This window comes from Mustela nigripes, chromosome 16 (genome assembly GCF_022355385.1).
Source record: "Mustela nigripes isolate SB6536 chromosome 16, MUSNIG.SB6536, whole genome shotgun sequence".
Lineage (NCBI taxonomy): Eukaryota > Metazoa > Chordata > Mammalia > Carnivora > Mustelidae > Mustela > Mustela nigripes.
Window position 1 is genome coordinate 439,364 of NC_081572.1, and position 63,083 is coordinate 502,446.

At 51.3% G+C, this 63,083-nt stretch overlaps 2 protein-coding genes across 3 annotated transcripts in view; one reads left to right on the forward strand and one right to left on the reverse strand.

Annotated features, from left to right (window-relative positions):
- WDR45B (WD repeat domain 45B) overlaps positions 1-3,456 on the forward strand; it is a 22,545-nt gene extending 19,089 nt beyond the window's left edge. For both annotated transcript variants that reach the window (XM_059380487.1, XM_059380485.1), the window contains exons 7-10: positions 1-42; positions 847-948; positions 1,612-1,733; positions 2,097-3,456. The exon at positions 1-42 is cut by the window's left edge and continues 44 nt beyond it. In XM_059380487.1, the coding sequence (XP_059236470.1) occupies positions 1-42; positions 847-948; positions 1,612-1,733; positions 2,097-2,203 (373 nt within the window). In that variant the 3' untranslated portion in view covers positions 2,204-3,456. The remainder of the gene's footprint in view (positions 43-846; positions 949-1,611; positions 1,734-2,096) is intronic.
- Positions 3,457-22,532: 19,076 nt separating this feature from the next.
- Positions 22,533-58,150, reverse strand: FOXK2 (forkhead box K2). Its single transcript, XM_059379839.1, has 9 exons — positions 58,072-58,150; positions 47,474-47,668; positions 44,182-44,329; positions 41,734-41,880; positions 35,963-36,156; positions 34,726-34,901; positions 33,428-33,724; positions 33,029-33,238; positions 22,533-24,331 (listed from the first exon to the last, which is right to left on the reverse strand). Exons 1-9 carry the CDS (start codon positions 58,110-58,112, stop codon positions 24,135-24,137), a joined length of 1,605 nt encoding a protein of 534 aa, XP_059235822.1. The 5' UTR covers positions 58,113-58,150; the 3' UTR covers positions 22,533-24,134.
- Between the last annotated feature and the right edge of the window lie 4,933 nt (positions 58,151-63,083).

The window sequence follows — 63,083 nt, forward strand, 5'->3', positions numbered from 1 at the left end:
CCAGGAGCTACGGAGAGGATCTCAAGCAGCCAATATTTATTGGTAAGAAAGTACCTCCCCCCCCGCCCCGCCCCGTCTGCCCTCAGAGGCCGTGGCTTTGGGTTGTTGGCATTGAAATGCCGCCTGTTGGACCGAGGGAAAATCAGGGCCTCTGCCTGCTCTTAGGGAATTGGTGTCAGCTTGTTTTATTAGGAAGAACTTTAAATTGTTATCATGGGAATATAGACGGAAGTTACAGAGAATGTCATTAACTGTCACGGACCCTGCGTCCATGCTCGTCAGTACTGGCCAGCTTTATTTCTTTGCCACTGCTCCTCCAGCTGATTTTTCCGTGGTATTCTAAGACACACCCAGAGACCTTCTTAGCTCATCTGTAATCACTCGGGGTCTGCGGCCCTGCCGTGGGGGACCCCTTGCTGGGGTGGGCTTTCGTGCTTTGTGTCTGTGGCCTTTGCGAGTGCTGGGTGGCATTTGGGTCTGTACGATAGACACGTCATGAACTTGCACTTAGTGCCTGTGCCCGTGGAGCCCTCTGGGGGCTCTCTGTGTCTTTTCTCAGGGCCTCTCCAGCCAGGGTGGGGGCCTGCCCAGCCCCAGGGACGCCCCCTCCAGAGCGCAGCTTGCCCCTCCAGGGGCCAGGGGTGTCCCCTGAGTGGTGAGGAGGGGTGGCCACAGGAAGCTGCTCCCCAGCGTGGACCCTCTGGTTCCGTGGAGAGCGCCGCGGGCCGCTGTGTGGGAGTCAAGGGACCAGGGCTCGAGGCGCCGGCTCCCGTGGCGGCTTGGCGCTGCGGTTGGGGGCTTCTCTGCATCCACATGAGAGCAGAGCGGCCTCTGATTTCTCTGCAGCATTAACTTCAACCCGGACGCGTCCCTCATTTGTGTGTCCAGTGACCACGGCACAGTGCACGTCTTTGCTGCCGAAGATCCGAAAAGGAATAAACAGTCCAGGTGGGTCCCGCAGTAAAAGGACAAGCCCCTCCCTCAGGCGACTGCGTGAGACGTGCGGTCACTCAGTTGTGGGATGGGGCACAGGTGTGACGTCCACAGGCCGCCACACGTGGTACAGGGTAGTGCCATGAATCGATTTTTCTCTTCCTTGGGATTTTTTCTCTAGCTTTCTTGTAAGACTGTGGGATGTGTGGTACACAGGACGCACGGAAGGGGTGAGCCGACCATTTTTTACTGGTCAACAGTAGACCCTGAGTTAAGTTTTTGGGGAGTCAGTGGTTGGACACAGGGTTTCAGCTGCAGGGGTTGGAGTCCCTCAGCGGTGCATTGTTTGGGGTCCACGGTATCTGATGTGGACATGCGCGTCATTTTTACCTCCTTTCCCAGAGTCCAGTTAGGGTTCAGTCACCTTCCCTGGGATTTAGGACTCGCACCTAAACCCTGGTGCGTGTCCTCACGTTTGCCGTGCTTCTGCGCCCCTTCCGGTACCGGTGTTTCCTGGGATTACCATAAAGTCATTTGTAAGCACTTTGCTCTTTTCCACGTGAGAAGTAAAAGTAAAGGAAAAACAGAATTTGAAGTGTCTGGGCTCAGGCCCCATGAGAGCCACTTTCCCACCTTCTTACGGAGACGTAACCGCCTTTTCTCTCCTTGCCCTCCTAGTCTGGCCTCAGCCAGTTTCCTTCCAAAGTACTTCAGTTCCAAGTGGAGTTTTTCCAAGTTTCAGGTTCCCTCAGGCTCTCCGTGCATCTGTGCCTTTGGAACAGAGCCAAATGCCGTCATTGGTAAGTGGTCCTTGGGCTGGCCGCCCCGTGCTCACTCTGCTGGGGCGCGGCCGTGTGGGTGACAGCGGCCCCCTTCCCGCCCTCTGGGGTTTCCTAGGAAGTTGTGGCAGGGGCAGGTCATGTGGTGTTTGAACCGATGACCAGATGCCGGCATACCTAAGTCGAATGCGGGCACCACCCAGAACAGCCGGGGTTCCTGGCCACGCGTGTGCTCAGCCGGGAGTGGGGGGTCCCTTGCTCCCCAGATTCACTCTGGGTTGCTGCCCAGAGCAAGGCCATTTAGAGTTGAGCTCAGTGAGGACTGCTTGTTGCTGACGTCGAGGGCAGAAGCCGCGTGAGTGAAACGGTCTCCTTCTGTCTCAGCGATTTGTGCAGACGGCAGCTACTACAAATTCCTCTTCAACCCCAAGGGGGAGTGCATCCGGGACGTCTACGCGCAGTTTCTAGAAATGACCGATGACAAGCTGTGACTCCGCTGCGAGTGCAACCAGCACCCACGGCCGGCCGCTCCGGAGCACTGAGTGTGCCCTTCAGACGCTGGGGCTGGTGCCAGGGCCCTTGGGCCTCATGGGTCAGCGGCCAGAGGACTGCCCCGGGCCCTTGGTCCTGAAGCCATTCTGTGGTTGTCTCTTTTCCTGAGCAGGGCTTCCCATTTCCAGTATTAAAGAACGAATCATCATCAAGGCAGTGTAGACACTCAGTGGCTCTGAGCTGCCCGGGCCCGACTGCTGGCCCGCGACCTGTAGTTGAGCTGTGATGCTAGCTTCTGTGCTTCCGCCGCGCCCTCCCGCCCGTGCCCCCATGCGCTGGGGCTCCGTGCACACCTAGGGACTGGGTTGACTAAAGGACGGACGGACATTTGTCTTGGCAACAGGTTCCGTCATTTCTACTGAGTCTAACGGGGAAACGAACCGTGTCCGTGTGAGTTCTTACGTCACCACCAGATTTTAACGTAGAGCAGTAGTACCAGCAGCAGCCTTAGGGAAGGAGAAAGGAGTCCCTTCTCTCCTCTCGCGGAAGCCAGGAGAGCCGGCCGCGTTCGCACAGGGTGGGCGTCTCCCCGTGCCTGTCGCGAGCCCGTGCTGCGGCCGTCCCCGTCGGTCTGTCGGAGCCGTCGGCACGGAGGCCCAGGCTGGGCGCCCGCGGCGAGCACAGTGCTTTGTGGGTCCCGCAGGCCGCCCGCGTTTCCCCGTAGTGTGCAGGGAGCAGAGGAACAACGTAGACCGTCAGGATCAGTCCCCGAGGAAAGCGTCACTTAATTTAGAGGATGTGGAGGGAGAGGCTGGGCATCGCGGGGCGCAGGCCTGACGTCTGGGCAGGAGCGGGAGGCCCAGCCGGGCGCGGCCCCGCCGTCCGCCCGAGTCATTTCCGCTGGGGCTCTGAGAGGGAGAGGCACGGGAATGTTTTCTAACACTTGGTGACTGAAACAGGTTATGGGCTCTGTATTGTTAGTACTCCCAGAGGAGTGTATGTAATTTTCTGAAATTCCCTCTAAAGAAACTCAGTTGTTCGGTTTTGATTTCAGGTTGCAAACACTGAAAGTCTGTGGCGGCGGCGCCGCGTCCTGCCGGTTCTCTTACTGTCGGTAATCCGCTAACCTGTGTGTGGGTCCCACTGTACAGCATGCATGTACTTCTGTGTGTATTTAATCATGAAGTTTAATTTTGCACTCATTTGTAATGTTTCTTTTAAATAAAAGTGACTAATTTTGTTGTACTCTGTATCCGTCAGGGGAGAAGAATTGTATGTTATAGAACCAAACCCTAGTTTTCAAATCTGCGGACCTCCTCCGGCGTCGGCGTTCCCGCCTGTGAGCAGGGGCGGTGAAGAGCGTCGCGTTCGGTGGCACTGTGTACGGTCTGGGGGACAAGCTGTGCCCGGTGTCGCGGTGGCACACGGGACTCCCTCTGGGGCAGGCACCCGGTCCGTGTTGGGGTGGCCCCTGGGACACGTCAGCCCCAACCGTGCGTAGAGGCCCGGAGGGTCCTCACATCTGTACCATTACTAGGTCACGTTTCCCCCAGGAGAGTCTCTGGTGTGTCAGGAAACTGCGGGAAACCAGGAAGCACTTGTGTGAGAAACCACAGCCACGACCCCGTGCGTGGAGACGGCTGCAGTGCTGGCGGCGGGGGGAGGGGGGACAACAGAGAGGCGCCATCTGGAACACCCGGAACGTTCTAGCACGGCCTAGGAGAGTCCAGTGTGAGAGCGTGGTCCTGGCTCCACCACGCCGGGCATGACCTTGCATCCTTCACGAAATCACCTGCGAGGAGCCCCGGTGTAGGCCCTGCGGGTTTTCCCTCGGGATGGTGAAGGCCCCATTTGTCCCCCGGGACGGGCCCCACGGAGCGAGTCCAGGGCCTGGAAGGCTGAGGCGGTCCGACACCATGCACCCACCCAGGCCCGCGCTTGTGACCTTGAGTCACCCCTCTAGGGAGGTGTGGGGAGGAGCAGTGTCCCCCGCACGGGGCGCTGTCCGGTGAACCTTCTGAAGGCTCCTGTAGAGCGGAGCCCACACTGTTCTCCAAAGTGATAACCGCCGATCCGAAGCTGGGGCCGCCGCCTCCCGTCTCCTCGCGTGGCTGAGTCCTGCTGGCCCCGAGCATGGGCATCAGAGGGACACAGACAAGTTTCCCTCCAGGGTCCCCCACTTGGGGCTGGGCTGGGCAGGGCAGCAGGGGTCCGTGTCAACATCCGGTCACTGCCTGGGTGGCGCTGCTCACGAGCTGTCCTGTCCGTGCTCTCGCAGACGGGTGTCTTCCTCCGGCCTTTCCTTCCACGCCACAGAGGCAGCCTCGTCACCCTCCAGGTGGGGCTGTCCCGCTAGTCAGAAGCCCTTGGCCCCGCTCGGCCCGTGGGTGACGGAGGAGTACCAGGAGCCCACCGCACGCTCTGCCGCTGGACGCCACAGGCCCCCTGCCTCTCCTGGGGCCACACAGAGACGGCTTCGTGAGATGGCCCTGACCTCCCTTCTTTCTAGAACAGGCATCGGAGTGACGACACCACTTTGGGAACTTGGACCAGAAGTTTGATCCTTGAAATGGGTCAGAGGATGCTTATAGTCGAAGTTCACAAAGCCGTAAAGTAGGAAAGGCCAGATGGGAGACTCCAGCTGGAGTGGAACTGCCCCGGGCTGCCCCTCGGGAGGCCACTCCCGCGCACAGCCTCTGCCTCTGGGATGCGGCGGCTCGTTTCCAGCAGCGGCTCCTCAGCTGGAAAGCTCGCGGACGGGTCGGGCCATACTTCAGCTGCCCAGAGGTGCTAACCTGTGTTCTTGCTGTTAGAGACCTTTAGGGAACAGCAATCCTTGTGTCCATGTCTGCACACTTGTCAACATGTGCCGCCCTCCCTGCCCGGCACCGGCCGCCTCCGCCTCAGCGGGACCGGGCTCCGAGCACAGGCGCTGTCCTCTTCGGTGGCGAGGACAGGTCTCCGTTCTCGGCAGGTGGGACGTTGGGGACGCCTCCGTGGCCACGTGCATAAGCCTGTCAACGGCTCATTCGGGTCTTCCCGGCTTCTCGGGGGCTGTGTTTCGTCTGTTGCTGGGAGGGACGTTTCCCGTCTCTCTTCTGCTTGGTGGTGGTTTCAGTTTGCTTCTGCTGAGCTGCGTCTGCGTCTTGAGTATTTGTGGTCTCTGTACCAGCTCGTGGGCGGAAGAGCAGCACCTCTCGCTGGGCACTGTTCGCCGGCTTTGCTCTCCTGCAAGAGGGTCTGGTCTGTGCGGCTCTCACGCACGTGCACCCTTCGGGCGGCCCCGATCTGGGCGCACCTTGCAGCGGCCTGTCTCGCAAGGTTAGCATCTGGGCACTCGTTTTTTTTTTTTTATAAAGATTTTTTATTTATTTACTTGACAGAGATCACAAGCAGGCAGAGAGGCAGGCAGAGGGGGAGGGGGAGCAGGCTCCGCGCCGAGCAGAGAGCCCGATGCGGGGCTCGATCCCAGGACCCTGAGACCATGACGTGAGCCGAAGGCAGAGGCTTAACCCACTGAGCCACCCAGTCGCGCCCCCTTTTTTTTTTTTAAATTTACACCAAGTGAACTGTCAGTTGCAGGGACAGAGGTCAGTGACACGTCGGCTGCTCACAACCCCCGGTGCTCGTCGCATCCCGTGTCCCGCTCAATGCCCGTCACCCAGTGCCCCTGGCCCCCAGCCCCGGCCCTCCATCCACCCTCGGTCTGTTTCCCGTGGCTGAGGGTCCCTTATGGTTTGTCCCCTGATTTCGTCCTTGGGATACAGTATCTCTACAGTGTGGTTTTTAAATTTATTATGCATGGGGCTTATTGAATATCTTGAATTGGTCAATTTATGGCTTTCATCAAATTTGTGAAGATGTCAGCCATTGTTTCCTGAAATAATTCTGTTGTCTCCACTTTTGGGAATCAGGTACACATCTGAAACAGCTCTTCTGTTGTCCCACTCACCCGTCCTTAGGCCTGTTCATATAGCTTTTAGGTTTTCCTTTTTTTTCTTTTTTAAGATTTATTTATTTATTTATTTGACAGACAGAGATCACAAGTAGGCAGAGAGGCAGACAGAGAGAGAGGAGGAAGCAGGCTCCCCGCTGAGCAGAGAGCCCGATGCGGGGCTCAATCCCAGGACCCTGAGATCATGACCTGAGCCGAAGGCAGCGGCTTAACCCACTGAGCCACCCAGGCGCCCCTCCTTTTTGTTTTGATAGGGTAATTTTAATCTATCACTGACTGTTGCTACTAATGACCTTTCACTGCCCGTTCTGCGTTAAAGCCTGTAACTGCCTTTTCTGTTTCATACGTGTTTGTTCTAAAGCAGGTTTCCGATTCTTGGCAAACCTTATTTGCTCCTTTGAGCATTTTCTTCTTACATCCTTGTCCGTACTGATTGTGCACATGCTGACATCCTCTGTGATTCTACTGTGTTTTTCTCTTATTCGGAGTAGGAGTCCCATTCATGCGTCTGTGTTTCCAGCACTTTCTGGTTGTGTCTGGGATCACAGATGGTGCCCCGTAGGGACCGTATATTTCTCTGAGAAAGACAGATTTTTTTTTTTTCTTGTTTTAAGCATTTAATCCTGCTGAAACCATACTGCCCGCTCAGTCCCTGCGCTGGCAGGGCAGAGGGCAGCGGGGAGCCCCGAGGCACTCACCCGGGTTCACATCACTGGGCGTGGGCGTGCAGTTTCGTCACGTGGTCTTTCTGCATCTGTCAAGCGATCACTTTGTTTATCGTCTGTTCTGCTCACGTGAATCAATCCCACTGGTTCCGGTGGCTCGACCAAGCTTGCCGTCCCGAGATAAACCCCACTCGGCTTGGTCATGGAGTGTCGTCCCGTTACTATTCAGTTACTGCTGAACTTGGCTTGATCATACTTGCAGATGTATTCTGTGTACAAGGCTCGCTCGCGTGTAACTCGATTTTTATGACATTAATTTATTGATACATCCACATTTTGCTTTTGTGGATTTCAGGTCATTTTGTGGTTGGGGCATTAATTTTAAAACCATTTGCCTTATGCAGCAGCCTCGAAATCCTAAATGTTCACTGGATTCTAACCCCACGTGCGCCCGAGGGGCAGGGGCAACAGTTGGTGAATGGGGGGGTCTTAGAGTCCGCCCAAGAGAAGGCCCACTGCTGCAGCCCCGCCGGGGCTCTCACCGGGCCTGCAGACACCTGCCATGCCACCGTCCCCTGGTCCTCTGGCTGCCGAAGTTCCGGCATCAGGATCTTCCTGGCGGCGAGCTTCCCTCTTCTTGAGGAGATGAATGACCTCAGACCCTCTTAGGGGCAGGCGGAGGTAATGACAGTCCAGTGTTTGGCCGGATGCCACAGAGGGTGGTGTCCCTGACCTTCAAAGCAGACTGGTGACTCCAGAAGATCATGGTATTTTCTTCCGGCTCAAACACAAGGAGGGCTGGCGTGTCTGGCTGTCCGCTTCGGTGCTGACCGTGCCCTGTCCCTTCAGCCGCACTGGGTGCGTCCCTAAGGAGGCTCCATCCGCGCGGACAGGAGCTGGTTACCACCCGGAGGTTGGTCTCGGGACCCCGGCAGGGTCTCGGTCGCCGCACCCTGCAATCAGGAGGGAGAGCCGCCGAGTAGACTCGTCACTGGTTTGAATACAAGAGTGGGTTAGGTCTCTGGTCTCAAGTTGGAGACCAAAAAGGAGTTACTTGTCTATGAATAGAATTGTCTGCTCTTACGCGTGTTAAATTCACTGTGTCTGGAGCCCCGGGAGGGCTCAGCTGGTGAAGCACCTGCCTTCGGCTCAGGTCATGATCTCGGGGTTCTGGGATCCAGCCCCACACTGGGCTCCCCGCCCGGTGGAGTCTGCTGCACCCCCTGCTTGTGCCCTCGCTCTCTCCCTGTCAAATGAATAAATAAGATTTTTAAAGAAATCACCGCTTCCTGTCTCACTGTGCTCTCTTGAAGGCGTGTAACCCAGAGGACAGTCCTCAAGGACTCGGGCACCTGGAGTCTGAGGTCGGCCGGCAGCCCAGAGAGCCCTTCGCCACACCCCCAGATGGCCAACACCATGATTCGGGGAGACATCGGGCAGCCCCCCAGTGTGCTCTGGGGGGTGGGCCGAGGTGAGGAAAGCTCCAGCGAAATTGCAGCCATGCTGGCACCGCAGATGGAGGTTCCTCTGGGACCGCAGCCATGGCGTGAGGGCACGGAGACGCGGATGTCCCCTGAAGGCCTCTCTCCACGCTGATGTCAGCTGGGCGTGTCTCAGTCCCACCGCCCCGGCCACTGGTGCCTGGTGCGTGGGGGCACGAGTCTGAGCCAGCGCCGGAGGCTGGGCGTGGGCCGCTCCTCTGTCTCCAGAGTCTCCAGGGGCCCGGGATGGGGCACTGGCCTCCACAGAGGAAGCCAGAGCAGCAGTGCCCGCTGGGACGGGTCCCCACCGGCCTCTAGGTCAGTATGGACATTGCCTGGTACCCCACCTTCTCCAGGTGAAACTTTAGTTTTGTTAATTTTGGTAAACTAGGTAAAATCACATCAGATGGACCATTTTGACCGTTTTGAGAGGCAGTTTATGGCCTTAGGCACATTCACTCGTCACCTCCGCCTCCTGTTTCCCTCTCCCCAGAACAAAGGCCTCGAGAGCCGGCCTCGCCCCCCCTCCCCAGCCCCGTGGACTTGCCGGTTGTGGGCATTTCCGAGAAAGGGAATCACCACGTGGGACCTTGGCTTCCGTGGCTTTCTCTCAGCGGAGGGTTTCCAAGTTCATGCACCCCGTAAACGCTCTGTTTTTGCTGCAGGGTCTCCAGGGGAAGGAGAGGCAGCAGGAAGCACCCCGGCCAGCTGCCCGCGTCGGGGAGCGACCGGCCACACCGCCCCCGCCTCCAGCCGGCCCCTCACAGGGCAGCCGTTCGGTCCGGTCACGCCGCGGCCGCTGCACGTTTGGGTGCGCACCGCGCTGGGAGCTGGGACAGACGCCTCCCCGCAGTCGGGGCTGCACGGCCCCTCCTCCCGCCCGTGCCCCCCAGCGCCCCCCGCGGCCTGTCTGGACTCCGGGCTTCAGAACTGGTACAGGATGGGAACCTCTTGTGGCTGCCGTGACACGGCCACGACGAGAGGGGCCTCGGAGTGATTCTTGTACAGGTTTGGGGTCTGGACGTCTGGACTGGTGTCAGCGGGGCCGGCAGTTGTTGGTGGGAGGGTTGGGGCCGCTGTGGTCACACGGCTGTGTCCCCTGCACGCCGGTGGCCCTCCTCTCACAGGGGCCTGTGTCCAGGGCAGAGCCCCTGCCTGCAAGGGGGGCCGCGGTCACAGGTCGGGGAGGGCAGGGCTTCGCGCGTCTGGGGGGACACGGCGCGCAGCCCTCCGAGGCGGCCGGGTTGGGCTCACGCCTGTGCTGTGTGTCCCGAAGTCCGTTCCTGTGCCCTGAGAGTGTCGCTGGATCGTGCCGCCTCCCCTGCCCCGGTCAGGGACCTCTGTCTCCAGATGGCCAGGGACGCGGCTGTGAAGGTTCGGGCAGAGGTTCTTGGGGAGCACAGTCCTTGTTTCTTCCGGGTGGGGACGGTGGGGTCTCGAGGGCACCCCCTACAGAGTGTCGCTGTTCCCGGGGCGCGGTGCCGCTCTGCGGGCCCAGACGGGGAAGCTTTCTGCTGCCACATTTGACGGGACGCGTTAGTGACGTCACCTGGGCCTCAGGTCGTCCCTGACCGAGGTGAACCCCGCCCCCCCCACCAGGTGGACAGGTCTGCGGCCACCAACTGTCTGTCTCTGCTTTCAGGATCGCTTCACCCCCCACCCCGTGCCCCTGGCGGACCCGAGCCCGCTGCCATGCCCCTCGCCGCCCCCAGGGCCCCAGACGGAGCCTGCGGTAGGGCTTCTCGCTTGCTCCCCCGCCGTCCCGTCCCCGGCCTTCGGAGCCCCCAAGGCGCCGTGAGCGCCGCTGCACTCGCCTCCGTGCACGCGTGTCTCGCCCTTCCCGGCTCCGGCCCCGGGCAGGATGGCCGGGTCCCAGGGTCGTGCTGCGCCTGCCTGCCTGAGGAGCTGCCAGACTTTTCCACGGCAGCGGCTCCGCCTCACGGCCCCGCCTGCGGGCCCTGGGGGTCCCCGTCCTCCAGACTCGCTGACGCTTGGGGTTTTCCGTTTCCTACCTGAAAGCCGCCTGCGTGCCTGGACGGGGTTCGCGGTCCCTCAGCAAGCGGCCGTGCTGTGCCTTCGAAGAAATGTCTGAACTAGTCCTTCGCGTAGCTTTCTTCCTTGTGGTAAAATATACATAACAAAATTTGCCATTTTAACCATTTTTGTGTACCGCTCAGTGACCAGTATGTTCACAAGTCAGCGCGACGCGTCTCCAGAGCCGCTCGCTGTCACAGACCGAAACTGTGCCCATTAAGCAGAGAGTCCCCATTTCTCCCGCCAAGCCCCTGGGAGCCGCCGCCCCTCCGTCTGGGGGTCTGCTGCCCCGGGACCTCCGCGAGGAGAGCCACGCTGTGTGTCTCCTTCCATGTCCACGTGCTCAGTGCGTCCCCAAGGCCAGTCCCTGTCAGAGCAGGTGGCAGGACTGTGCTTGTGCATTTGTAAATTGGGTCGACTTTTTGTGGCGTTTTAAGAGTGCTTGGGTGATGTGCCGGATTCTAGAGCTTTACCGGATACACGGTCGGTAAATGTGTTCTTGCTCTGTCGGCTTTTCACATCCTCAGTAGTGTTCTTTGGTGTATAAGAGATTTATTTTTTAAAGAAGTACAATTGATTTTTTCTTTTGTTGCTCATACTTCAGGTGTCAAACCCAAGAATCTGTTGCCAAATCTCAGGTCACGAATGTTTATCCCTATATTTTCTAACAGTTCTGTAGTCTCAGCTCTGTTAGGCCACTGATCCGTTTTCAATTAACTTTTGTTTATGGAATGGGGTAAGTTCAGCCTTATTCTTTTGCATGTGGTTGTTTATTTGGGTGTTTGTTTTGTATTGTTTTTTAAGATTTATTTATTGATTGGAGAGAGAGCCAGAGAGAGCACAAGCAGGGCGAGCAGCAGAGACTCCCTGAACAGGGAGCCCAAAGCAGGGCTCGATCCCAGGACCCGGGGTCATGACCTGAGCTGAAGGCAGCCGCTTCACCGACTGAGCCCCCCAGGCGCCCCTGATTATTCATTTGTTGAAGATGCCACTCTCTTTTCCTGCATGTTCTTAGGGCCCGTGTGGAAAATCCGCTGGCGGTCCTTGTGTGGGTTGATTTCTGGACTCGGTTCTATTCTCCAGCCCTTGTGTCTGCTGTTACGCCCAAACCACACGGCTTTGCCTACTGTAGCTTTGTAGGAAGTTTTGAAATTAGGAAGTATCTGCACGCCAGCTCTTTTCTTGTTCTTTTTCAACATCGTTGTAGGTACGTAGGCCCCTTATATCCTTACGAATTTGAGGATGATTTTTCTATTTCTGCACAAGGCCATGGGGCTTCCAGTAGGGGCTGTACTGAAGCCGCACCTCGCTTCCCGGGGTATTGCTGTCACAGCGATAGGGTTCCCCCCCAGGAACACAGGAGAAATATCCATTTATTCAGGGTTTTGTCATTTCTTTCAGCAGTGCTTTGCTTTGTTCATAGTTTTGAATTACAAATCTCCTACCGCCGTGGTTACATTTACTCTGAAGGATTCTGTTCTTTTAATGCTTTAATAGATGGAGTTGTTCTCTTGTAAGTCTCTGTTGGGCTGTTCGTTGCCGTTGCCTAGAAATACAGCCGATCTTCGTGTCTTGGCCTTGGACACTGCACCCTTGCCGAATTCTTTGCTGTAGCAGTTGCTGTTTGTGTGGAGCCTGTGGGACCTTCCATCTGTAGAGTCGTGTCATCTGCAGAGATGGTGTCGCTTTTTCCTTTCCCACTTACGTGCCTTCTCTTTCTCTGGCCCGGTTGCTGTGGCGAGGCCCTCCAGAGCGCTGGCAAACAGCTGTGCTGAGGGCAGGCGTCTTGTCTCTTTCTTGATCTTGTAGGAAAAACGTTCAGTCTGTTACCATTCAGGGTGAGGTAGACTGTGCATCTCTGCGTTTTTCCTGCTTGAATTTCGTTGAGTTTCTTGGCCATTGTACATCAGACTTGGGGAGCTGTCAACCTCAATTTCTTGTATTTTCCTGCTCCTTTCTCTCTCTCCTTCCTCGGGCATTCCGACAGTAGGAAAAGCTGTGCGCCGAATGGTGTCCCCAGGCCCAGCCCTTCCTGCCTGCCTTGACCCTCCTCCCTCCGCCTCTCTTCCCGCACTCGCTTCCTCGTCCCCCTTGCCTCTGCCCACGGCCCCCAGGCAGATTACGTCGCTGTGATCACCCTGTCTTTGAGTTCATGATTTTTCGTGCCGCCTGCCCAAATCTGCTTGGGGACAACTGACGTCAAGGTCTTATTTCAAATGTCCTTTTCCACTCCAGAATTTCTGCTTGGTTCCTTTTTATAATTTCTCTTTTTTGGTTTCCCTACTTGTTTATACACTGTTCTGGTTTTTTCTAATTCTTTGTCCATGGTTTCCATCAGCTCTTTAAGCATATTTAAGACAATTAATTTAAAGTCTTTTGTCTAGGGGCACCCGGGTCGCTCAGTTGGTTGTGCGTCTGCTTCGGCTCAGGCCATGATCACAGCGTTCTGGGATCGAGCCCCGCCTTAGTCTCCCTGCTCAGCGGGGAGCCTGCTTCTCCCTGTCCCTCTGCTGCTGCTCCCCCTGCTTGTGAGCTCTCTCACTTTCTCTGTCAAATAAATAAAATCTTTAAAAAATAGAGTCTTTTGTCTAGTAAGTCTAGTTTCTGGCCTTCCTTACAGATGGTCTATCAATTTTTTCCCCTGTGAGTGGCCCACAGTTTACTGTTCCTTTCTGTGCTATGTAATTTTTTTGTTGGCAGCTGCACATGTGAATACCGCAGCACGGGAACCCTGGAAATCAGACTCTCTCCACACCCCAAGGGACTGCTATTGCTTCATGAAGGCTCGAGTCATCCGTTCGCTTGATAACTGTTCCAGCTGCTTTTGCAAAGACTGTATTCCTCGTCTTGTGTGGTCTCTGAAGTCTGTTCCTTTAGCTTGTGTTCAGCTGATGTTTTTGCCAGAGATTTCCTTAAATTCACGAGAGAGTGAATGAGGGGTATGGGGAGGTGGGCAGAGGGAGAGGGGGAGAAAGAATCTTAAGCAGGTTCCACGATCATTGCAGAGCCTGACTCAGGATTCGATCTCATGAACCTGAATGACCTGAGCTGAAATCAAGAGTCAGGTACTTAACTGACTGAGCCACCCAGGCTCCTCTTTTTTATTGTTTTTTAAGCCATCTCTAGACCTAGCGTGGCGCTTGAACTCACAAACCTGAGATAAAGAGTTGCACGTCCTCCTGATGGAGCCAGGGGGGTACCCCCAGGGTTGATGTATTGAAATGTATCTAAACGTAATACAGACTTCTCTTTTATTGCTTCATTTACCTTATGTTGTCTTAGCACACTGGCCCCTGTATCACTACTCGACACCCTTCTTTGTGCTGACTTTCCCGGTTTCAAGTCAGCTCTCTCTCCAAACGGTTTTCCCTTTAAGTTAAGGCTTGTCATTTTTTTGACAGCTGGAGCTGCTGCACTGTGGAAGGAACTGCTGTGAGGCCTTTAGGGAGGCAGCTGTGGGGAGGGTGGTCTGTCCCTGCGGTCAGGCTCGGTCTCCAGTGAGCCTTGAGCCTGCGGCTCTGTGCTTCTCGGCTTTCTACCCTGCTCAGGTGGGGCTGAAAGCTGGGTAGGGGAGCAGGGGGCTGGACTTGGGTGTTCCCCTTCCCCCGGGCAGTCAGGCCGCTAACCCTCTAGCAGCTTAGGCGCCATTAACCCATTAACAGGTTTTCCCTTAGGTTCTCTTCTGAAGCTGCTTCCGTGGATCTCAGGATAGTTTTCCTCTGTCCCCGCTTCTTCAGTATTTCCCGAGCGGCTGATTGAGCTTCTGCCGGTGAGGCTGTCCCTCCCGCCCGCACACAGCCTCCCACAGCTCATCAGTACCCCCCGCCCCCCGTGAGGTTTGCCTAGCGCAGCACTGGCCCCCTCTGCCGACCTCTGCAAGGGTCCGTGCTCGGGTCAGCCGCCGCTCCCTGCCTCAGCCACTGGCTCTCTGGTCTTTGGGAAGCATTTGGCCCCCAGGGCCTCCTGACTCCTGTGGACCCAAGAAAGGCTCTTGCTTTTTCAGTGTTCAGCTGTTTACTTGCCAGGAGAGAGTGGCAGCTTCCAAGCTCCTGATGTGTGGGAAGTAAAAACCAAAGTCCTTGCTTCATTTTGAGGCTCTTGTTTGGTGCTTAAACCCTCAGGGATGTTAAATGTGTCTTGGTGAGTGAACCCTCTATCATTATGTAATGTTCTTGTTTATACCTGGTAATTTTCCTTATTCTGAGGTCTGCTTTGTTTGACATTAACAGCTACTCCAACGTTTTTTGATGTGTTTGCATAATACAGCTTTCCCATCCTTTTACTTTTAACCTATCCATATCATTTAGAGTGAGTTGGGCCTTATTTTTGATCCAGTCTATCTCTTTTATTTAAAAAATTTTAGGGGCGGGGCACCTGGGTGGCTCAGTGGGATGAGCCGCTGCCTTCGGCTCAGGTCATGATCTCGGGATCCCGGGATCGAGTTCCGCATCGGGCTCTCTGCTCAGCAGGGAGCCTGCTTCCTCCTCTCTCTCTGCCTGCCTGCCTACTTGTGATCTCTCTCTGTCAAATAAATAAATAAAATCTTTAAAAAAAAAAATAAAAAAAAAAAATAAAAAATTTTAGGGGCGCCTGGGTGGCTCAGTGGGTTAAGCCGCTGCTTTCGGCTCAGGTCATGATCTCAGAGTCCTGGGATCAAGTCCCGCATCGGGCTCTCTGCTCGGCAGGAAGCCTGCTTCCCTCTCTCTCTCTGCCTGCTTCTCCATCTACTTGTGATTTCTCTCTGTCAAATAAATACATAAAATCTTAAAAAAAAAAAAAAATAAATAAATAAAATAAAAAATAAAAAATTTTATTGGGCACCTGGGTGGCTCAGTTGGTTAAGCCACTGCCTTCGGCTCAGCTCATGTTCCCGGATTCCTGGGATCGAGCCCCGCGTTGGGCTCCCAGATCTGGGAAGTCTGCTTCTCCCTCTGACCTTCTCCTCTCTCTGCTCTCTCTCACTCTCCCTCAAATAAATAAAATCTTTTAAAAAATTTTTTAAAATTATCATTGAAGTAGAGTGGACACGCGGTTTTCTGTTGCAGGTGTACAACGCAGCGACTCCAGTTCTGCACCTCTCACTCCCACCTCGTGTTGCCATCGGTCATTGCATGGTTACGGTATTACCGACTGTGTCCCCTATGCTCTGCTTTTCAGCCTCTCGACTTAGTTTACAACTGGAAGTCTGTACCTCCTAGTCCCCTTCACCTGTTTCACCCATTCCCCACCCCCTCTGGCAGTCACCAGTTTGTTCTCTGTATTTCTGGGTCTCTTCGTTGTTCACTTATTTTCTTTTTTCGATGCCATATGTGAGTGAAATCGTACAGTATTTATCTCTCTCTTACTCCTTTGACCTAATAGCCTCTAGGGCCATCCATGTTGTTGCAGATGGCGAGATCTCATCCTTTTTTCTGGCTGAGTAGTATTCCAGCGTAGATACTACACATCTCGTGGACCTGGTCATCCGTGGGTGGGCACTTGGGCTGCTGCCACAGCTTGGCTGCTGTAACCGTCCTGCAGTAAACATTAAGGGCACATACAGCTTTTCAAATTACTATCTTTGTTTTCTTTGGGTAAATAACCAGTAGTGGAATTACTGCATCATAGGGTAATTTCTCTATTTTTTAACTTTTTGAAGACCACCCATACTGTTTCCCACACTTTACATTCTCACCAACAGTGCAGGGAAGTTCGCTTTTCTCCAGATCCTCACCAACACTCGTGACTCCTTGTCTTTTTGGTAACGGCCATCCTGACAGGTGCGAGGTGATCTCTCATTGTAGTTCTGGTTCGCGTTTCCCTCACAATTGTTGATGAGCATCTTACTGGTGAAGGATAGGAGAAATGCAGGCCTGGACAAGAGGCCCCAGTCACCCTATAGAGAAAACCACTGTTAAAAGGACTTTATATCACCCTGGAAGGAGCCCTCTACTTTTTTCCCCCTTTCCCACTTGAATGGACAAAAACCTGACTGGGTGACAGGCATGGAGGGTTAATCAGATTAAAACAGCCCTGTCGACAACCTAAAAAAACCCTTAGACTTAGAAACTCCGGTGGCAACCGTCTCGGGTGACCTCCCTCTTTGGGAGCTTTGTACCGTTACTCAGTGAACTTTGCTGCCTCCACTCTTCATCTGGTCCGCCTGTCCGTTCTTTGAAGCAGCGGGACCAAGAGCCACATGCACTGAAGGAGAAGCCACCGGTAATATTTTCATGTGTCTGTTGGTCATCTGTGTCTTCTTGGGAGAAATGTCTATTCAGGTCCCCGCCCACATTTTAATCATATTTTGGGGCGGGGTAGGTTGTATAAGTTCTTTATTTTGGACGCTAACTCGTTCTCAGACATATCGTTTGCAAATGACCTGTCTCATTCAGGAGGTTGCCTTTTTGTTTGTTGATGGTAAACTTTGCTTTCCAGACTTCTGTTTTGGTGTAGTCCCCAAAGTTTATTTGTTTTTCTTGCCTGAAGAGACATGTTCATAAATACGTTGCTGTGACTGATGTCCAACGAGTTACAGCCTGTTTTCTTCTAGGAGTTTTATGGTTTCAGATTTCACATTTAGGTCCTACATCCATTTTGAGTTTATTTTTTATGTGTAGGACAAGAAAGTGGTTCCGTTTTCCCAAAACCATTTGTCATCTTTTCCCCATTGTATATTTTTGCCTCCTTTAGTAGCTGGGTTTCTTGCTGGGCTCTCTACTGTTCTGTCGGCATCTGTGCCTGTCCTTGTGCCAGTACCGTACAGTCTTATTTATTTTTTTAAAGATTTTATTTATTTATTTGACAGACAGAGATCACAAGTAGGCAGAGAGGCAGGCAGAGAGAGAGAGGAGGAAGCAGGCTCCCTGCTGAGCAGAGCGCCCGATGTGGGGCTCGGTCCCAGGACCCTGAGATCATGACCTGAGCCGAAGGCAGAGGCGTTAACCCACTGAGCCCCCCCAGCGCCCCCTGTACTGTTTTATTACAGCTTTCTAGATGATCTGGAAATCTGCCATTTTGATACCTCCAGCTTTGCTGTTCTTTCTCAAGAGTGCTTTGGCTCTTTGTGGTCTTCTGTGGTACAATACAAATTTTAGGACTTTGTTCTAGTTCTGCGAAAAATGCTATCTGTATTTTGCTAGGGATTGCACTAAATCTATAGATTGCTTTGGGCAGAGTATAGACATTTAACAATATTGGTTCTTCCAACCCATGAGCATGAAATAGCTTTCCATTTATTTGTGTCATTTCACTTTCCTTCATCACTATTTTAGTGTTCAGAGTACAGGTCTTTCAGCTCCTTGGTTAAATTTAATATTCCTAGGTTTTTTATTCTTTTTTTTTTTAAGACTTTTATTTATTTAAGAGAACAAACATAAGCAAGGGGAGTGGCAGGCAGAGGGAGAGGGAGAAGCAGCCTCCCTGCCAAGTGGGGAGTCCTACATGGGTCTTGATCGCAGGACCCTGAGATCATGACTGAGCTGAAGTCAGACACTTAGCCAAGTTAGCCACGCAGGCGTCCTGGTATTTTATTCTTTTTGATGCATTTGAAAATGCTACTTTAAAAAATTTCTGACAATCTCTTTTAATTGGCATGATTAGGCTGTTTATATTTAATGTAATTATTGATGATTCTGCCATATTTCTGGCCTAGTTCATGTTTTTCTTCCTGTTGGTTTTATGTTCCCTGCCTCCTTTTGTATTATTTGAAACATTTTTTACATTCCACTTACCTTTTAGCTTTTTGTTCAGTATTATTGGTGATTGCAGTAATGATCACAATATTCTAAGCAGTTTTTCAGTCTACTTCAGAGTTAGTGTCTCACCACTTCAAGTGCAATGCGGAGGCCCGTTGACCCTTGGCCTCCTCCTTTATACTGTCCTTTTTGTCAATATGACATTTGCGTACACTGAAAACCCTGAAAGACAGTAACTGTTATATTGCAAAGTCAGACATCTTTTAAAGAACTTGAGAGGAAACATTAGCGTATTTGCCCAGATCTTCCCATTTCTGCTGAGTTTTCTTCATTCCTCAAGTTCCAAGTTTCTCTCTGCCATTTACTTTTTGCCTGAAGAACGTCCTTTAACATTGCCTTCTGAGAGCTCCCATGGTTCAGGACTCTTAGTTGTCCTTTGTCTAGGAATATCATTTCATCTGTATTCCTGGTATTTTCTGTGGACATAGTATTCTAGTTGGATGGTTACTTTCAGCCTTAAAAGTTCTCCAGTCATATGGCCTCTTCGGTTTCTGATGAGAAACCTGTAGTTATTCACATTGTTGTTACTCTGTGTATAAGGAGTCACTTTTCTTTGGTGGCTTTCAAGATTAAAAAGCTTCAGTTTCATTGGTCCTTGGTGTTTTGACATAGTTTTGAGTTTAACTTTTTGGGGTTTACTGAGCCTTGTGAATCTGTACATTTGTCTTTTGTCAGATTTGAAGTATTTTCAACCATTTTTGAAAGTTTTTTTTTTTTACACCAACGTCTTTCTCCTTTTGCTGGGAATCCAATAAACACATACATGAAGTCTTGATATACTGTCCCACAAGTCCCCGAGGCTCCGTTTGTTTGTTTCCAAATGTTTTTGTTTACCCATTGTATTTTTCACTTTGAACTTTTGGTTTATTTCAAAAGCATTTGCTCTTCTTTCATGGAGTATGGTTATAATAAAACATATTTATATAAAAGTTCTAATTATCTTCTTCTGAGTATTCCAAAACATTTAAGTTGACATGTGTTAACTTTCTTTCCCTTTTAAAGATGTTCCTGGCTCTTCGAATGATAACTGTGGATTGTATTCTGGACATCTTTAATATCCTGAGACACTGAGTCTTATTAAAATCCTTTAGAATGTTGTTGGAATCAGGTAAATAATCTATGTTAAGACTGAATGTGCTGATCTGCCCCAGGTGGGCTGTGGTTCTGACATCCATTGTTTACCAAGCCCACGCAGTGCTCTTTGGGTCTATGCCTGTGGGCACCACCAGGGACCAATCTCTACAGTCATTCACTTCGTAGAGTCTCTACTTCCTCAGGTTAGTTCCAGGCACATACAGCTCAGGGTGAACCCAGGTATCATACGGGCCTTGGGGGATTTTGCCATATTTCCATTTTCCAGATACTGCTCGTGTTTCCCGGTCCTTTGGCTGAAAAAGTTCAGGTTTTGCCTTCCTTTTGGTGCTGCACACTATGACTAGGTCCAGCTTGGGGCCAAAGTTGAGGCCCCAAGGAAGGAAAAACATCACAGGGATTCTTCCCTCCACCCACACCCTCTTTGGAATGAATGTACAGGTGTCCCCTTTTCCGGTCTCTGTTGTCGGAGTACTGTGTGTCCAGAGCCGGTCCCTGCATGCAGGTGTAGCAGCTTCATGACCTCCAAGTCCACGGGCCCTTCCCGTGCTCTGCCAAGTGGAGAAGGGGTGTCCCTCAGTACTGTGTTGTCTGGTTCTAATCTGCAGTTCTGGTGTTCAGGCTCCCCAGGAGATACAAGAGGGGAAAATAGGGGGAAATCCTCACTATAGTGTTGTTCCGGGAGTTTTAATCTCCCAGCCCGTTTGTCTGCTACTGTTTTTCAGAGAACTGCGATAACTGCTTTATTATTTAAGGGTTGTTAGTTGCAACCCCTGAGAAGTCATAGGGCAGACCGTGCCTACACTGTGGGGAGCTCTGAAGGGCATTTCCAAACTCAGGCAGTTTGTGCCCACAGGCTTACCCGTGTCCTCAGAGCTTCCGAGACCCTGGTTAACATCCGGTGTTGCTGTGGACATAAACGTGGAGGGAGCAGTGGTGGTAAGTCTGTGCGGCGCAGCATGTCACAGAAGCCTGCGAGTGCTGGCCGGCGGCCTATGGTGTCACGGTACCCCGTGGTCCTTACACCTCCGTCTGTGCCCGAACACATCACAGGGCGACTGCGGGTGGGTTCACAGCACACCCTGAGGTCTACACTGCAGATGAAACGTGGCCCTGATTGGGGGGCTCCCTCGAACGGGCAGTGCTTTTCCTACGAGGGAGGACCTCCCGTTAGCAAAATGTTTCCTTTCTCTGAAGGCTCTTCCCTTCAGCATCTTCTTCCTGGACAAAGGTAGTTTATCTTCTCGAGCAGCTGTCACCTCTCTTTGGACACAGTTCAATCTCAAGGTGAACCTCATGAATTACCAGAGGAACACTGCCTGAGAGAAGCGGGGCTAAGGCTGGACACACTTTCCGGCATCGGTGAACACAGCGCAGGCAGATCTCAAACTGCCCGCCATGCTGCTTCCTTGTGTGAGAGAAAGCGTCTCAGTGTAGGAACGAAGCCCCCCTCAACCCGCCGAGCTCTGTCCTTGAGCCCTGAGGTGCCGCTTCTCTGAGCTCCCACGGAGCCTTGTGCCAGCCTTCTCGGTCACTCCTCCTTTCCCCGCTGCCCGGAGTCCACAAGCTCCAGGACACCAGCAGCCCAGGGCATGGGCATTCTGGTGGCTGGACGGTCATCGTGTTAGAACGTGGAGCTCACAGAGCCACGTGTCTCTTTAGGTGAGACTCATCCCGTGGCAGGATAAATCTCTGCGGTTTGCAGTGATCCTGATTCTTAGATTGAAGGCCATGATTGTAGAAGAAGCAACAGCAACAACCACAACCTCAAGTAGGTTGCACAACTGCGGTGTCACAGATGAGAATCAGTGACTCCATGACCGTTGTCTGCAACGCCCCATGCCTCTTCCTTGTGGAAACACTGAACACCCCTTCCTGGTGGCAGAACAGACACCCTGGTCAGCCCAAGCAGCTCCTTTGTAATTTGTTTCAGTGTTCTAGGCCTTCGGCATGCTGAAGGCACCAAAAAAAAAAAAAAAAAAAAAGAAAGAAAAAAAGAAAAAGCTTGCCTCAGCTTATCAAAATGACAATGATACTCTATTAAAATTAGTAAAAATATTTTATTGAATTTCAGGAACTTGGTAATTTTAAAATGTCAAATCTTTGCACACAAATTACTACTATACTTTCTAAGGTTGTGGAGGTCAGGACTGGAAGATTGTCACTTATCGCCTTGTGTCACACAGCACAGAGGTCCCGAGTCCTGGCCCTGCCCTGCCCCTTCTGACCATGACTCCGGGTCTGTGCTGCTGTTCTAGGGACGACGGCCAAGGGGGTGGTGTCTTCGAGGAGCTCAGCTGTTCACGTGGAGACTGACACCGCCAGAGTGAAGATGGATCCAAAATCACGCCCAGACTCCTCAGAACACGCCTGTCACGTGGCTCACACGTGAGTTTTTTCGTGGTTTTGTTTGGTTCAGGGCAAAGCTGTTGAAGTTCCTAGTCCCTCGGGGGCTCAGAAGTTTGGCAAAGATCAAAGCAGAAACCTCTTGAAGTAACACGTTCAGGAGCAGCCAGCGATCTGTGGAAGGGCCCAGGCAGCAAGCAGGGTGGCAGGGACACGGACTCGGTGACCTGGGCTGTTGTGAGGGCGCTCGGAAAGTCAGAGCTAAACGGAACGGTTTTAAGAGCTCTGGGCTACGGCTCTGTTAATCCGTGGTTTTTCCTGCCCTGTCCTCGATATTATTCCATTTCCACGTGCCAGTCGAGCCAACTGAACGAGGCCACCGGAGCAAAAAGGCCCCCAAGCCCTCTGGAAAAGGCACACGCCAGCTACTTGACACCAACAAACTAGCCGCCTCTTTATCAAAATTTGAGAACTGGGAGCCTTTTTTTTTTTTTTAACTTACAATCCAGCCTCCAGACCCACACAGTGTCTTTTGTGTTTTAGGCTCGGAAATGACCAACTGAGGGACTGGGCTTCCTTAGGGAGCATCTGCCCGTCTTTCTGGATGGTGACAGGGCCACAGCTGTGTAGACACATCTCCAGGAGGACATACGATGTGTTTGCCCAATCCACGGTTCCTGCTGGGGTCAGTCCTGACCACTCACCTGCCCAGAGCTCAGGCAGGGCCTACAGAAACCACAACTGGCAGGTCCAGACCACTCAGTGGAGCGACCTGACCGTCCACAAGACGCAACTGCAACCCGAGTTATTTTGCAAACTGCAAACCTTCTGAGTAAAAAGACAAAAATATACATCCCAAGGTGTCTAAAGTGCCCGGAAGTTGCAGACCGCTGCCCTGAGGTGCTCCGAGCCGCCAGGAGGGGCTGCAGCTCAGATCTGGCTACTGTCACACACGGTATCATTCACATGATGGTTTCGTTTTTATTTTCTAAATGGCTGCGTTAGAAATCCAGCTAGTGTGCAGTAATTTCATAATTTTTAATACGCATCATCTGCAGTAACATTGTGACAGCTCCATACTGGGGGTGACACACAATACTTAAACAGATTTATCATATTTGGTCTGTAGGTAAATTATAAATGTTTTAAAATTGCCTAAATATACCATTCTGAGCTGTTTCATTCCACCAGGAAAATACAGGGTTTTTTCCCCTCTCTTTAAAAAAAAATTAAATACCAAAATAACTACATTTAAATAAATAACATGATGATGATGACATTTTAAAGTTCACAATAAGGCCGAAGCCCTCTTCTGTTTGCACGGCTGCTCAGCCTGACCCCCTGGAACACTCTGGGAAGGCCCGTGGCTTTCTTCTGGGGAGTGTGACTGAGGCTGGGTGGCCCGACTGCTCACTGTCTCAGCTTTGTTTCCTTTCGTCCCACTTTTGTTTTTTGTAGGACAGAAGTCAGCGTTAGGACTGCTTCAGTTCTGAGAGGCTGAGGGGGATTTCCTGTTACCAACCAGAGAAGGACCTGGATGTTTCCGAGACCCTCCTGTCCGCCCACTCAGCGTCTGCTCCACCCCAGCACCTGCTCCCCGCACGCCGGGCAGACCGCAGCGTCCTCAGTGGGCGGCAGGTCGGACGACGGCTCTGGGACCAGGAGCGGTGACAGTGACTAGCGAACGTGCCATGGAGAGACCTGTGACACCTGTCTGAAAAGGGCGTGTGGTATAAAGACTGAATCTTTTTTCCAAATGAAGGAGGAACAGTTCTGTCATTTTAAACACACACAACACTTAGGAGGTTTGTTTTACTTAGAGTGGAAAAATTATGCCAGGGACAAAGTCAACACAAAGGAACAAACAACAGAAAGTAGCAGGAAAGAGACCCAATTAAGTGCAGCTCTGTGAGTCCACCAGTTCTTTCAGTCATGGTTAACATGCGGCCCAGCGTGGGCGTCCGTCTGTCTAGTCTGTCTCTCCATCCGTCCTAGATGCAGCCGGCACTTGCTGTACCACGGAAAAACCCGCAGACGTCATCCTGCGGCTCCGGCTGAACGGTAGCAGGACAGAAAAAAAGAAATCATTCCATAGGCTGAAAACAAACAACGAAAACAAAACTACATTGTTTCTTTTCCCCAAAGAAATCGACCCGGAAGGTCCTGTGTGATTCCAAAGTTTCCAGAGTAGAAATGGAGCGATCGGAAATGTCAAAGACCCCGTTATTTTGTAAAGAAAGGACACCTCAAAATATTCTAATTCCACATGTGAACAACAAAATACTGTCTCATCTACCAGTGCCGGCCCCAAGGGTCCTGGGAGGGTGGCAGGGACAGTCCCCGCCCTGTGCCGGCAGCTCCGCTGTGGAGGGACACGCTGAGCTCGGGGTGGGGAGGCGCCGCCGGAAGCAGGTTTTGTTGCACGTGGTTTTGTTCAGGTGTGACTTCTGTCTTTTAGGAGTTTTAAGGCCACCTGGGTTTCGGGTTTTCAGTGCTGAGGTGAAGTCCAACCGCAGGGCCCTCTACCCACCGAGACCGCGCGCTCCAAGTGTCGGTGAGAGGCAGTGTCTCCTTTTGGCACCACAGAGTTGATACTCAAGTAAGCAAAGCCGTCCCAGCCGCTAGTTTTGGACGCCCTTCTCCCGGCCGGCGGCTGGCGGCGCGTCCACGCTCAGGGCGAGGACGAGGCTCTCGCCGTCTTCCGTCTTGACCCGCTTCCGCTCCGGCGGCTCCGTCTGGTCGCCGTTCTGGCGCTTGGTGGGCAGGGACGCCGACGCCGACGCATGCGTAGCCAGCATGTGCAGGGGACTTGCCACCGCTGCAAAGAGACAGTGAGTCAGACCCCGTCCTCGTCCCCCAGCAGGCCCCCAGGGGACCGCCGGCACCCACTGGTACAGGCTCCCTGCCCAGAGCGCTGGCTCCTGCGTGGGACTGCTGCGGGGCACAGGAGTCTGGACGGGACCAGACACCCTAGAGCAGGTGAACTCGTCAGTGGGCATTCTCCGTGCCGGCTGGCACCCTTATCATCCGGAACAGTGCGCATCTCTCACAGAATCGGGTGGGGGGGAGGCTGAGGCTCAGGGTCGGGCACGGGGGCTGCCGCTGGCCTTCTCCTTGGTGCAGAGGCCCCTCGTGCCCCCGTCGCACTGGATGCTCCCGATCACACATGAGTTGGGGAGCCGGCATGTGGCCCAGGCTACCAGGGAGCTGCCAACAAGGAGAGCCCAGACTCTGTGCCACTGACACCCCTTCTGAGCCCCGGGACCTGGGGAGCTTATAAGCAGACACGTGCCCACAAGCCCCCAGGGCTGTGGAGAGGATACTCTCTGCCAGCATCCCTATCAGGGTCCCGACGTGAGGTCCCTAATTCCTGGTGCTATCTTCGGGCCCCTCCTCAGACCAAGCCTGGGAAACAGCCTAGGGACGCAGAGGTGAGGGAAAGAAGACAGATGGGGGACTGTGTCCTAGAGTGGAAGGAGCAGATGAGCCAAGGTTGTCCTGACGACTCGGAAGGAAGAAGGGAAGGCTCCGGCCACAGGCAAATCAGAAGCTGAAATGCAAGGCCAAGAGGACCAAGCCCAGGTGTCTAGTGACGGACTCCTCCACGAAGGTGCAGGGCACAAGAAGCTGGGGTGCACAGGAGGGACAGGCTCCTTCCTGGGCCCCTTGGCCTGGGGACGCACACCGGCTGCTGCAGACTCCGCCTGACCACTGGGCTGGCACAGGGGTTGCCAGGGTGAGCCACAGGCACGGGAAGCAATTCCTTAGTTTAGAGCAACCTTTCTTGTACTTGTGGCTAGGAAACGCCTAGCTTGTCTCTCTGGACAATCTCCTCACACAGGGGCTTAGGCGTCACTGCCGTGTGGCCCGGTCATGAAATGGCACCTGTCCTACACGATTTTTGCTGGACGAGCTACAGCCAACTTAGGTCTTCCAGATCTTGGCCACCTGGGTGACCACAGAGAAGCACTGCTGAACTACAAGCTTCATCTGCCAGCTTGTCTGCTGGCTTTGTGCCCACGATCTCGCTGTGTGGGACACATGGGACTGGGAGGGCATCTTCTTGGGCAGATGCGCCCCAGGGGGGCTTTGGAGCCTGGCCACCTGGTGAGCCATCAGGCCCCGGCCCTGTGGAGAACATACCTCCTGACCCAGACAGAAGGCCGGGGTGGGGCTCTGCACACGACCATGCCCTCCGGGAACCAAGAAAGGGACCAGCTCGACCCTGGCTGACTGGGGGGCCTCTGACTCCTCCATACCGTGCGTGCCTTCATCAGGAGGGAGCGCCCTGTCCCGGGCACAAGGGCCCGTGCGGCTGCTGGGGCAGCGCTGACAGGCAGCCCGAGTTCCCCGCTGGGACACACAGCATAAGCGTGTCCCCCACACACGTGAGTGTTGCTGTCTGTCAGCTGATGCACACAGACCGTTTCCCACGTGCCTCTGGCGAAAAACCACTTACTTAGCCTGCACTGGTGACGCATGGAAACGGAGCCCAACAGCAGCTGGTCTAACCCTTGCATCTGGAAGGCGCATCCCAGCCTGCGGCACCAGACCTTCCCAGGACCACGCATCGGGCTCATTTTAAACGGGAAAGTCAAACCATGACAACGGAGCCCTGGAGGAGGGAGCACTTGTGTTCGACCTCAGGGAGCCGCCCCAACCCCGCGTGCCCTGCGCTGCCTGACCAGGGATCGCAAACCACCACGGGCAGGCGAACGCGGAGGGTCAAGTGCACGAGGTCATCTCCGAAGGCCCACAGAGCCCCAGCCTCAGAGGCACAGCAGGTGCTTGGTGGCGCTCACAGCAGCAGGGGTGACGGAGCAACATGGCCCCCTCGGGGCGGGCGCCTCCACCCTCCCACGCCCCTCCGAGGAGTACACGGCAGCTCCCCGCTGCAGACCAGCCTCCCGAGCAGGCACTCTGCTGGCTCCAGATGCAGCCCTGCGAGGGGCCCTGGGGGAGGCCGGGCCGAACGGGGGCCCCAGCGTGCAGGCACCAGGACACAGGCACCTGCATCCCCACAAGACCCTTCCACCTCCTTAAAACCCGGCAGGCCGGACCCCTCGCACCCGGACCTCCAAGCAGCACAAGCGGGAGGGCTGGAGGCCACTTCCCGCAAGGAGAAGGACGCACGGCGGCGAGTCCGATGGAGACGCTTCAGGACGAGTGCAGGGTCGGCCTGGGACTTCTCCTTGAGGGTCACAGGAGAACATGGTCCGTAGAGTGAGGCGACCTTTCTTCTTGACACCCTCTGCCCCCCTGACAGAGGCCTAGGCTAGGCAGTCCCAACAGAGACCCACAAAGGCCACAGAGTACCTCTGGCCAGAACCACAGCCCAGCAGGGGGAGAGAGACTGAGGAATGGTCAGAAGCACGTTTTACTGGGGCGCCTGGGAGGCTCAGTCAGTGAAGCACCTGCCTTCGGCTCAGGTCATGATCTCAGCGTTCTGGAATGGGCCAGTGTTGTCAGGCTCTCTGCTTAGCGGGGAGCCTGCTCCTCCTCCTCCCTCTGCCTGCTGCTCCCCCTGCTTATACTCTCTCTCTCTCTCTGATAAATAAATAATTTTTTTTTTTTTAAAGATTTTGTTTATTTGACAGAAACAGCGAGAGAGGAAACACAAGCAGGGGGAGTGGGAGAGGGAGAAGCAGGCTCCTCGCGGAGCAGGGAGCCCGATGCGGGGCTCAATCCCAGGAGCCCAAGATCATGACCTGAGCAGAAGGCAGATGCTTAACGACCGAGTCTCCCCAGGTGGCCCATATATAAAATCTTAAGGGAAAAAAAAAAGGCACATTTTCTGGGAAGCAGGTCGAGCAGCCCCAGAAGCTGCCGGGAAGAGGCTCCATCGCACTGCCCAGGCCTGACCTCCACACTCACTCTGAGGCCAGCATCGTTCCGATACCAAAGCAGACAAAACGACTCTAAGTAAACCGCGAACGGCCCTGACAAACGGGGGACAGACCCCCTCAACGAGCCCGGAGCAGATCAAAGCCTGCAGCGTCTTGAACGGGTCGTACGCCACGGCCAGGCGGGACTCACCACAGGGTGCGAGCGTGATTAGACGCAAGCCCAACCAGGGCAGCACACGACATTAATAAAGGAAAAAGCCCACATGAATCATTTTAACCCAGAAAAAGCACGGGACAGGGGCACCTGGGGGGCTTAGCTGGTGAAGACCCAACTTTTGGCTCAGGCTGTAATCTCGGGTGCTGGGACTGAGGCCCCTGCAGGGCTCCCTGCTCAGCGGGGAGTCGGCTCGACAGTCTCTCCCTCTGCTCCTCCCCCGCCCCCAAGCTGGCGCGCTCTTCAAACCACAAAACAGCCTGGGACAGGATCCGGCACCCCCGGGTGACGAAGCTACTCAGCAGACCGGAGGCAGACAGGAACGAAGTCTGTAAACGGCAACCACAGCCTCGATGGTGACAGACAAAGCTCTCCCCTGAAGGCCGGCGCAGGACAAGGTGCTTGCTTTGCCACTGAGGTTCATTATTACCCTAATAAATCCACACAAGAAAACCCGCTAAACTAGAAACTAGTACAACCAATAAATGAATTCAGCCAAGCTGCAGGGAACGGTAGCAACAGGCAGAAGCCGGCAGGATGTCTATATGGCGGCAGCGAACCACTTCAGAAAGAATAGTCCCAAAGGAGTAACCCAGGAAGAAATCGAAGCTAGATTTTCACACTGCAAGTTACGGACCGTTGCTGGAGGAAATTAAAGGAGACCTGCACGGATGGAAAGCCGTCCATGCTCACAGACCGCAAGATGGGGCGTTCCCAGCACACGACTGTCCGCAGCGCTCCACAGGCTCAGCGCAGGCCTATCAAAATCCCAATGCCTTTCTGGCAGAGATGGAAAAGCTGACCTTAAAATTTGCATAGAACTGCTTGGTATCCACAACAGTCAAAACAATCTTGGGGAAAGAACAAAGTCGGAGGACTCATACTTCCCCATTTAAAACTTCTACAAAACTAAACATCAAAACCGTGGCTCTGGCAAAAGGGCAGACACGAAGATCAATGAAACAGAACTGAGAGAAACAAACCCATACATCTGAGATTGAGTGATTTTCCATTTTTTTTTGGTAAACCTTTTTTTTTTTTTTTTTTTTTTAAGATTTACTTATTTGACAGAGGAAGAGAGAGAGCACATGCCTGCACAAGCAGGGGGAGAGGGAGAGGGTGAACCAGGCTCCCTGCCGAGCAGAGGGCCCAATGCCGGGACCCCAGGGTTACAACCCAAGCCGAAGGCCGACGTTTAACCTACTGAGGCGCCCAGGCTCTCAAGTGATTTTCAGGAAGGGTGAGAAAACCATTCCGTGGGGAAAGCACAGTTTCTTCGAAGGGTGCTAAGACTCCCAACTGGGCATCCCCATGCCAAAGAATGAAGTCAGGCCCTTACCTCACATTATATACAGAAATTAACTCAAAACGGATCAAAGACCTAAACGTTAAAGCTGAAACTACACAGCTGTTAGTAGAGGAAAACATAGGGGTAAATCGTCATGACCTCAGACGTGGCAATGGACTCTTAGCAGGACACCCCAAAGCACAAGACACGGGAAAAGAGAGAAACAAGACACCACAGTTGAAATCGGTGCATCAGAGGCGCTATCCAGAAAGCGAAGACAAAAACCACCGAATAGGAGGAAATATCTGCAAATCACATGTCTGATTAGGACCTAGTATTCAGAATATATAAAGAGCTCCTAGAGCTCAACAAAAAATGGGCAGAGGACTTAGAGGCATCTGCTTGAAGAAGACATACAAATAACCAAGCAGTTGAGAAGATTAACACTTTCGTCAGGAAGGAAATGCAGATCAAAACCACAGATGCTGGGAGCCTGGGGGGCTCAGCTGGTTGAGCCTCTGACTCCTGGTTTCAGCTCAGGTCATGATCTCAGGGTCGTAGGATGGAGCCCTACCCCAGGCTCCACGCTCCACTCGGCAATCTACCAGAGAGTCTCCCTCTGCCCGTTCCCCGCTTTCCCCTCTCTTCAACCACTACCACCACACTGATAATCACGTCACACCCACCAAGATGGCCATGAGGGGAAAAAAACCCAGAAAATACCAAGTGATGGTCCGCATGCGGACAAATCAGAACCTCACACAGCACTGGTGAGAACGCACAATGTGGCCGCTATGGCAAACAGTTTGGCAGCTCCTCAATAAATTAAACACAGCCTGGCAATGAGCAGGTCTACTCCTGGGTTTACAACTCCCAAACTCAATGCATATGCACGAATGTTTACAACACTACTACTCATAACAATCGAATGTCCATCAGCTGACGAATGAGCCAACAAAAATGGAAACATATTCAGCCATACAGAAGAGCTGACCTAGGCTACATCAGTGAACCTCAATCATGATGCTAAGAGAGACCAGATATAAAAGGCCACAGACTTTATTTACAGGAAATGTCCAGTGTAGGTAAACCCACAGAGACAGCAGATTAGTGGCCACCAGGGGAAGAGGAAGTGACTGTTCACTGGGTACTCAGTTTTTTCTGAACTCATCAGAGGTGATGGTTTCAAGACACTATAAATGGACTTTATGCCACTGACTTGTATACTTCAATATAGTCATATCGTGTTATGTATATTTTAATATTACTTTAAAAAAAAAAAAAGCGGCTTTGAATCCTCAAGAGGTACTAGGTATAAAAGGGTTATTGCTGGTTTTAAAGACCACAGTAATGGCATGGTGCTTGCACTGCACAAGGAAATTCCTTCGGAGATGCTGCGATACTAAGACCTGGAATGACCCTGGGCCTGGACCTGAGTGGGGAACAGACGGGGAAGAACAGAGTAAGATGGGCTGTGAGCTCATCTCTGGAATGATAAACCTTTTCCACAGTAACAAGCTTAGAAGAAAAATATCAAAGCTGCTGACTTTCACAACTGATTAACAGCAGGTCCTGCTTTCCCTTCTCAAGAGGGACTTTCACAGGTAAAGGAAGTCACAGGCCATGCAGCCCCCAAGCGACACCTGACACTGCAAAGGAGAGCCACCTCCAGGCCCCCTTCCTTGTCCACGGAGTCTTAAAGCTCATCTGTCGTCTCTTCCCCTTCTCAAAAGCATCTCCTTCACCCACTCAGCGGGGCGCTGCCACGGCGGAGGAGCACGTCGGGACGGGTCGGGAAACGGAGACTGAAAACAGATGCTATGACGTAGCATCATCACTGACCGGATAAAAAACACTTTCCAAGTCAGTGATTTTTAAGAAAAGACTGCAACCAAATTAAGGAACCAATAAACAGATAATTTAGAATGGTTTTTGCCAAAAGATGACTAAAACTGGAAGGAGTTTCGGTATTTTTCCACCCTTCCTTCTTTTGAGAGGGAACAAGGTCTCAGGGCTGACCCCGGGGTGATCATCAATGATGATTGTGGGGCTTTCTTTAAAGCCCCAAGATTGAGAAATTCATCTTTAATACAATTTTACTTTGTTTTATAAGAATTGTATTTCTTGGTTTCTTTCCCCCCAAGATTGATTTATTTTAAAGAGTGTGCATGAGCAGGGCGGGGGCGGGGGGGGATCTCAGACTCCACCCTGAGCGCAGAGCCCGACATGGGCTCACCAGCCTGAGATCACGACCTGAGCTGAGACCAAGAGTTGGACACTTAACCGGCTGCATCTCCCAGGTGCCCTCAGATTTTTGGTTTTGATCGACTGTAGTAGTAACAATTGATAAATCAACCCTTACAGTCACAGTGAAATCTTTAACACTTCTGCATTCTCCTGCTGCAGGGTAAAAAATGTGCTCAATCAACCACATTCAAGCATAAAGTACTTGGCATGTGTCCAACATCCATGAGGGTGTGGGACACAGTGACAAGGGCAGGAGGGCCTGTCTGGGTGTTGGTATGTCCTGAGAGTAGGTACCCAGTCAGGGCAGGATTCAGAACCAGCAGCACATTTAAGAGAACAGTGTAACATTTTTATTCTCAAACATCAATATTTTTAATAGTGGACAAGTTAACCCTTTACTTATTAAATTTGTAAAGAAATATTTTAGATGCCAACTTACACATGTGAAAGGGATACAGTTTTTCCAGCTCCTTTGAGCAGAGAGGCCGACATAAAAGCCCCCTGACTGGCACCAGTGGTTCTTGGACAACCTGGACTGCGTCAGAAATGCACATTCTTGGGCCCCCAGACCACACCTGCTCATTCAGGGACTCTGAGAGGGAATCCGTGAGGGACACTGAGGCACATGACGCCTGGGAAGCACCAGCACCCACGGCTTCGCACTGAGCAGGACTCAAACCAGAAGAGGACCGATCCATCCACCTCCCAACGCCACCTGCTTCCAGCTGCACCCAGGACCCAACAGTTTGCTCCATCAAGACCAGCCACAATGACAAACTTACTCAGAGAGAAAAGAGCAAGACCCGAACAACTCTTAACACCTAAGAGACATGGAGCCTGAGAAGAAAGCATTTTAAATGGGTAACTTTGCAAATTTCTCCATCTGCCCACAGGCTGGCATGTGGTAATCATTTAAAAAACAAACAACACTCAAAAAAGGTTCCAGATCTTGTCCCTCCATTGCCTCTGGGGTGAGGCGGTCAGAATCTGAACCCCACGAGGTAAATGCAGGTCTCCTCCGTTCCTTAACAGCTCAGTAAGGAGTGGGAGCGCGACACAGTGAAGACTTCTGTGCCCTGCCCTCTCTCGAAGCAACTGTCCGTGGGCACAGAGAGCTGTTTTTGGCCAGCGGCCTGACTCTACTGCTCGAGGTCCTGCAGGCTGCTGCGGAGTCCTACAGGACAGCGCACTGCACATGCCTGGGCAAGGACCCGCGGCTGAAACCACAGCAGCAGTGAGGACACGGGATTCCCAGCCTTCGCCTGGCTCCACAAGTCCGGCCAAAAGGAGTTCCCTGGGCCCTCCTTTAAAATCCAAGCTCCCCTGGCCTGTCCTGTCTTCTCCACTCACTGATGTCAGAACACTCGTGGAGAGCTACGTGCATAGAGGAGCAGGACTCTTGGCTTCTGTCACACACACTCAGGCATACCACACGCGTACCTGTAGACCACACCCAGGAGTCTACACACAACAAGGCAGGTGTATTTCCCTCTAGGTATTTACAGGAACACTAAGCTCAAACGGGTCGTCCAGGGGGATCCGTGAGAGCTGACACCCACAACCACTCAGCAGGTACCCTACAGTACTAGTAGTTTAGGGACACCTCAGTGGCTTAGTTAAGCGTCTGTCTTTGGCTCAGGTGATGATCCCAGGGTCCTGGGATTGAGCCCTGTGTCGGGCGCCCTGCTCAGTGGGGAGCCTGCTTCTCCCTCATGCTGCTCCCCCTGCTTGTGCTCTGACAAATAAAATCTTAAACAAAAAGGTTTCCTATGGTTTAGAAATGCAAACCCGTCCTTAGACAAAAATTAAAATTGTAACAGTTGGAACCAAAAGAAGGAACGGTGCCGTTCATAAAAAGGAGAGCGAAGGACCTCTGCTCTTGATATTTGGACTCTGTTAACTGCGGCAGACAGCGCTTACCATTGTTCACCTGGCCATGGACGGCGGCGGGGACTGGCACCACGTGAGTCCCATTTTGTGTTACAGTTTTTATTGGCAGCTGGTGCTGCCCCAGAGACGCCTGCTGCACTATGGTGACCGTCTGGACAGGCGTGGTCTGTGGCGTCTGAATGATCCGGCTGGCAGCACCCAGCGCGGCGTGGCTAATCGCAGGAATAGGTTCCACTTTCACTGAAATTTAAAAAAAAGAGGCAAAGAAATGATACCAACTGATATTACTGGAAAGCTTCCAGAAATCTCACCAGGTGGCCGGCAAAGCCACATAGGCCCCCTCGTGCTGAGGCAGGAGTCTGAGCAAACAAGTGCGCCGGCGTCTCAGGGCCTGAGAAACCACCGGCGGCCCCGGCTTCTGCGGCTCACCTTTGACTTCCTTGTGATCGCCGTTCTCTTGTGGCTCTGCCTTAGGAGGGGCTAGCACGGCTGCCTGAGCGACCACGGCCTGGCCAGCGACCGTGTACGTGCTCGCCGGGGCCAGGCCGGCCACGCTGGTGACGGACACTGCAGGGATCTGGTGGACAACGTGCACGGTCTGCACGACAGGCTGCTGGGCGGTCGAGGTGGTCACGGGAGCGGCGACCGTGTAGGTGACGGGCTTGATCGTCGGCGGCAGCTGCCGCTGCACGGCGATCAGAACAGGCTGACTAGACAGAGGTGAGCCTGCGGGGGACAAGGAGACGGGTGAGGTGCCGTCGCCCGCGCTCCTCCAGCCGTATCCCAGAGCTGGCCGAGCACCCGCAGCCGCTCACAACCCAACACGTGCCGCCTTTCACCTTGTAGCACCCAAGTCACGCACGATGGGCGGAACGGAGTATTTTAATGGAGATAGCCAACTCCTGGAGGCGATGGCAAAAACCGCAATTCTCGCTCTATTCAGATCTCTCACAACACCTCTTCCCACAGTTCTCTCCTCATGAGAAAGAGAATGTCGACACGATATATGGGAAGAAGCTGCCTACTGGGGTCCGAACAAAGGGGCCATGCTCCCCCAGGATCAAAGTCTGTATCTCACGGTGGGTGCGAGGGAACCTCAAAGTCCGGACACACTTACAAGCTCCACCAACCAACCCCTGCCTCTGCTGGTTTGGGCACAGAATAAAGGAAAAGCCACAGGTGACATGCTGCCCGCACGGCCAGGAATCCCACCATATCAAAATAAGCGCCCTGCCAACCACACGGGAACCCTAACAGAATTAGTTGGCCCACATTTCCACGCCATGTCTTTTCGTGTGTGCGGGTTTCTATTAACTCTCCAGAAAACACATTTCTACTCTGCACCGTGACTTGTACAGAAATGCTCACCGTTCATTAAGTGAAGTGTTTCTGCTGCCAATCAGTGTCCAGTTTGTCTAATTTGTATTATTTCTTTGGGTGGGGGATTTTTTCCCTAATTTTCAAATGATGAAGCAACTGAGATTAATTCTGAACTATTTATTTCAGGCATCTACACAGCTATTTACATAAAACAATGTTCACTGATTTTTTAAACACTCACACAGTGCTATCAGCTTTTCAGAACTTACCGTGTGAGACCCTATGCAGAAAGCACCAGGTACAAAGGAGCCAAGGCCTCTTCTGCGTCCCCTCTGAGGAGCCGGGCGCCCCTGCCTCTCTGACCCCCTCCACCACCACTGCGCCTGCTCTGTCACTGCACATCTCACCTGGTGCACTCTGGGCAAACCGTGCCTCCTGGATGACGGCCAGTTTGGGCTGTGAGGCGCTGGGCTCAGGCTCCAGGGGGGCTGGCGAACCTTCCCTCGACAGGCTCTCGGGGGTCTGGGCACCACTGGAGTGGGCAGACAGCACTCCAGCGTGATTGGGAGAGGCTGGGGCACTTCTGGATCACCAAAAAGAAGACAGTGGGTTTTTACAGGTAAAGCACTCATTAAGCGGCCTTGTTTCAATAAAGTGCGTTCTGAAAAAGGGTGTCATCTGTCTTCTGCCAACCGACTACAGCTCTATATGTCCTACTTTCCGTGTGAACGCCCGTGACCTGAGAGGGATCCCCAACAAGACTCACTCAGTTGTGACGGCCCATGTGCCGGGCTGGGCCACCACAGCTCCGGGCCCAGCACAGGCCGCACTGCCCCAGAGCTGGACCAGCTGCGCTCTCGAAGCAGCTCCTGTCCGCCGGCAGCAGGAGCGGGCAGTGTGCGAGCAGGCAGGGGCCTAAGACCTACATCATGATCATTTCTCTCTTTCTTTCTTTCTTTTTTTGCTTAAAAAACAGAGTATCTAGGGCGCCTGGGTGGCTCAGTGGGTTAAGCCGCTGCCTTCGGCTCAGGTCATGATCTCGGGGTCCTGGGATCGAGTCCCGCATCGGGCTTTCTGCTCGGCAGGGAGCCTGCTTCCCTCTCTCTCTCTCTCTCTCTGCCTGCTTCTCCATCTACTTGTGATTTCTCTCTGTCAAATAAATAAATAAAATCTTAAAAAAAAAAAAAAAAAAAAAAAAAAAAAAAAAAAAAAAAAAAAAAAAAAAAAAAAAACAGAGTATCTATAAGCTAATAATGTATTATTTGAAAATCAGGTAATTAACATTTTATAAGTCAGTCTTGAGTTTAAGCAGCTAAAATGCGGCTTTAAAGAGCTGTTCACAAGCCAACGGGAAGGAACACACGCTGCTCATCGAACACGATACGTAACGAGTCCGATGAAGCCACAACGGCAACATGGGAACAGGGTGTAAAGAAAACTTCGTCAACAGTCTGAGCTGTTCCGGACACTATTAAGAGAAAGTCCGTGGGCAGCATCAACACGTCTTTTCAAATTCCCACCCCAAACACTCAATCACAATGCATTCAGCAGTTCCTTCACTTGCAAAAGAAAATTGACCAATACATGGAAGGTAAATTCACTGACCAGTAAGTGAGGTCTTTTTTGATTGTCTTTTTTCCTTACCTAGAGGAGAGCGGTCCCAGAGGGGTTCTAAAGCAAGGCACGCCCCTAGGCCGTCTTTTCCTAAAAGCCTGCTCTATTAATTTGCTTTCAGAAGCAGGATCTATCCTCCAGAATGAGCCTTTGCCTGGTTCTTCCTGGGAACGTGGTACTTTGATGAAATAACGATTCAGAGAGAGATTGTGGCGAATTGAATTCTATGAAACATAAAAAAATACGTAGAATTCATATATTTCTTTGCTGAGAAATCAAAATGTGCCCCAGTTTTAGTGCCCTGCAAAGCAGAAACCTAGCACTCAGCCCCCTGCAGAGGGCAGACAACTTTAAAGGCAGCACTGTGCTGGAAGGAACCAGTCCTTCTCCCTTGAGTGAAGAAGGGGCTTGGGGTGCGACCCTTCTGCCAAAGGGGGCCGGAGGCTGATACACGGCTCTGGGAACGGGGTGGCAGGGTGGGCACCAGGGGACAGGAGGGGACCTGGGGAACAAGGAAGGCTGGGAAATTGACCCCACACGGAAGGAGGCAATTTCCACCAGGAAAAATGGCAGCTTTCCTTTTTCCCCAGGTAGGAAGCCCAGGATCATCACGGTCGTCACCTGGCCTTTCCTTGGGCCTCCCCCTGCTTAGACAAACAGAGCCAAAATAAACCAGTCCTTTAAAATATGAATCAATCCAGTAGCAAGTATTCCGCAAACCAGCAGAAGAGAAAAATGAGCGAAAGGCTGGGAAGTATTATGAACACCATCTTCCGGGAACAGCAATTTCCAAAATGCTTCCATGTATGTTTTTAAAATTTGACCCACAAAATTATCTAGTGAGGCACATACAAAAAATTTCTCTCTCAACCCCTACTCTAATCCTTCTATTACAAAAAGCTCGCTTGGCTCACAGTTCGCAGACAATTTCAGGAAAGCCCCCCACGGCAACCTGAGTTAACTCCTGGCAGCACACCTGATCCTGAGCCTTCCAGAAAGTCAGGAACAGCGCGAGGAAAGTCACGCAGCCACATCTTCTCATGTGTTTACACTAATGATTAAAATTCAAAATTTAAAAAAATTACACTAGTGAAGTCTCAAAATGGCGGTGACTCTGGGCTCTCAAAAAGCCACTTCTGCACTCCCCCCAATGAGCCTTCTGACAGAACCGTCAGCCACAGCCTGAGATGCTGAACTGCCAGAGGCGGCTCAGAACATCAAAATGCATCCAATTCTTCTCTACGGCCCATCTCGGGGATCGCTCAAGTGCCCCCCAGTCGTGGGCCGCGGAGAAGACCACGCCAGCCTGTGGGCGCCAGACGCCTCGCTGGCAACACGGAGGCGCAGGCAGCGCCGAGTCTGTTTTGTGGACCTGCTCACACGCAAACGCGTCCTGCGAGCGTTAGAGACTTACTCACATCACAGACCCTTACTGTGATGTCCTACCACAGGGTTTAGCTAACAACCAGTAATACGTTTCTATTAATCCTCCGGAAATCGAACTGTTACCAGTGCCTCCACCAGAGAGAGCCAACCCTCCCCCGAACCCGCGCAGATGTTTCAGCGTCTGGAGGGGAAGGCGGGCGGACCCCACGGCTGTGGCTCGAGAAAAGCAGACCCGGACTAGGACAGTACAGGGCCCTCTCCCTGCGGACAAGACAGTCTCTACGGCTGCCCAGGGAGGGGCAAGGGGGCCTCAGAAGTGGCCGCCCAGCCGCAGTTAAGAACGGGGGAGGTGAGGAGCCCGAAGGAAGGCCATTAATACTGTCACGTGCGTGTCGCGAGGAGGAAGAAGGGAAATGAGCATGGGGGGGTCTGGAGGCAGGAAGCGCCCCCGCCAGGGGACTGGGGCACGAGTATTTCTTCCCCCTGGTAAAGGAGAACACGGGGGGGGGGGGGGGGCTGCGGTTCCAGGACCCTCGTGCCACGGACAAGCTGTACGCAAGTTCCCAGAAGGAGTTGGTATTTTCTGTCCTGAAAATGGGACAGAACCTACCAGACACCACCACAACAGGGTCTAACCTCCCCTCCTTTCCCAACAAAGCCACAGAACAAAGAGGTTGTGATTTTCTGATCGACAAGACTAGAAAACATGCGTAAGTAGTAAGAGCTATCTAATGCAGACACAGACAGACTAGAGTAACTCTATTTCTAAGGTAATTTAAGGCCTTTATAATTTGATCAAGTCAAGCTACATACACTAAAATCACACGGACTCCGACTCCAATGATTCAGGGATTACCATACGCAGACAAAAGGCGGCTTATTATTCTTTAAAACAAACTACAAAGAAAAGGATCTGCGACAGTGAATACATTCTCTTCCCCAAGTCCTCCCGTACCCAAGGCTGTTTCCCAGAACCCGCCCTCCCTGAGCGCCAGCCCCTCCTCCCGCCTGTCCCCGCAGCTGACCCGACCCAGGGTGAAGATGCAGAGCGGTCACCGTCCTCCATGAACACCTCCAGCACTCCTGCCTCGACTCTGGTTTCTGCTTGTCCCAGTCACACTGAGTGCTCTACGGAGGACTCGTAAAGAAACTGATGAGAAGGAAACATGCAAGGTTCCTTCCAGAAGGAAGAGTTCAACGAGCAGAATGAAGTGAGCCCACAGCACTCCCTGTTTCCCTTTCAGAGGCCCAGAGGCCCAAAATTCAAATCTCTGAGTCATAACAAATACCTCACCTCTGGGCTGGGTAGAATTATAATTATAAATCATAAGAATACATTCTGGCTTAAATACGCAACCAAAGGAAAGAAATATCCCGTCTTTCCAGACACAGACCTTGTCTTTCCCTAGAGCTTCCTCTAGCCCCATCAGAAAGCTCTGCCATGAGCAGACAGTGCCGACTACCAGCAGTCAGCCGGAAAGGGAGCTGGGGACTTCCACCGGGTGCTCAGAACAGGCGTGCGGGGAGTGTCACCGCACGTCTCCCAGGAACTCAGACGTTATGCCTCTGCCTTCGGCTTGGGTCCTGATCCGAGGGTTGGGATCGAGCCCCGCACTGGGCTCCCGGCTCGGCAGGGGGTCTGCTTCTCCCTCTCCCACTCCCACTGCTTGTATTCCCTCTCTCACTGTGTATCAAATAAATCTTCGAAATATTTATTTATTTACTTATTTGTCCACTCATTCATTTTTGAGAGAGCAAGGAAGCACGAGCTGGAGGGAGAGGCAGAGGGGGCGAGAACCCTAAGCAGATGCCCCACTAAGTACAGAGTCCAACAAAGGGCCTGATCCTACAACCCTGAGATCATGACCTAAGCCGAAACCAGTTAGGAGATGGTCACTTAACCGACAGATGAACCATCCAGAAGCCCCCGGAAATCCACATTTTAAAAAGAGGCTGTTTTAGGGGCACCTGGGTGGCTCAGTGGGTTAAGTTTTTGCCTTTGGTTCAGGTCATGGTCTCAGGGTCCTGGGATCGAGCCCCACATCGGGCTCTCTGCTCAGTGGGGAGCCTGCTCCCCTCCCCCGCCTGCCTCTCTGCCTGCTTGTCATCTCCGTCAAATAAATAAATAAATAAACTTTTAAAAAATAACTAAAAATAAAAAGAGGCTGTTTTAGGTGACAGTCTTGCCCCTACTCTCTGTGTAAAGAAAATCTAGCAAAGAAAATGAACCTGGCTCTTTTATGAAACAAGGTTGCAAAACGGAAAGGCTTTTTGTGTTTTATGCCAAGTGTGAGCAGTAGGAATGAGGTCTCACGCACGCAGACCTCCAGCACCGTCCCTCTGGGAAGGGCACCTCAGAAAACTCTCATGACAGAAAAAGGACACATGTGGGGTCAGGACTGGGACCGCTAAGGACCTCTGAGGACATAAAGAAACTGAGTGCATGTCCATAAATTAAAGGGAGGAGTGCAGCAGGAAATCTCTTCCCTGCTAAAACGCTGGAGCCAGGAGGTGGGAAATGTCCCAGGAGCGGCCCAACACGGGCAAGAGGCACACAGAATCACCCGTACAGACCGACCTTGTCTAGACAGAGAAGGCGACGGTGCAATGAAAACGCTGACGACAGCTGAACAGAGAGGATGTCTGCCGCGCGGCACTTCTGTTTGCTCTTTCTGCTCACAGGCCGCTACGGAGTCCCTTCCAGCAGCGAGAAGCAATCACTGCACGTGGGGACCGCACCTGACCCAACTAACTCCCTGCAAGATGGAAGGCAGGAGGCGGCCACCCCGGAGAGCTGGCCCTCGTCCTTCTGCCAGAAAACCACAGGACGCCCGGAAGCAGCTGCCACACACACACGAACGTTCGGGAACACAGCGAGAAGGGATCATTCACAGTCGGGCCAGGCTTTTTAGGAATACTCATGCCCACTAAACTGGTGTTTCCAATCACCAGAATCCTGCACACAATGAGCTGAACAAAACCCTACCACACTCCTGAGGCCTCACCGGCCCACATGCAGGGGGCTTTGTCCCAGGCGCAATCACCAGACACGGACGCAGATTATCATCTGGTTCTGCTTCCTTTGTTTTACATTTTCTCTGAAGCACAACCTCACTGTTCTAGATTAAAGTATGTCAGTATCACCGGGATTTCTTGTCCAATGTGCTGAGAAATCTGTCACGTAGCTGGTATGGACGTGTTCTCCATACCCAGCATTTCCCTCGGGGCCAATGAAGAAATGCACCTAGCTGTGCACAGGGAGCCAGGCGGGGAGCAGATATCCCAGGCCAGGAGGGGAAGCTGCATCTTACTTTGTACCTTCCACAATCAAAGACCCTTATATGACTAAAGGCCCCTTACAAAGGAAAAGTTCAGGGTTTGGCTGGTGGATTATTATTATGATAACATGTTTATATGTCTACAGGAGGAAGAAAAAGGTTTTGCCCTCATTAAACAGAAAGCGGCTCCTCCCGCCCCATCACTAAGTTAGGGTGACGGCTCACCAGACACATTTCTCAAAGGATCATTTACTCAGTAAGCCCGAAAGGAAGACTGTTGCCATTCCTTGTGACCTAAATGAATTCAAGAATTACAAATGAATGTTTCTTCTTTCATTATACTTTTAATACTCTGTATTTCAGATTTGCCCTTCCCATATTGTCTGAATTAGAGATGTCCTACTGTATGTCCAGTAAGCAGACACAGAGAACACAGACACACAGAAGAAAAAAAACTACAGTGTCAAAGTTTAAAAACCAAACTAAATTAAAACGCTGAACAAGGAAATATGCACTGCTTTTTCAAAGGTGCTCTGAGAAGGCCCAGGTTCCAGACACCCCAGGAATGATCTGAAAGCACGGTGTACAAGCAAGCAGGCGGGTTCCCCAATTTGCACAGGGCAGCACCACAGTTATCTGTGTCATGTACGGCCCAATGGGAGAATGTCTTTTGAAGAAAGGGTTCCTTCATCAGTCTGAACACCATCTCTGTATAGACTTCAAGAAGCGGAGTATGCCAGCAGATGCAGATAAGGAAGAGAGAAGAAAGCCTAAGTGCAGGATGGGCTGGGTTTTTAGCTTTCCTGTACTTCAGACACAGGGAGTTAACTGCAGTGGTTAAAGGGAAACCTTTCAAATAATCCACGTTTTCCCATCTGTGGGGACAGTGACCATAAAACTACAGGTTGAGGTCTGCTTCTAGAGCCACTATTCCTTCTGCTCTGCATGAAGATCAGAGCATGGGGACAGTGGCCTCCAACACTTCCTCCTCCCTGAGCCAAAGAGGGTCTCCCTCACCTCACTCTACCATTGCCTGTGCCCACGGTTTGGAAAGCAGCTTAAGTGTCCTCTTAGTTGCCAGTCAGCACCTACTGACACGTCACAGTTAGATTTCATAACAAACCGAAACGCATTTACCTGCCAGCCCTTGTCCGCTGTCCTGTAGTATGGATAATTTTTAGTGATGTGAGTATAAATTCCATTTAGAGTAAGTTGCTTATCAGGAGCCATCGTAATTGCTTGTACGATTAATTGTGCATAGGAATAAGGTGGCTTTGAATCATCCTGTATTTAAGTTAAAAAAGAAAAAAGAGATTACTGAAGTTATCAAAATTTTTACTAAATTTATTAAAATTCAGAACTGTTGGCGTTTTTAAGTGTTCCTACGAAATGCTTAGTTCTCCTTACTATGAAAATAATATCTGACTGAAAAGCATTTGGAAAGTTTATAGGAAGCAAATGGAAAGTGTACAAGCAGCATAAAAATGAATACGAAAATCACATAAGGAGAAACTCCACACAGCAAAAATGAAAAATGTAAGGAAAAGACAAAAGCTACTTAACCTCAGCTGAGTCCAGGGCAACACATGTCAAATCCCGGCCAGAGGCCTGTCCCATGGATCTAGCAACCAAGGGAACAGCTGGGAAGGCTCGGGGAGGAGGGAGCTGGGACTCCCTCCCAGGCCCTGCTGGGTCCTCAGGCACACAAGGGCCAAAGTGACAACCACTCAGAACCACCCTGTCCCACCAGCTGAGAAGCTCCTCACATCGGGAAGCCCCACAGAGGGGAGCACAGTATGCCAAACGCCGGGCTCCGACCCTGGGGTCTCAGGCACGCAGGGCTGCTGTGCGCCTGCTCCCGGCACACTCCGGGCCACGGGCGGCTCCTTATCACTGTGACACCTCAGAACCCCACATACGTGTGCGTAATAAGAAGCCAACTGTGGAGAGGGTACACCCCTGGCTGTGAACAGGAAAATGTACGAACCAACTGAAATGAACCACGAAGAATAATAGTGAATGCTAACAGGAAGCTGCAAAAGAATATATTCGAGAAAATACTTGTTACATGAGGTTTAAAAATGAGCAATTTAGACACCGTTGGGAATAAACAGAAACAGAGTAAAAGAAGAGACAAGCAGAGGACTGACAGACGAGGCAGGAAGATAGACCTGCCAAAGACAGGAGCATGGGCTGCAACTGCCCAGGCCACGCTCTGTCCTGAGAGCCAGCAGTGGGGGCCTGTCCCACACAGAAAGACGGAATCATCTACAGCCCCAGCATCCGACTGTTAAATAACTAGTATTTCCTGAGCACTTAGGCTGGGCTCTACCCCTTCTCTCCTGAGTGGACACACTCTGAGTTACACGAAAGGGGCAGGCAGACCAGCATCACTGGACTCTGCCCCAGGGACCAGGAAGAGAGGACGAAGCCCTCCTCACTTCACTGCTCTATGATGCCATTCGGTGAGTCTCCTCGTTACCCTTCTTTGTGCTCCTAAGAACTTTTTTTATTGAAAAATGTAGCACAGATAGGAAAGCCCATAATACATCTTTATCAGCTGAAAAGAAATTTTTATAAAATGAATGTCAATACAACCAACACCAGGTCAAAGGAGAACACAGCCCACATTCTAGAAGCTTCCCTGTGCCCCCTGAGCCCACAGCTTCTACTGTTACTCCTGACATTTTATAGTAATCACAGTCTCACTGTAATTAATTAGAAGTTTTATGATCTCAGAACGCATCCTGAAAAAACACAATTTAGTTCTGATTTTAAACAGGCAAATGGACACAACGGAATCGTACGTAGGGTGCCTCTCTGTGCCTGCCTCCCCTACCCAGCACCCCTCACGTGCGAGGCTGCTGGCTGCAGGGGACAGGCTGTGGCGCATCCATCCCAGGGCCGTGCCACAGTCCACTGCACAAACACCTAACCCTGTATGTAGGTCGTTCAAATAATACTGTGCGTTGCTTATGTCTCTCCCTCCGCATGCGCCCAGGACTCTTCCACACCAGCAGCGACAGGGCATGACCGTCCCCTGCTTGATCGGACTTCTCCTACGGGGCATTTAGGCTGCTTTCAATTTTCTATTTTATATAAACTCATGTTTGAGATTTTTGCCATTTCCTTTAGACACAGTCCTAGACGGGGCATTACTATGTCCAAGAATAAAAACCTGCACGGTCACAGGGTGGACCATCCCAAAAACACGTGTTCTGTGCTCACGTGCACTCAGACACAAGTGCACGCACAATCTTCCGTGTCTGTGACGGCAGGATGAAACCCCAGGAACAGTTTCCCGGGACACGCAAGATTCTCTTGTCCTCCACCAGCTCGGCTCCCAGCACCTGGGCCCACAGCACCACTGGGAAGCACCCAGTGCTGAAGGACCAAAAGAACTCAAAACCTCCACCCTAAGAATATGCTCAAAGGGGAGGGGCCCACAGCCAGGCATGCATCCACTCCAACGTGCACTTCTCAAAAGCCCTCCTGGGGATGTTCGCAGACCTGCAGACAATGAAGTGAGGACAGCTGGCTGTGTGATGGCCCCTGGGTTCTGTTTCAAGGCTATAAAACATTTACCTTTGGGCTGTCTCCACCAGAAGCTTCTTTTTCATTTTCTGGCTGCGAGTTGTCGGCCATTAAATTGAGGTCAGCTGGTATCACACGGCCCATTTTGTACCCAGAAGACCCTGCTCCCCGGGGACTCGATGGGCAGGAGTTTGCAGCACTGTGGACAGGAAAAGGTCACTGCTATCAGTCTATTATAGAACATATGTCGCACTGTGCTTCCATGACCCACTGTGATTCCAAGTACAAAGTAGGAGCATATCAGCATTTCCTATAAAACATGGCCTCACTGGTTCTCTGTGAAGTTTAGGATCACTCCAGGAAACACAGGGAAATCAGGTATCTGCTTCACATCTGTTATTTTACATAATCAGAAAACAAACTCTCAAAGGGGGTGGTGGCCCACCTGTTTCACCAGTGAGGAAACCAAGGCTTAGGATGGTTCTGGAACTTACCAAGAACACAGACCGACTTTTTTTTGGTGATGGCCCCAGGGCTCCAGGCTGGCAAAGGGACATAGAGCACATGATCCGCTGACTCCCTCCCCACCAAGGATATGGCCTCCAGCTACACCAGAAAGGTCAGGGACAGTCTGGAGAGAGAGCAAGGTGGCCAGGCCAAGCACAGGCAGCAGAGAGGGGATGAGGAGTGGACACGGACCCAGGTGGCATGAGGGCCGGAACCACATGTGTCAAGTCAGCTTGACGCAACACACCCCAAACACAGAAACAGGAACCTATTTTTCCTTTTCCCAATTATGTATGTATGTGTGTGTGTACGTATGTATGTATTAAAGATTTTATTTATTTGAGAGAGACAGTGAGAGACCGCACGAGAGGAGAGGGTCAGAGGGAGAAGCAGACTCCCCATGGAGCTCGGAGCCTGATGCAGGACTCCATCCCGGGACGCCAGGATCATGACCTGAGCCGAAGGCAGTTGCTTAACCAACTGAGCCACCCAGGCGCCCCTATTCATTTATTTTTAAAGTAAACTCTACCCCCAACATGGGGCCAGAACACACGACTCCACGATCAAGAGCTGTGCGTTTCATCGGCTGAGCCAGCCAGACACCCATGTGACCCATCTGGAAACACGTGTGCTGTTTTTCACCAGGCAGGGCTAGGGTGCTGCTTCTTGATCTCGGTGATGACTGAAGGCCATCCACACTCATCTGCGGTGATTTCCCAAACCACACATTTGCGCTTCTGCTCCCTTTTCTATGCAGGGTCAGACTTTAACAGAGAATGAGCCACGGCAGCAGAGGGGACGCCAAGGTAGGACAGACTTCTTTAAGAAGCCCATTGGGTGTGCCACAGTAGGTGCGGTCGGACCGGAGGAGCCGTGTTTGGAGGAAAAGACAAGTACTATGAATACACAGAAAATTTCTGGAAAAAATACCTAAGAAACAGGAGTTACCTCCAAAAACCTGAGCTCAAAGTAGGGGAGGAGAGGCAAGGGAAGGCGGTGACGCACTCTTGGCCCAGCCACTCTTGCCAGGAACACGCAGGACCAAGACCCGTGCTCCCCGGACGGGGTTTACTTCCGGCCAGGAATGGCGCTCAGAGGACAGGAGAGAGGAGCAGCGGGACCGCATGGAACTCACACGTCGCCGTCGTAAAGACCGGTACCGTGGGAGCAGTGCTGACGTGGGGAAGGTGAGTGGCCCTATGGGCAGGAAGCTTGGTCTGGAAAAGCCAAGTGCACTGTGCCCATAAGCCGTGCACAGCCAGGCTCCCACGCTGCTGGCCGGTGAGGGCACGACCCGGCTCAACGCCGGCCACAGCGTGAGGGACAGGAGCGGGAGGACAGGCGCAGGGAAGACGAGAGGAAGACGGAGCAGAAGGTGAGAAGGGGCTGGGTCCGGAGCTGTGCCCCAGCCCTGCCATGTCTACACCACCTGTCCGGTGAGCTGCCTCCAAGGCTGCTGCGCCCGCTGTGGGCTGCCCTCCCACGGGGGCACACAGGGCTTGCTCCTGGTCCTCTGAATTCTGCGTACTTTCTCCCCATGCTGAACAACAGTGTGGCCAGGCGGTTGCTGGCCGCTGCCTCTCCACGGACACCGGGGCGACTTGGACCACACAGTCACGTGCAGACGAATTCAACCAAGTGGGGGACAGAGGCAGCGGCTACAGCAGAGTGGCTGCAGGAGGAGACGGAGGAGGGAGGGGCCTGAGGCCAAGAGCCGCTGCCACGCAAGACACCAGGCCTGGGGCCGCAGGAGCGGCAGCCCGTCCACGCGTCACTCCCTCCGCTTACGAACAAACCCGACACACAGTCATCTCCGGGAGGCCTACTGCTGATGCCGGTTTCTGAGACAAGAAACAGAAGCGTTCAGCTGCAAGGTGTAAGCCGGAGTCGCCAGTTCTCCGTGGGCCTCCCTGGCCCTGCCACCGGCGGCATCAGCCTGGACAGACACGACGAACCACCCCCACCCCCCCGCCTCCCAGCCGTGCCCTGGACAGACCTGGACGGTAGGAGCCAGACCCACAGAGTAGCGCGGTGCCCGCCAGGCACCTCCGTTTCCATCACCCCCTGCTAAGACCACTACTCCCCTCTCCTGAGCACCTACAGCACCCAAAGACTGGCGCACGCGAGCTCCGCCCCACCTCCCAGCAGAGCCCCACTCACCCACACGCAGCGATCTAACCTGCTCGAAGCACACACGTCCGCAGGGCCCCGAGGCTGTTCTCGACCTGCGCCTCAGCTACTGCTCTCTGAGTGCTCAGCACAACCTGACCACGGTGCTCTGGGTTCTGGCTTCTGCACCAAGCGTGTGCCCTGAAGCTGCCGACGCACCCAGCCTCTCTTACAACATCGAGGGGAACACAAGTCGGTCGCTCTGCTGTGCTCAAACTCATCAATCCAAAGCACAGGTCATCATAATTTTCATGAAGTTACAGCAAGTTAAAAAAACTCAAAATGCAAATGCAAGCATATCTCAGAGTTCAGACCAAAATGGCTAATCACCTGCCCCTTCCACTGACACTCAAACACAGAGAGTCCATAAGGGAAGACCAGGAACACGAGGGAACTGTGTTTTACAGGCCGGAAACCAGGAGCAAAGGGTGTTCGAAAACTGAATGCCATGTGCAGCGCCTTCGACCCTCCCCACTCCCTTGTGTCCCCCCGGGAAGGGAGCGGCACTGCTGTGTGCTCCTGCCCCTCCTGGGACTTCTGACGACTTCTGCACCTTTCCCAAGGGAGGAGACGAGGAATGAAAATCAGGATACGGTCGTGGACATCCCAGCAAGCACGCCCCGCGCCCTGACTCTGTGGTGACCCCTGCCCACATCAGCTGCTGTACCTGATGGTTCCCGTTGGGGAGGGAAGGGGACTGATGAGGTGGGCCATGGTGTCTGGAATGTTGATGGTCAGGGGCGAGATGTGGGCCTGCACAGGCTTCACCGGGGACTCAGGAGCCTCCTGCTTCTCCCTCTTCTCACTGGACAGGGCAGTGAACGTGATCTTGATGTTCGTGCTCGGGAACCTAAACGTGCACCTAAAAAAAGAAAAGCCAACTGTCAGCACTAGTCAGCCAGACTGGACGATGGGGCGTCCCACTTGCAGCAGGAAACAGAGCCCAAGTGTCCCCGATGCTCCAGAGCGTCATCTTGTGTGGAGAAGCCATCAAGAACCCCACTTCCAAGCGCACCCCATGTGCTATGATTCAATGAATGAAACCACAAAGAGACATCTCATGAATTTAAAACACTAGTAAATGAATACGTTCTTACACCAGCCAAACCGAAGTATAAAAAAGCCTCAAACATAATTTAATCTGCATTACTTCTTTTAAAATAAACACACAAGTCTATTTCGGTCATTAAGCAACATAATTTTGTGGCGGTTTCTTAATTAAGAAAGAAAAATCATTCCTTTTGAAGAATCCTATCACCTTTTTTACTGAGCAAACAAAAGCCAGAGATATTAAATTCCAGGAGAAAAGGTTTATAATTCAATACTCTGGCTTGGGGCGCCTGGGTGTCTCAGTGGGTTAAGCCACTGCCTTCGGCTCAGGTCATGATCTCAGGGTTCTGGGATCGAGCCCCGCATCGGGCTCTCTGCTCAGCAGGGAGCCTGCTTCTCTCTCTCTCTGCCTGCCTCTCTGCCTACTTGTGATTTCTCTCTGTCAAATAAATAAATAAAATCTTAAAAAAAAAATACTCTGGCTCATCTTTAATAAAGCTTCCTTGACATAACTGAAGTATATTTATTTAAAAAAAAAAAGAAAAAAGGTAATGCAAGCCAAACATCTTTAAAGAATAAAACTTAAAAATAGCCACAGACTCCTGGTCGCTGCCTGATCTCACATCCAGTTAAACAGCGCCTGATCTGTGTGTATATAAACGGCTAAACAAGCAAGTGATGGCCGTCGGCTGACCTCTCCATCTGTCCCCGGGCATCCGTCTCGGTGGTCAGCTCTGTCTGCCATGGAAAGATCCAGCACGTGCATGGAGGGCAGAGGTACCTCCCACTTCTGGTGACATCATCAAGGTGACTCTTCCCAGCACTCTAGTTGAGGGCTAGAGTTGTCACTTGCTGACCAAACCCCTCACCCAGAGCTTAGAAGAACCCCTAGGATGTGTAAGTGGACCCCCAGTTTACACCTGTGGAATTACAAAGTGCCCAGCTTCATATATTAAACAGGTAATTAAAACGAGCAGATCACAGGACTAAAACAGGCGAGAAGACCACAGTTAAACGCCTTGCAGCTGCCTCTTTATTGCTGGTGTGAGATGTGAATCAACTCTGGGCTTACAGAAGAATGTGACTAAGACCCCACTGGCCGCTAATTTCTAGCACCACACATATGACAACTGCGGAAGGGTAACTTTTCCTCCTCCTCTCCCACATCCAGTGCCTGAGCCCTGCCTCAGACAGACGATCATTCCCATGTCGCCACGAAGGCCAGGCTGTGAGAGCGAGTGCCACCATCCAGCGTGCAGGCCTCCGGCCCGGCAGAGCGGTTACCTCTCTGTGGCTCAGTCTTCTCACCCACCAAACAGAGATGGCAGCATCTCCCTCTTGAAGTGTCTTGGTGATTAATTCACGTAACATTCAGCAAACACTCAGATGTGTATTAAGATAAAAACAAAAACAAAAACAAAAAAAAACAACCTTCAGCCCAACTTAAGATGTCAATACCTGCTTTTCCTACAGTCCGTCCGTCTGTCCTACCACCACCCTGAGGACATACAGGAGGCCAGCCTCCAGCAGGCCCAAAGCGCACACACACCTGCCGCCGTCCGTGTAGTGCCGAAGCAGCAGAGCACGGTGCACAGCTCGGACGGGGACTCCAGGAAGGTGAGCGCTTCCTCCCCCATGGGGCACACACGTCTCCCAGCGCTTCTCTCTGCATTTCACAAAATAAAGCCACACCCTCCACATTGGTCCTCAGCTTGTACTTTTCCAGAGTGTCCCCCCAACCCCAGCATCCATGCACACAGGATCAGCTGAGTGTTGCCTTAGGGACAGGATACTGCCCCGTCAAGGACGGCCTTCCTTCGTATCTGAGTCTCAAGGCTTCCAAGTAAAGGTGATGACTGACACTGTCCCCTGGTTGTCTCCATGGCACAGTGCCGTCAGGAAACTTCAAACTCCAAGCGCACACGGGGTGTCTAAGTTGAGGCAAGGTGCCGTCAGACCACCTGCTGACAGTCTCTGACCAAGAGACTGTGAAACTTCCGTCCTAGCCACCAATGGACACTGCTGCCACCAACTCCACCCCCTTGACAGGCGAAAATGGTGCGATCTCTGGTTTCATTTAAGAGGAAACCTCTTTTCATATGTGTATAAGCCACAAAACACACTTAAAAACCATCCAGACATCCTGGTAACTTTTTATTTCTAATCATGGGTGATGATTACATGGTGAGTTTCTGCGACAATTCATCAAGTTACACATTACGGTACATGTGCTTTTCTGTACAAACCATATACTTCAATGGAGAGGGGTTATGATTAAAAGGCCGTCTGTCACCATCTGTCGGACACCCGGGTGGCGCTGTCAGTCGAGCATCTGACTTTTGATTTCGACTCAGGTCATGATCTTCGGGGCCGTGGGATCAAGCCCACATGGGGCTCTATGGTCAGCGTGGGGTCTCCTTCAGATTCTCCCTCCTCGTTCCTCCTCCTCACTCTCAAATAAATAAATAAGATCTTGGGGGGGGGGGGGCTTTATTGAAACGACCTCAATTTCAGCTCAGGTCATGATCTCAGGTTCATGGGATCAAGCCCCACACCAGGCCCTGCACTCAGTGGGGAGTCTGCTTGAGATTCTCTCTCTCTCTCTCCCTCTGCAACCCCCCTCATGTGCGCTTTCTTTCAAAAGAATAGATAAATCTTAAAAAAAAAAAAAGGCAATATATTGATAATGTGACAAGGGGTTCACAGTACTGTTTCCTATACTTCCGTGCTAACAATGGCCTATTTCTTTACCTGGGCTGTGATTACACTGGTACCTACGTTACAGACGTAAGTGATTTCTCTATGTGGGCTATGTTCAAAGGGAAATACACTACAACGTGTTCAGGCTCCCTATGGACGTCAGTTAGCTATGAGAAACTCACTCTCCTGCAGGATAGGTGAATGACTGATGCTTGACTTTTCTAAGCTAGAAGTAAAGAACAGCAGAATAATTCTGATTAGTTGCCTCACGAAACAAAAAAGAGCAGCAAAATATGATAGTAGCAAGAAGGTGAAGCACCCAGGTGAGGGGGTCCTCCTTGGACCCCCTCAACTACCCAACACCACAACCAAGTGGCCTGACTTTTGGGGCTGGACGGCCCATCCTATCTGTGTCCCCTGATCGACTTCCCTGCTGTGGCAAGGGTGTGAGTGCCCATGTCTCACATGCCTAACGTGAGGTGTTCTTTAAAAATACTTTGGGGGCACCTGGGCTACTCAGTCACTTAAGCAACTGATTCTTGATTATGGCTCAGGTCATAATCTCAGGGTCCTGGGACTGAGCCCCACATCAGGCTCTGTGCTGGGCGTGCAGACGGCTTAAAACACTCTCTGTCCCTCTCCTTCTCCGTGCCTCATGCATGCACACTTGGTTGCACACTTGATTCTTTAAAAACAAACAAAATTTTATATATACATATATATAAAAAGTAGAACCTGAAAGATTTGTGATGAAGCTCAATACAATATGAAACTGTGTATAAAACCCTGAAAATTATGAAAAAATAACAGAGAAAAGGGGAAAATGAAGAAATGAACAGTAAGACAAGCTAGTCAGGTTGCAGAATCACAAATCTCTCAGCAAAAACGACCAGAAGCGTGAATCACAGTGCTCAGGGTACTGAGCACCTCTGAGAACTGCGAAGTGGCACATCTTGAACCACAATCAAAACTGACAGCAGCAACACAACAGCTGATGGTTTGTAACACATGTAGAGGACCCTAATAAAAAATTAAGTTTCTTTTACTTGAACAAATGTTACCATGTTAGCGTGGATTCAGACTTGCACATACCCCTCCCTCTATTTGGTGCCTGGACTGGGAACTCTTACGCGAGACCCGCATACTAGTGGCCTCAGTCTAAACTCCGCATAATGAGTCCTGCAGAGCCTCTTGACATCCTTCTCTGCTGTGCCCTGGATCACTCACTCAGACATACTCCCTGAGCTGGAAAAATCTCAGGAGTGTCCTCCTTTTCTGCCTACACAAAAACACATCTATCTGGAGGCAAATAAGTCATTATTAGGTTAACACTAGAATCACTCAAGTTTTTAAAGAGTATTTCAGAAATTTAAAAAACTCCTCGCAATTTGTTGCTTTTACCGAATCCAGTGATCCCCCCCGCCCCGCCACACACACCAGCACCAACTTGGCTTGGTGCCTTGCAGATGAGGAGACCACCACAGGAGGAGTCAGAGAGACCTGCAGGTACCTCCCCTCCCACCATGGCACAAAGTGGCAGCAGCACCCCTGCTATGGGGTGCACACCACCTCACCTCTGAGCTTCTTGCTAAAAATAACCAACACGATCTCACCAGGAGGAAAAACATTAGACAAATCCAAATCGAGGGGCATCCTACATAATAACTGGCCTGTCCTCTTCAAAAATGTCAATGCATGGCGCGTCTGGGTGGCTCAGAGGGTTGAGCCTCTGCCTTCAACTCAGGTCATGATCTCAGGGTCCTGGGATCGAGCCCCGCATCGGGCTCTCTGCTCAGCAGGGAGCCTGCTCCCCCCACTCCCCACCGCCTGCCTGTGATCTCCCACTCTCTCTCTGTCATATAAATTAGTAAAATCTTTAAAACAAAAGGTCAATGCCACAGGAGTTAAAGAAAGGCTGAAGGGTGGTGACAAATGAAAAGAGAGGTCAGCGCAACTGTGACCCCATTCTGGAAACAGGTCTGGTTTTTCTTTTGCAGTGAAGGGCATCGGCAAATGGCTGCTGAAGTCTATGCGAGGTCAGCGCGCTACATCGCTGTACTGTGCCAACGCTGACTGGCGCTGGTGCCTACACTGCGGTTAGAGAAGAGAGTGTTTTTAGGAAACGTATGTGGAAAGACTTTAGAGGTGAAAATTCATCATGCACGCAACTTACTCTCAAAAATTTCAGGGGAAAAAAACGAGAGAGGAAAAGAAGGAGCAGGAAATGTTAATATCTGGGGAATCTGGGAAATGGGGATTTTCTGTTCTATTTTTACAGCTTTTCTAGAAGTCTGAAGTAATTTCAAAGAAAAAGAAAATGATGTGGAAACTTTAAAAATATCCAGTGCCAAGCTCAGTGACCTAGGCCATCTGTGCCAGGCTAGGAACTGTGCACAATGTCCAGAACGTCCATGACATCCATGACAAGATGAGCACGCACACAGAGAATGTTCGGAAACCCTCCTACTCTCCCAGATGACACCTGCTTGTGTTTCCAGAAGTACCTGTCCACACCTGCCCGGACCTTTGTCACGGACAAACTGAAGGCCTGTGTTGGGCCATAACCCTCATCATCATCTCTCTTCTGTGGCAGTCTAGGATATCGAGAGTCCTGTCACTTATCAAGCACAACTTTGTGGGAACCTAACAAAGGTAAAGAAATGTCACCTTGGGGCACCTGGGTGGCTCAGGCAGTTAAGCATCTGCCTTTGGCTCAGGTCCTGATCCAGGAGTCCTGGGACTGAGCCCCGCCTCAGGCTCCTTACTCAGCAGTGAGTCTGTTTCTCCCTCTCCCTCTGTCTCTCTGCCGGTCTGTTCTCTCTAATAAATAAAAAAAAAAAAAAAAAAAAAAAAAGTTACCTCACCCTAATTCTCACTGACTCCTGACCCTGTGATCCCCAGTTTGGGGGTACACAAGTCAATGGCCACATTCACACAGTGACCCTGACACCTGCATACTCTCATTCATCCGGCTCAGGTGACATCTGTTACACAACCACACCACCCCATCGCTAGGCTTCAAATTTGACCGAAGCAGCTGTGGTGTGCGGTGATACCATATTCCACACTCTGGAGTTCCTCTTCCCTTGGAAGAGCATCTGTCGCACCTTAAATCCATCAACAGTCTCACAGAGCAGTATTCTCCCAGCCACGTTCCTTCAGCAACCACCGTGGGTCCTGCCCACAACGTCCGCCAGGAGCAAGGCTGAATCCTGCGGTGGTAACAAATGGCCCGCAGGTCTCTGTGGCTCACAGCGAAGGTGTGGGTCTAGCCTCTGTCATGCACATACTACAGAGAAGCTGGTCTGCTCCACACTTCCCTCACTCTGGGACCCAAGCTACTGTGGTGGCCCCATTGAAGACACTGCTGATCCCAAGGCAGAGAGAAAAAAAACAGAAGGTAGGATCTGCGTCCTAAGGCCACACTTGTGCACTAAGGGCCCACAGGAAGGACGTCTCCTATAAAACACCCCGTTCCCCACGACAGCAATACCAAAGGCGCATCTGTTGAAAATCGTCTCAAGCCCTTTCACCTATGCCGCTGGCCAAAGAGACACTAAGCGGAGTTGCCGACCTGTTTTCCAGGTTAAAAATGAGAGAACAGTTACTCTAACCCATTCACCTTTAACGAGTGACAAAGACAATCTAACGTGAAGAGGAAGAAAAATCCTAATAGTTTAATCTCATGACCGGCAAAGGAAAAGGCTGAGTTAGTAAAAACGTGTTACGGCGGGTGGACCGTGCTCTGGGGCCACTGACGACTTGGCGTGAGCAGCAGTGGTCACCAACAAGGCAGAGGGCGGCAGCGTCTCCCACATCCGAGGAAACGCGTGGGCCGTGACCCTGCAGAGCAGGCTGGAGGTAGGGGTGGGAACGCGGAAACCAGTGAGGAGGCTCCCCAGGAGCCCAGGGTGTGTGTGGCACCTGCACCTCGGGGGCGGTGAGGACAGAGACGGAAATAAGCAGCCTACGGGACAGCACTAAGTGTGCAGATCCACTGCTCAGTGCGGGCTGAGGGAGGACCTCAGGACGGCTCCAGGGACATCGGTACCATTCACTAAGATGCGGATGGGTGAGGAACGGGTTAAGTGGACATACGACACATGAGGTGCCCCTCAGCCACCTCCCCAGGGAGACATCCCCCAGTCCTTAGTGAAGCCCAGCTGGAGACACGCCTCGGTGTCCTCAGCACAGAGGGGGCACATGTGCCACGTCACAGAGAACAGGGAGCCCGAGAAACTCAGCCAGCAGGTATGGCTGCACCTTCGCGACCCAAACAAGCACACGCCCCAGAAAGAGCACTACCACGGGAGTTCCAATGGGACTCCAGTCCCCGCGCAGCCCTGACAGCAAGCCACGCTGTTGTTCCTGCAAAAATGGAAGAAAATTCCTCACCCTGAGCCTTGAGGAAGACGATGGCCAAAGGGACGCTTCCATTCACCATTCTCTCCCACTAGTTTTTCCAGTGGTGTGGAAGAAACTCTGAAACTCATAATGCCACCTTTCCTGAACTGCTGCCTCTACATGATCAAACTCCCCAGTGACTCATCAGTCCCCCCTACCCCAAGCTGCCTCTGCCAGGAGCTAGGAGCCCAGCCCCTGAGCAGTCCTGCTGACAGGCCACCCAAGTCAGGACCCCAAGGCTGCCACCACCATCAGTCCAAGACGGCCCCGATGTCTGGCGAGCACTCCCCTGCCCAAGAAGGGGGCTGCGAAGAGACAGCAAGGCCAGCCCAGGGCGGGCGGCACTGCCCCTCCGAAGAAGCAGTAGCTACCGAAAGGGCACAAGTTCTAAGTAGAGAGCGTGACCAAGTTTGAGACAGTTACGGACAATGAAAAATATACTGAGAAAAAAATCAGAAACCCCACGTAGTCTTACTTTTCTCACACCTCAGCAATGAAACTCAAGCAACACCTATCACCTCCGCTTGAACCTCTTACCCTGCAAACTGCTAAAACACCAGTTTTCTATGAAAACGTGTGAAATGTGAGGCGATGGTGTGTATTAAGGCAGGCCAGGCTGTTTTAGTCCCCATGAGGTTCAGCAGGAATCTTCTAATCAGAGCCTCAAAGCCTGCTGCTTCAATGAGACACCTGCAGCCTGGGCTTGGGAACTGCCTGCTGAGCCCCGTCTTTTGAGTAAAGCACTTTACTGCCATGCTTTGCTTCAAAATGACTTAGGTACTGCACAGGGGTCTGGTTATCTGGGAAGTTTCTAAGGGGGTCCACTCTGGGGGTCCGTGCCAGTTCAGTCACACAGGTGCTGTGCTCAGAAGGGCCCACAAATGAGGTTTACTTAATGCTCTACTGCCACCCTCCTGAAATCCTCAAGAATCTCATTTTTGAACTCGTGCTTTCTAAGTGAAGCCCAATGACACCATGGAGTACAGGCCTGAGGCATGGAGCCCGAGCTCCCCCACATCTTGCCTCCCGCACCAGCAACCCCCTCCCACAATCATCCTCTGTCCCAAATGGGGCCTGGAAGGGACACCTCGGGTGTCTGGGAGGGTCTGCACTTGCCCATTGAGTACCCTTCTGCCTAAGAAAGCTTGATATTAAGTAACAAATGAAAACACCACGGCAGGTCGAGAGAGACCACAGGAGAAGGAAGAGGCCTTTTCCTGTTTTCTCAGTCCACATTTTCACTCTGTACTGGAGCCCAACTATTATGGACTGGCCCTGTGCCCTAAGGTCCTAGAGGTTAGGAAATGGTGCATTTCCACAGGCAGACCTGCTCATGTACCCACACACCTGAAAGCCTCAATTCCAGAAATACTGCTGACCCAATTTAGGGAGCTGCTGCTGGGTTTTCTAGTAACACACGTGACCAGCAGCTTCACAAGTTGCTGCCCAGTGCTTCTGAGTTTTTCTCTGGTTTGGAGAAGAACTGTGTTTGTTTTTTGTTATTCCCCCACTCCCCATTTGTTGTCAGGGGAAAGGCCGACCTAGGAGAGCACCTTCAAGACCCTGATGCCAGGCTTGGGGTGAGGATGGCATGGTCGACTGTAATGCTTTGTGCTTCCAGCAGCCTTATGAAACACGGTACAGATTCTACCTTAATTTTCAGTATGTAATCCTCGATCATTTAGGACACACTCAAGACTAAGGAGGACTTCCATTAATTGTGCAAAATAAGCCCATCCACCCTCTCTCGTGTGAAAGGCCACAGGCACGGCTCTTGGTGCAGACGACGGGCTGGTCCCTGTCTCACGGACAGCAGCAGCAAAGTGCACTGAGCATACAGTAGGTGCCAGTGAGAAGAAACAGTCCGCTGAGGTGGGCCTCCTCCTGGGATTCCTCTTTCCCAAACTCGCCCGCACGCGCACGCTGAGACCAGAGCAGGTTCTCCACCACACACACGTCTTGCCCAGACTTCACTCCTAAGAGCAGTGCTGGTGCAGTGCCTGGGCTCCTCCCCTGTCCTCAGTCCACAGCACTTCCTTCTGCTAATGCAGAACACCAGGAGCCTCCGAAGAGCTTTGACTGTACACGCTTCTGTGAAAAATGAAGGAGCAGCTAATGAGTATGAACGATATAGGAATCATAAGCCGTCAAGAAGTGAAAAGGTGGGCGCTGGTGGGGCTCCCTCAGTGAAGCGTCCGACCCTTGCCTCTGCCTCAGATCATGATCTCAGAGTCCTCTCATCAAGCCCCGGCAAGGGGCTCTGTCCTCAGCAGGGAGTCTGCTTGAGATTCTCTCTCTCTCTCTCTCCCTCTGCCCTTCCCTCCCACTCTCCCTCTCTGGGGGAAAAAAAAAAAGAAAAGGCAAGGAACAAAATAGGAGGAATATTTATAATACACATAACTCCCAAATGATTTGTGTTCAGGACATATAAAGTTCAACAATAAGAGCACAAACAGCCCATTTAAAACGGTCAAACAGACTTCTAATAAACAAGATACAGGGGTGCCTGGCTGGCCCAGTCAGCGGAACATGCCACTCTTGATCTTGGGGTCATGAGTTCAAGCCCCACAGTGGGCCTAGAGTTTATTTTAAAAAAACAAAAACAAAACAAAACAAAAAGATGATGACGGACACAGGAATGGTTAACAAGTATGTGAAAAGATGCTCAACATCATTAGTCTTCAGTGAAATGCTATTCGAACCACAATGAGATACTACGACATATCCACTGAGTGGCTAATAGAAAGACTGACAAAACCAAACACTGACAAGGACACAGAGCGACTAGAACTTTCCCACACTGCTGGTGGGATACAAAATGGAAAAGTCTGTCCGCTTATTTGGCCTGGAGAAACGAAAGTGTCTGTCCAGTCAAAGACTTGCTCATGAATGTTCACAGAAGCATGATCCAAAACAGTACACACTGGAACTTTCCCAGATGACCAGCAACTGGTGAAAGGACCAACCAATGGTGGGTATGTCCACACAAGAAAGTACTTCTCAAACAGCACTCAACAATGACAAAGGAAAAACTGCCCAAACAAGCAACATGGATGAGTCTCAGAAAGGTTAATCGGGAGAAGACTGGAGAATATACACTGTATAACTCACTTCGTAAGAAATCCGAGAAGACAGGACGAGTCTAGAAGCATGTGAGTGACCACCCGGGACTTGCAGTGGGGGTGATGAGGCAAGACTGCAAAGAGACAGGAGGAAGATCTTGTGGAAGAAACATCCTATTATCTTTTTAAAAGATTTTTATTTGTTTGTTTGAGAAACAGAGAGAGAGAAGGAGAGAGGGCATGAGGTAGGAGGGCTGCAGGGAGCAGCAGACCCCCCGCCGAGCAGGGAGCCTGATGCGGGACTCAATCCCAGGACTCCAGGTTCATGACCTGAGCTGAAGGCGGTCTTGGAACCAACTGAGCCACCCAAGCACCCCTCCTACTATTTTGACTCGAGTTTTGGTTACATGGGTACATACATCTGCCAAAACTCTTTGAGAGGCACCTTTAAAATAACGGTCTTATCCTATATAAAATATACCTCAAAAAACTGACATCTAAAAAAAATAATCTGGCAACAACATATTCATATATGTGTAAGCTATATCACTGTATTATACACTATAAAAAAGAAAAACAAACAAACAGGATGAGAAAAATAACAAGTACATTTTCTTCCTAAACTCTAAAAGACCATCTCAATCTTGGTGCACACACCAACCGTGGAGACTAATATCCTAGAGACAATGTCACTTTTGTTTTACCTGTGAAGTTCCATGCACAAGGAATACAGTGTCTAGGATTGTGGGGGGCGCCCCACTTTACTGAAATATAACTGCAGTATATAATATGGTATAAATTTAAAGCGTACAATGTAATGATCTGATATGTATGTATTACAAAATGATTATCCCAAATAAAGTTAGTTAACATCTATAGCCTTACAGTTCCAATTTTGTGTGCATGTGGTGAAAACTTTAAAGATCAACTCACCCAGCAACTTCCAATTAAACAACAGAATATTGTTAACTATAGACACTACGCTGTATATTATGTCTTCAGAACTTCTTATCTTAATACTGGAAGTCCATGCTGCTTACCATCTTCACCCTTCCTCTCCACCCTAGGACTGTATTTTCTAGATCATTAATAAGGCTGCCAATTAAATAATAGTAAGAGAGATTACTGCATTGAGTTCCTTATCAAATGGTGAGTTTTTACATATGCTTGACATTAGGTAAGGCATTTCATCCTTCGGGCACTTTATCAAAAGATTAATTTCCACTTCATAGGAACAGAAAAGCATAACCCAGAAGGGAATGGCAAGGTCTGCTTTCTGAACAGGCGGCTCTGACATGGGACTACCCTCCACCACACTGAGGTGAGCTGCACTTAAGAGATGAACATCTGCGGAACCTGCAGGAAAGCGTTCTGAAAATACTACACCGAATGGTCAGTAAGCACACGAAATGATCCTCAACATCATTCGTCATCAAGAGAAATGCAAATTACAACCACAAACCACCACCACTACTCACCCACTACAAACCCAATATGAAAAAGAGAGTGCCAAGCTGAGGAAGCAGAGAAGCCAAGTGAGTGCCCCTAACACAGCGTCAGCGGGGTGCAAATCGTACAGCATTTTCCAAAGTGGCTGCACCTATGAAAGCTGCACATGCGCACATGCTGTGAGCCAGCACGGCCGTGGAGCCAAGAAGCATACCCAACAGAAATGTGCGTGCTCATCAAAACACAGGAATCACAAATTTTCAATTACAAAAAGTCTTCCAACTTAAAAAATATCTAGAAAATGCAGCAGCACTGTCCATTATAACAGACCCAAAATAAAATTACCTCACTGTCCAACTACAGCAGAACATCAAATTATGGTACAGTCACATCATTGAATACGTCACGGCAATGAGAATGAGTGACTCACAGCTAGCACAAATAAATGGGCTACTCTCACAAGCATTTCATTCAGTGAAAAGCCAACAGCATTCTCTGAAGTCCATGATTCCATGTATATGAAGTTCAAAAGCAAACAAAACAATGTCTAGTTTAGAATTCAGGACAACGGTTCTGTGGCTGGGAGGGGCCCTTGTGGAGCGCGGATGATGCACACAGTTTCTTAACTGGGGGCAGACTACGTGGCAGGTAGTCATGAAGCTTTGCGCTTGAGGAGCTGTACACTTTGTGTGTGTGCCCTGCGCTGAAACAACAGTAGCTGTGGGAGAGGCAATTACGAAATTACTCTCAAGGTCCAGGTGAGAAATCAGTAAGTCAAGAGCTACATAGAAGGAAGGTAAGGGACAGGTGTCGTGAAATGACTGAGGCAGAGCCATGATGCGACCAACGCAGAGAAGCAGAACAGACCCCGGACAGGGTGAGTCCACCAACCTGGCTGGACCCCACTGGCTCACAGGAAGAAAGGAGAGCACCTGAACCAGACAGAAACAGGACCGCAGACTGAGAGCTGGAGGCTTTGAAGCTACTGAATGAGGATAGCCACCGGTCGGCATCTTGCTCCTCGTAACCCTACTACAATGACTTGCCTTCAAGCAGCCCTACAACCGCATACGGGTCCACACTCCCTTGTTCACAAATTCCAAGAGACAAATGGCTCCAAAAACCCTGACCTGAAATTGTCTGACAGCCAATTCTGACCCAAACTAAGAAGAAACTAATTATAGCTTTTAATTATCCTGCTTAGAATATTCATGTATTTCATGACAGAAATTTTTTTTTTTTTAAAGATTTTATTTATTTATTTGAGAGAGAGACAGTGAGAGAGAACATGAGTGAGGAGAAGGTCAGAGGGAGAAGCAGACTCCCCATGGAGTTGGGAGCCCAATGTGGGACTCGATCCCGGGACTCCGGGATCATGACCTGAGCCGAAGGCAGTCGTCCAACCAACTGAGCCACTCAGGCGCCCCTCATGACAGAAATTCTAATGTGCCGAATTACAGGGTGCTAGGAGTGTGAAATCATATAAAGGACACATACTGACTACTTTTCTAAGATCCAAACCACTCTGACTCTGAAACGCCGCTGGCTCCGAGGCCTGAGGGGGGTATCTGTGTATGTACCACCTGTCAGCTAGGCATCGTGCCATTTCCCCCAAAATTTTCTCCAGAAATAGTCTGATTTAAGGGGAAATCCGAGCACTTGCTTGAAAAAGAATAACTCCATAAAGCCACAGTCTAGAACAGAATACCAGTTAGTATTTCTATTGTCATTAATAGGCAATGAATTCATATATGTAAAATTTAAAAGCTACGAAAGAGTGAAAACTAAAAATATCAAGATTCCCTCCTTCTTTAGGCATTCCCACTGCTCTGGTTTCTTTCTTTCTTTCTTTTAAAAATTAACATATCATGTATGACTTGTTTCAGGGATACAGGTCTCTGATTCATCAGTCTTAATTCACAGCACTCACCACAACACACACCCTCCCCAGTGCCCATTTCCCAGCCACCCCTCCACTCCAGCAACCCTCAGTTTGTTCCCCGGGATTAAGAGTCTTCTATGCTTTATCTCCCTCTCTCATGTCATCTTGTTTATTTCCCTCTCTTCCTCGTGATCCTCTGCCTTGTTTCTCAAATTCTGCATATCAGTGAGATCATATAATTGTCTTTCTCTGATTGACTTATTTCACTCAGGATAATACCCTCTAGGTCCATTCACATTGCTGCAAATGGCAAGGTTTCATATTTTTGATGGCTGCATAGTATTCCTGTGTGTGTGTGTGTGTGTGTACGCGCACACATGCCACATCTTCTCTATCCATTCATCTGTCGATGGACATCTCAGCTTTCTGTAGTTTGGCTGCTGCAGACATTGCTACTATGAACACTGGGGTGCAGGTGCCCCTTCGGGTCACTACATTTGTATCTTTGGGGTAAATACCTCGTAGTGCGATTGCTGGGTCATAGGGTAGCTCTATTTTAAACTTTTTGAGGAAACTCCATGCTTTTTTCCAGAGTGGCTGCACCAGCTTGCATTCCCACCAACAGTGTAGGAGGGTCGCCCTTTCTCCGCATCCTCGCCAACACTTGTAGTTTCCGGACTTGTTCATTTTAGCCATCCTGACTGGTGTGAGGTGGTATCTCACCGTGATTTTGATCTGTATTTCCCTGATGCCGAGTGATGTGGAGTACTTTCTCATCTGTCTGTTGGCCATCCGGATGTTTTCTTTGTAGAAATGTCTGTTCGTGTCTTCTGCCATCTTTCAATTGTATTGTTTGTTCTTTGGGTGTTGAGGCTCTAGTTTCTAATGACAGCTCTCAAAAGTAGGCCCCAGAACTACTAAACTACTCAAATAAAAAGGTAAATAAACAAACCCTGGGCTCCAAGCAGAAAAACGGTGCCTGCCTCCCTGCTTACAACCATTTCCTTACCTTCCCAACACGGAACCCCAAAGGTGGCACTTGCAAAGCTCTCTTTAAGAAAGGTTTGTCTAGGGGCGCCTGGGTGGCTCAGTGGGTTAAGCCGCTGCCTTCGGCTCAGGTCATGATTTCAGGGTCCTGGGATCGAGTCCCGCATTGGGCTCTCTGCTCAGCAGGGAGCCTGCTTCCTCCTCTCTCTCTCTCTCTGCCTGCTTGTGATTTCTCTCTGTCAAATAAATAAATAAAATCTTAAAAAAAAAAAAAAAAATGTCTTGTCTACCCCTGGCCAGACTTATCAAGAAGAAAAGAGAAAGGACCCAAATAAATAAAATCATGAATGAAAGAGGAAAGATCAAAACCAACACCAAAGAAATACAAACAATTTTAAGAACATATTATGAGCAACTATATGCCAGCAAATTTGACAATCTGGAAGAAATGGATGCATTTCTAGAGACATATAAACTACCACAACTGAACTAGGAAGAAACAGAAAACCTGAACAGACCCATAACCAGTAAGGAGATTGAAGCGGTCATCACAAATCTCCCAACAAGTGCCCAGGGCCAGACAGCTTCCCAAGGAAGGAAGATCTTTAAAACATTTTAAACATTTAAACATTTAAAGAAGAACTAATTCCTATTCTCCTGAAACTGTTCCAAAAAACAGAAATGGAAGGAAAACTCCCAAACTCATTTTATGAGGCCAGCATCACCTTGATCCCCAAACCAAA

Coding starts and splice junctions, on each gene's coding strand:
- FOXK2 (XM_059379839.1), bottom strand. CDS start 58,112: ATGCTTCTAGACTCGTCCTGTCTTCTCGGATTTCTTACGAA. Junction 33,725..34,725: donor GTTTGCCCAGAGTGCACCAG/GTGAGATGTGCA, acceptor TGTCCCCCGCAG/GCTCACCTCTGTCTAGTCAG. Junction 33,239..33,427: donor CGATCACAAGGAAGTCAAAG/GTGAGCCGCAGA, acceptor TTTAAATTTCAG/TGAAAGTGGAACCTATTCCT.